Source organism: Cervus elaphus, chromosome 23 (genome assembly GCF_910594005.1).
Source record: "Cervus elaphus chromosome 23, mCerEla1.1, whole genome shotgun sequence".
NCBI lineage: Eukaryota > Metazoa > Chordata > Mammalia > Artiodactyla > Cervidae > Cervus > Cervus elaphus.
Genome location: NC_057837.1, coordinates 50,790,064 through 50,856,568, shown reverse-complemented (window position 1 = coordinate 50,856,568; position 66,505 = coordinate 50,790,064). Strand labels below are relative to the sequence as shown.

General features: G+C 44.2%; 1 protein-coding gene across 1 annotated transcript; it reads right to left on the bottom strand.

Moving 5' to 3' along the window:
- Positions 1-6,049: 6,049 nt before the first annotated feature.
- Positions 6,050-37,533, bottom strand: ADRA1D (adrenoceptor alpha 1D). Its single transcript, XM_043884097.1, has 2 exons — positions 36,178-37,533; positions 6,050-15,987 (listed from the first exon to the last, which is right to left on the bottom strand). Exons 1-2 carry the CDS (start codon positions 37,283-37,285, stop codon positions 15,398-15,400), a joined length of 1,698 nt encoding a protein of 565 aa, XP_043740032.1. The 5' UTR covers positions 37,286-37,533; the 3' UTR covers positions 6,050-15,397.
- Positions 37,534-66,505: the final 28,972 nt, after the last annotated feature.

The following is a 66,505-nucleotide window of genomic DNA, read 5'->3' as shown; positions in this document are numbered from 1 at the left end:
TAGCTCTTCAGAAGCTTAGGGCACTGCCTTTCGTATTAATCTATATCCTTTCCTCCCTCACCTTAGGCTGTGATGATATCCAACATATGGATATGCCTCTACACACCCCTACATGCACATGTCTGCACACCCCTACATGCACACCCACCTACATGCACATACTCCCCGCCCACCCCCCACCACACACACCTACATGCACATGTCAAAGAGGCATTCTTGTTTTGTGAAGGTTGACCTACCGACATCCCTCATGGAGTTTATGTTAGGGATTCATATTCACCTCATGGGTAACTTGAAAAATTGTAAGTATATGTATTAAAGTATTTTTTGAATAGAGGATCTAATAATGTAGTTCATGTTCAAAAGTCATAAAAGGATACACTGAACAACCTCCTCCCACAGCTGTCCCCAGTACCACTGCCGCTCCCAATGGCAGTAATATTATATTATATATATTAGTATGTTGAGTATTCATTTCTAGGTATGTTATTATAAATATATACCCTTCTCTCTTTTTATGTGAAAGTGACAAAGTATCCATCCTGTTCTGCATTTTGCTTGTTTTAGTTAACATAATGTGTCTTGGAGATCTTACCATAATGGTACTTAAATGGACAATGTAAATTTGGATCTTACTTTGGTCAAAGAGTGTCTGTCTCCTTCCTGGCCAGGGTTGTGTTGCAGGAAGCACCTCCTATTAACTTCACCTTTGGAGGCACTGATCCAGTCTTGACCCCTCCCCATGTCCTGGATTTTCCCCACTAACTGTGCTGGGATGGACAGAAGTGGCCCATCACATAAGTATGAAGGATGAAAATAATATGTAGAATTTCCAGATCACAAGTGTAGGAATTTAAAGAACTCTATGAGGGTGAAGTTTATTTGGTGATTGCAAGTTGGGGAGCTTCAGGTGTGGGCAAGTCAGGAGGGTAGTCTGACTTGCCCACACCTAAGGGCTAGACATAAAGTCTCTTAATTTAACATGGATGCCACCTCAGACTAGGGAGGGTGATTCACCCCAGTGAGGGAACAAAACCTCCAGAGGGTTATGTAATGCAAGTAAAGCACCTAAGTTCACTCAGATAGGTGGTGTGAGACTTAATCCAAGGTCTGTGGTGCTACGTGCATGCTAAGTCGTTTCAGTCATGTCTGACTTTTTGCAACCCTATGGACTGTAGCCCGCCAGGCTCCTCTGTCCATGAAATTCTCCAGGCAAGAATACTGGAATGGGTTGCCATTTCCTTCTCTAGAAGATCTTCCCGACTTAGGGATTGAACCCATGTCTCATGTCTTCTGCATTGGCAGGCAGGTTCTTTACCACTAGTGCCACCTGGGAAGCCCAGCTGCTACACTGTTTGGTGCTACAGTGAAGGGTTATTCTAGTTATTGTGTGATAAAGAGAGGCTGGTGCCATGAAAAAAAAAAATCTTCGGCCATTATGGACAGGGTGGAACTGGGTGCAACCACACTAGGAGACTGTGTGGCTGACTCTACTAAAACTGGCCTTGTGCCTGGCAGCATTTCTACTCCTGGCTATACACCCAAGAGAAGTGAGTGGATATGCCCAGCTGAAATATGTACCAGAGACTAGATATATGCAGGATGAGTTCCTTGCTGTGACTAGGTTTCTTAAATAGTTGTGGCATTGATTGATACTCAAATGACTCTATTAGGGGTGTCTAGTATGGCATGCTCAGGCCAACAGCCTGTGCCAAAACTGCAACACAATTCTTGTCACTTGTGGGAGGTCACTTGAGAGGGAAGTTCTTTCCTGGCACTGGATTCTGCATAGAACTGGTTGCATGGTTTCTTGTGCTGTGGGCATCAGTGAATCCACGACCAACGTGTTTGGTTTGTGGCTTTGTGGAAGCCTCTGAAATGGTCCTTCAGGTTCCCTGGGATACTCAGCAAGTACTGTCTCTTTCTACTTTTGCTGCTCTGGAACAGGTGTTCCTTTTCAAGGAAGCCACTTGGAATGTCTATCCTACCTACACACAAAGGTAGGAGTGAAGTGCCTCTGGTTTGAATCACTCTGAGTTTGCTTGGGCCTGTCAAAATGAGCCCATGGGTGATCCCAAGGTGCAAGAGTGAAGTGGGCTGTTGGTTCCGTTCAGAGAACTGCCTGTCTAACTAATGGTCTGCCAAACATAATGGTAGATTCACATGAAGCGTGTTTTCTCATACTGACCAGCTGGTGTCCCTTCTTCCATGCTTGGCCCTTTTAGCCTGTTCTCCACACAGGAGCCTGTATGATCCTTTTACCAATATGAATCCAGTTATGTGCTTCCCTAGTTCCAGTGACTCCCATCATACTGAGCATAAAACGTGATTTCCAGCATCCAGTGAGACCTGTTCTTTGGCCCCACTTCCTTCCATGGCCCCCTTCTGTTGGCCCTGGCTGTCCCGTTTATCTGGAATGCTTGTCCCCAGTAATGCAGGTCTTATTTCCTTGCTGCATTCAGCCCTCTAATCAGCTGTCACTTCTCTAGGAAGACTTCCCTAAGCACCCGATTCACAGCACTCTCAGCACTCCCTATCCTTTCCTTTGCCTGTTTCTTCAGAGTCCTTCTCTTTCTATGATGTCATATTTTTAAATTTATATGTCTATTTATTTGTCTGTCTACTCCCCTTCCTCTTCTCCCAGGTTGTAGCTTTCATTGTCCAAAATAGTGCCTGGTATAGTGGGTTATCAATGAATATTTGCAGAATGAATGAGCAAGTGAAAGAAGAAGCTGAACTGGATAGTGTTATCCTCCAGACGCATCCTTGGTGCTGGCCAGCAGTCCTCATGGGCTTCCCTTGCAGCACCCCTTCAACTCTTGACACCTCCCCTCCCCTACCAACTGTCAACAGGCAGAATGGTCTCCTGCTTCACAGACAAAATAGAAGCCACCTGGAGGCAACTTCCTTGACAAATCTACAGATTGCTAGCCTACACACCCATCCTTTTAGACCTTTCCCAGACACAATGGAAGTGTGTGATCCATCGCTTGTGTATTCCATGCCCCAAACTCAGGGACTTTGTTTGTCATTTCCTATCCCATTCTGTCTACTCCGTCCTTCCCACTTGAATTTCAGTTTCCTCATGTCTTTCCCATCTCCAGCCCTCATCTTACTCCCACTTTTCCTTGCCTTTTTTCCTGGTCAAGCATCACACTAGCATTTTCTACACCTTGCTCTCTGCATCCTCACTATCCTTGCTCTAGCAGTGGTTGGTGGGGTTCCTCAGACCACAGAGGGAAGGACTAGGCTGGCTCTCCTTGCCATGGCCTGGAGAGGTAAGGTGGACTCCTAAGGTTTATGAAAGGACAGCCTCATGGGCTGAACCACATCCTCTGGTGCCATCTGCTGGCCATGTCAGAATGCAGCCCTTTTGCTGCAAGAGAACATCTGTGTCTGGGATTCTGTGAGCTTTTCTGAATTTAAAAAATTTTTCAATAAATCATAGAAAATACCTTAAGTTAATACTGAATAAAGTTAATAAAGTAATATTGCAACTTATTCCAAAGCATCATTTATTTTTCATTCTTAACCTTTTGTAAAAAGAGGCTTGTTGGCCTCCAGAATGAGACCACCTTACCTGCCTCCTGAGAAACCTGTATGCAGGTCAAGAAGCAACAGTTAGAACTGGACATGGAACAATGGACTGGTTCAAAGTTGGGAAAAGAGTCCGTCAAGGCTCTGTATTGTCACCTTGCTTATTTAACTTCTATGCAGAGAATATCATGTGAAATGCCAGGCTGGAGGAATCACAAGCTAGGATCAAGATTGCCAGGAAAAATATCAATAACCTTAGATGTGCAGATTATACCACTCTAATGGCAGAAAGAGAAGAGGAACTAAAGAGCCTCTTGATGAAGGTGAAAGAGGAGAGTTAAGAAGATGGCTTAAAACTCAACATTGAAAAATTAAGATCATGAAAAACAACCCCCAGAATGGGAGAAAATAATAGCAAATGAAATAGGTGGCAAAAGATTAACTTCCAAAATATATAAGCAGCTCATACAAGTCTATATCAGAAAAATAAGCAACCCAATAAAAAAGTGGAAAAAGACCTAAACAGACATTTCTTCAAGGAAGACATACAGATGGCTAACAAACACATGAAAAGATGTTCAACGTCGCTCATTATTAGAGAAATGAAAATCAAAACTACAATGAGATATCACCTCACACCATTCAGAATAGACATCATCAAAAAGTCTATAAACAATAAGTGCTGGAGCAGGTATGGAGAAAAGGGAACCCTCCTGCACTGTTGGTGGGAATGTAAATTGATACAGCCACTATGAAAGACAGTATGGAGATTCCTTAAAAAACTAAGATCAAAACCACCATATGAACCAGAAATTCCACTGCTAGGCACATTTTGGTTTGAGGAAACCAAAATTGAAAAAGACACATGTAACCCAGTGTTCGTGGCAGCACTATTTATGATAGCTAGAACATGGAAGCAACCTACATGTGCACTGACCGATAAACGGATAAAGAAGCTGAGGTACATATATACAATGGAATATTACTCAGCCATAAAAAGGAACACCTTTGCGTCAGTTGTAATAAGGTTGATGAACCTAGAGCCTATTATACAGAGTGAAGTAAGTCAGAGAAAAACAAATATCGTATACTAATGCATACACATGGAATCTAGAAAGATGGTACTGATGAATTATTTCCAGGGCAGCAGTGGAGACACAGACATGGAGAACAGACTTATGGACACAGTGGCGGGGGCAGGCGGGGAGGGGGTGGGAGAGGAGAGGATGGGATGTATGGAGAGAGTAACATGGAAACTTACATTACCACATGTAAAGTAAATAGCCAATGGGAATTTTCTGTATGATTCAGGGAACTCAAACCAGGGCTCTGTAAGAACCTACAGGGGTGGGATGGGGAGGGAGGTTCAAGAGGGAGGGAACATATGTATACCTATGGCTGATTCATGTTGATGTTTGGCAGAAACCAACAAAATTCTGTAAAGCAATTATCCTTCATTAAGAAGAAAAAAAAAAAAAAAGCTAAGATCATGGCATCTGGTCCCATCACTTCATGGCAAATAGATGGGGAAAAAATGGAAACAGTGACAGAATTTTTTTCCTGGGCTCCAAAATCACTGCAGAAGGTGACTGCAGCCATGAAATTAAAAGATCCTTGCTCCCTGGAAGAAAAGCTATGACAAACCTAGTGTATTAAAAAGGAGAGACATCACTTTGCAGACAAAAGTCCATATAGTCAAAGCTATGGTTTTTCCACTAGTCATGTACTGATGTGAGAGTTGGATGATAAAGAAGGCTGAGCACCAAAAAACTGATGCTTTTGAACTGTGGTACTGTAGAAGACTTGAGAGTCTCTTGGACAGCAAGGAGATCAAACCAGTCAATCCTAAAGGAGATCAGTCTTGAATATTCATTGGAAGGACTCATGCTGAAGCTCCAATACTTTGGCCACCTGATGGGAAGAGCCGATTCATTGGAAAAGATCCTAATGCTGGGAAAGATTGAGGGCAGGAGGAGAAGGGGGCAACAGAGGATGAGATGGTTGGATGGCATCACCGACTCAATGGACATGAATTTGAGCAAACTGGGAGTTAGTCAAGGACAGGGAAGCCTGGTATGCTGTAGTCCATGGAGTTGCAAAGAGCTGAACACAACTGAGCAACTGAACAACAAGATATTTTCTTTTTTGTTCCTTCATTCCGTCATTCATTGTTTCGTTCATTCATCAGACTTTTTTATGCCAGCTTCTGTGCTAGGAAGATTTAATTATGTTTCAGTAAGTAAGTTTACTAAATAAATAAATAGGAACTATGAACTTATTTTATTCCCCAAGTGAAGCTGAACTGTATGATTTCAATTCTTTTAAATTTGTTGAGGTTTATAGAGGGATGGGAGGTGGGAGGTGGGAGGAAGGTTCAAGAGGGAGGGAACATGTGTACCTAAGACTGATTGATATTTATGTATTGCAGAAACCAACACATATTGTAAAGCTATTATCCTTCAATTAAAAAGAAATAAATTTAAAAAATTTGTTGAGGTTTGTTTTATGGCTCAGGATATGGTCTATCTCAGCATATGATCTATGGTGCTTGAAAAGGATGTGTTTCTGCTATTGTTGGGTGCAGCATCCTACAGATGTTGATTAGATCCTGTTGGCTGATAGTGTTGTTGATTTCCTCTATATCTTTGCTGATTTTCTGTCTAGTTCTTTTGATTGTTGAGAGAATAGTTTAAGTGTCTAAATATAATTGTGTATCTGTTTATCCGTTCAACTCTATCATTTTTTTGGTATTAATAGCTTTTTAAAGAATAGTTTTAGACTTGTAAAAAAAGTTAGTATTTAGCCTCTACCCCCATTTCCCCATTAACATCTTACATTAATATGGTATATTTGTCATAACCAGCAAACCAGTGTTTTAACCAGTGAACCAAAGTTCATAGGTTAAACTAAGGAAAGATGAATAAACGAATGTCTTTTTCTGTTCCAGAATTCTGTCCAGGATGCCACGTTACATTTAGCCATCATATTTTGTTAGATTCTTCTTGGTTGTGATGTTTTCTCAGACTCTGCTTATCTTCAATGATCTTAACCATTTTGAGTAGTATACTCAGGTATATTGTAGGGTGCCCCCTATTGGAATTTGTCTGATGGTTTTCTCATGACTGGACTGGGATTATAGGTTTTTAGGAGGAAAACCACAGAGTTACAGTGCCTTTTTCATCTCATCTTTTGACCTTGATCACTGCTGAGATAGGCATTGTCAGGTTTCTGCACTGTGAAGTTTCCTCCCCCCCCCGCCCCTGCCATCATACTGTCCTCTTTGGAAGGAAGTCACTTTGCAGCCCTCACACTTAGGGAGAGTGGAGAGTTATGTTCCCCTCCTTTAGAGAAGAGTATCTATATAATTTATTTGGAATTCTTCTGCACAGGAAAATTGTCCCTTCTCTTCCTTTCCCCCTTTCATTTATTAACTTGTTCAGTCATTTATTTATATCAGAATGGACTCGTGCCTATTTATTTTATATTTTTGATTATAATCTAACACTACTTTATTTTGTTGTTAAATTATTCCAACTTTGGTTGTTGGGAGCTCTTTCAGTTGGCTCCTATGTCTCTGACCTGCTGCCATCAATGTGTGGATTTTTTTTTTCTTTCCATTTTGAACACTTCCTGACTTTCTGGCACTATAAGATGTTCTAGGCATGTCTTGTATATTTCCTGTCTCTGCCATTGAAACAGCGATTTCTTCAGAGAACCCTGATTCCTTTTGATAGAGCTTGGTCTACCTTGGGGCAAAAGCTAGATTGGTGTTGCCACGTGGGGTTGATAATGGCAAAAGTGACCTCAGTTTTTATTTCTGCTTGCTTTGCTATGTGAACTCACATCTCCTCTCACTAAAGAGGTTGTTATTGGCTGAATTGTGTCCCCTCAAATTCACGTGTTGAAGTCCTGACCTAACTCCCTGTGATGGATTAAAGATTATCAGCAAATACTGATATTGATATTCATTGAAACTGATATTCAGCAAATATCAATCACTTTTCTTCCTCTGGGAATAGAGTATATTTTCCTCCCTTTTGACTTTGGGCTTAGCCATCTGACTTGTTTTGGCTATCAGACAAATGTGAACAGACACATTGTGGTATGAGCTGAAGCTTCCAACATGTTAGCACAGTTGGGTTTCTGCCTCTCATGTATTTGCAATTTGTCATAAGAACAGGTCCCTGATAGCTGATGTTTCAAGGAGAATATGGAGAAAGGGAGAATAGATCTGAGCTTATAGAAGCCTGGAATCAAACCTACGGCCTGTAGACAGACACATAGACAAGAAAGACAAATGCTTGCTCTTCTAACCTATGAATTTAGGGGGGGCCTGTTTTGCAGCATTATCACAGCAGGAGTTAACATCTCTCTTTGGGAGAGTCATCTAACCCAAGAGGGATATTTGTTGGCATTAGTGGTAGAGTGAACAATGGCCCATGCATTGGGAAGCCACCCAGGGTACAAAGGTGGCACAGTTCTAGCAAAGGGGCCTGGCAGGAATGGGCCAAGGGATTCAGATTCCTGGAGGATTCATTTCATAGCTTGACTCTGGCTCAAGGAGCTAGAAGAGACAGAAGCTCTTTTTAGTTCTGTCCTACTTAACTGAGGAAAGATCTAACCACTGCCTAGTTTTCAGCTCATTATTCTAAAAAATGCTGTGACTCCTTTTCTAGCAAATGGAGAACTTGAGAAATTACAATGTTTCCCTCCACTCTCAATGTCCTTTCTGACCCAGACCCACAAGTCTGGACAGTATTGAAGTCTTTGCTAAAGGTAGAAAGTTCCTGCAGGGAGTCAGGATTATGGGTGATCATAGACTGTATTCTTGGCTTTTCAGAAAGCAATTCTTGGCAGTAGGACAGTGGTTGAGATTAGATGATTGGGCAGGCTCTTCTTGGAGTTAGGAGTAGGCTGTGAGGGGCTCTGGTTGAAGAGGGTAGAGCCTTTTCCTTACTCACCCTCAGCCAGTGGTGCTTTTGATACAAGGGATAGAACTTTGGCTAGCCTTTTAATTCTGTTTCCTTACCTTTAGAGTTCCCACTGTTTGCCAAATGGTTAGCTGATAGCCTTATGTTTCAGACATGTATTGAATTTCTATCCTATTTTTTAAGTATTTGTGGGTATTTTAAGGAGAAGTGTTTTATTAAGGACTTGACAGGATGTCACTTTAAGTTGGAAGTGGTTTTGATTTAATCATAGTCTTTCCTGAGATGTTAAGGGCTCCTAATAAGGCAGGCAGGTATAGATGGTAACTTGGGAAAGGAAAGCTGAGCATGGATGTAGCCCATGGAAATGCCATCTCCACAATATTCAGAATCTCCCTCTTCTCATTCACCTGCATTCCTCTGGCCAAGCCATCATCAGCTGAGATTGTTGCTGTCACTACTCTTCAACTGGCCTCCTGCTTTCATTCTGGTCTTTCTTTGTTTCTTTTTTTTTTATTTCCACACAATAGCTAGAATAACCCTGTCCACCCAAAGTCAGACCCTGTCACTTCTCTCCTCAAACTCTTATAAGGCACCACTTCACTCAGAGGGAAAGCCAGAGTCCTGTGTTATTTACACGGCTCTGTGCACTTTGGCACTCATCACCTGCTGCCTCTGGCACCCTCGTTTTCTATTCCTCTACTTTGCCTGATCTGCCTGATCGACCCTGCCCTGCTCGCTAATCTGAACACACCAAGTCTTCTCCTAAGTTAAGACTTTGCACCTGCTGTTCCATTTGTGAGGAATGCTTTTCCCCAACACTCTGCATGGTTTACATCATTACTACCTTCAGGCCTTTTCTCACATATTACCTTTTACCTGAGACTTTCCCTGGGTACTCAATCTGAAAGTACAATGTTCCACAGCTTGAACATTTCCCGTTCCCTTTCCCTGTTATATATTTTTTGCTTATCACCATTTACTATATATTCTGTTTGTGTTATTACCTCTCACTCCTGAGGAACAGAGTAAGACAAAAGGCTGAAATGCGAAAACATGAGATGGGAGGATGGAGAGGGAGTCAGAGGCACAATGCATTGGGGCATGGAACCCTGTCCTGGGAACCAGTCCCCATACCTGGTGTACTAAGTAAGTGACTTTTCCCTTTAACTTCCTGGCTCAGCCTCTGAACTCACTAAGCATCTTTCAGACCACACTTTGGCTTCCCATTAAGTTCATTTATCATCATGAGAACACTGGTTTGTGTGATAGTTAAGTTATAGCTCCCATTAAAAATAAGCACATTGGCTTTGGGCTTATGAACTTCATGTCCTAGTGAGGCAGGTCATCTGTGTAGCTTATATTGGACTGGTAACTGTGGGACACTGACCAGACTCACTTTCTACACCTGTAATACCAAGGACCAGCCCCTTGGCTGAGGGCAAGTTCATTGAGCAAATAATAACTGATTGAGCCTTTTGAGGCATAGCCAGACAGATATTTCATTGTGTCCCCTTTTACTTTTTCAAAATTCCACACCTTTGGTCAGTTTGGGAAACTCTCCTTGAGGTAGAGGGCTTCCTAAAAAACCCCCTTGGTTAGGTTCCTGATGAGAGGGGGAGCTCTTAGCTTATGCTATTGCAGATTAGATAGCTGACAAAGGCTTGCATTGATGTGACTGGCCTATGTGACAGACACTGAGAGTTGCCTGCATGATATCCATTGCTTCCTCCTGCTGCCAGAATTGTGATTTTGTTCAGAATAGCAGTGGTTTCCAATAGGAGGCAATGATCCATGTTGCCCTAAAGCAGGGTCAACAAACTTTTTGACAAAAAAATTTTTTTTTTAATTTAGGCTTTGTGGGCCAAGAGGTGACTTTCATATAATACACCTGTCATGAAATAATCTCTTGACTTTTTTTCCCCTCAGCCATTTAAAAATGTAAAACCCATTCTTAGTTCATAGTCTGTATAAAGTCAGGTGGTAGACTAAATTTGGCCCACTTTGCAGACCTATCACCCCGTCTTGTTTTTTTGTTACCAGTCTCCCTTGCAGGGTGGTCATGGCATCCACTTCTGGAGGTAAGCTGGGGAAGGGTGGTTTAGGGGAAACTTTTATTATCTTGATAAAAGGAGGCAGATGCCATAGCCCAGACCCTTCTCCTTTTTCCTCTGCCTTGAATATGAATGTGATTTATGGTACCATTGATCATGGTGAAGCGACAAGGAGGAGAAAAACCAACACACCAAAGATTATGAAGCAAAGATAGAAAGAGCTTGGGTATGTGACTGACAATGCCAGAAACTACCTAATTCATAAGTTGTGAAGTGAGAAAAACAATAACCAGTGTTTAGGCAGCTTCCTGATTACTTGTAGCTGCATTTTCAACATATCCAGGGCGCTTATGTCCTTCGTTATCTGCTTCACCCCTCCCCCATCTAGGAGAATTACTCTACTCACAGACACTGGTACCCAGGCAGCTGTGTTTTGTACTACGTGCTCCATCTCATGCCTATCTGCCTGCCCAGATGTTCAGACTGACCTCTAATTAGTCAATCCATAGGCTGGCCAGTGAACCATGGCCTTTGTGGCTTGTCTCCGGAATGGAAGCTGAGAGTCCTATGGTTTCTGGCAGGACAAAAGAAGGTGGATGCAAACAGTATGATGGAGTCACATGAATGTCAAACTACTGGAAGGAATATCCACAAATTTCATGGGTGAAGTCCTCTTCCAATGTGTCCTTCCTTCCAGCTCCTGGCTCTAAAAGCTCAGCCTGTTGTGGTCCCAGTTCCTATATTTCTTCTTGGTTCCAAATTCACCCTGCAATTCCTGCTTAATTTTTCTCTAGACAAGAGCAATTTGAGAATGTAGGGCAGGGTCTTGTTCAACAGTTTCTTTGTTTCCCTGCTCCCTCAAAGTGTTGGGTGGGGAAGGGAAGAAGTGACCGCCTAGACCTTCAGGAGAGCCGAGTGCAGGCCCTCTTCCCAAAGTTACCATCCCCAGCACCACCTGGATCTACTGGGCTCCCTAGAGAGCCATTCTGAGCTGAGAGGCTATGGGACGGGTTTAGCCTTTATAAGCATCTGGTTTTGTGCTTCATTGGAACCACAAGAAGAAGAAAAAAAAAAGGAAATTCTTTTCCAAGTGGACAGTGAACATGTAACTCCCTAGGGGTATGACAGGATGGGAATAGAAACGGGGTCAGGAGGGCACAGAGGAGTTGAGCTCTGACAAGTCACTGAGGTCCAAAAACTTTCCCCAGGACCTGTCAGCGCCTGAAACCAGAGGGACTAAGGGACTGGCTTGTAGTGCTGGTGGTGGTGATGGTGAGTGACCTGCAGAGTTGGACTCCAGGAGGGGTCTGGGCAGCAGGGCATGTGGAGCAAGAGACTTCGTTCTTCACAAGTCCAGGGTGTAGCTGGCTCTCTGGCTGGAGAAGGATGCAGGCTGTAGCTCCTTGAGGACTGGTAGAACCAGCTGTGGGGAGGGTCTTACAAAGACAGTGATGTTGGCCAGCCATCAGGTGGGCATGGGAACAGTGTGGCAGGAAAGGGTAATGGGGCAACTCCATCGATCCAGGATTTAATGAACACTCACACCTAATCTTGAGTAGCCCGGGGTCAGACAGCCCACTTCCTCGTAGTGGATGAAGATGTGGATTCTACTGGTGAACTCTAAGCCTGGATGACCTTGGTGTGAACTACCAGAGGGGCTGAGGGCCACTCAGGGCTTAATTCTGAGCCAGGGGTCTGGGAAGGAGGTCTTGGGAAGATAACGGCAAGTAGAGAGGGCAGGCTCAGGGCCCTTGAGAGCCTGAAGCTTCAGCATCAGTGCGTTTGTCATGCCTGCAAGTAGAGGACATGACTTTGGAGGAGGCTGGAGGGCTTGTATTTGAGGTGTCTGAGGTCATCTAGGGGAGGAGCTAGAGACACATTTGGAGCTAGAGACAGACACTTTTGGAGCCATTTATGTACAAGTGGTCATTAAGATGATTTGGAGTGGATGAGATTGGGTGGCAAGTTGAGATAAGAAAAGAACCTTGGGGACACTGAAGAGCATAGAGAGGCACCTGCACAGGAGGCAGAGAGAGAGATGGAGAGAATGTGGTCAGGTGATCAGAAGATCCCAGGGGTGTGGATCAGGCAGGGAGAGGAATATTTCAGGAAACAGAGAGTGGCCACCAGTGTGGACTGTGGCAGAGACAGAGGGGGAGGAGATTGGGGAAATGAAAGGTCCCAGGTGAATTGCAAAAACAGCCCTGGGCAATGCTGGGACAGAGGTCCTGGAGACTGTGGGAAGAAAGCAAGATGGGTCACAAGAGCCCAGCTGGAAAGGGAGGATGGACTGGAGCTGGGACCTTGGGATGGAAGTGGGAATGCAGCTTTCTAAGGAATTGGCAGGGGGTGGGGTGGGTGGTGGAACTGGGCAAATACCAGTGCCCTTGGAGGCTTGCTTCTGTCTCTGTCACTTCTCACAGGAGCATTCTCCTTCTCACTCATGACTCCTTCTGGCTTCACTCCATCCCTTGAGGATTGTGTAAAGGAACACTTAGTCCCATTTTCATGGGCACTGAGAGAGTCTTCTCTACTCCCTCAGTCGTGGATGGGGCTGGGGCACCTGAAGACCCAGAAAGTGGTGCAGTGAATGCACTTCTTCCAGATGTCCCAAAACCACTTGCAAGAGGCTCCTTCCTTTAGAAAGGCTGTTGCTACTCCCTCCATTCCTCTTGGCTATTCCAGGACTCTTTGCCACGTCCTAAGAATAAGGTCAGCAAGTGCTTTATTTGATGTTTAGAACTGGGTCACTGGATGCCCTTGCTCTGGCACAGCCTCTCTAGGGGCTCTGTAGCCCCACCCGCCTCTCCCGAAGGCTTGTTCCCTAGTATGGAGGGCATAAGAAGAGGCCAGCTTTGTGCTGAGGGCCCCATGTGCAGGAGACCGAAGCTGAGGCTTAAAGGTCAGATATGTTTTGCTGATTGGTCATCAAGCCTAGAGCAAGTACTGGGCAAGCTGCTGACCCCCCCTGCCTCTACACCCACTGTCATCCAGAACAGGGAGTCCCCCCAACCCCGCCACCACTTAAATCCTTCTGATGAAAGCTATCTCTCCACACTTATCCCTTGTCCCCACTCCTGTGGGCTCAACTGCCTTGGCATGTGGGAACCCTCTAAGAGACCCTCTCTTGCTGTTGAACTCTCCTGCTCGGAAGCCCAGCGTTCAATACACTGACGCAAGGGTCTGCCTCCTTGCTTTGACAGATGGCCCCACCTCTGTGAGAAGATTCTGGGGGCCGTGCCAGTGTTCCCAGCGTTAGGGCAGCCAATGTGCTGCAAGATGGGGCCCTCTTTGATGTATGCAACATGCTCCCAGTATCCGCTTTTAACTGCTCCTCCTGTGCCTTGGGGATGCCAGGCCTGAAAGTCCAGTACTTGCTATAGATCCACAGGGTGAAATTTCTGCTCCTGAGCCCAGATGATATTGGCTGTCTTTCTACCTTGTAATATTGGGATGAGGAGTCTGAAATTGTGGTGACCTTTTCAACAGACTACCTCCCTACTACAGGAAGCTTCTGGTTGAAAATACTGGTCCATGTTGGCCCCAGCAGTTGGTTCTTCCTGTTTCAGAACACCTCCATCCCAGACACCCCAGGGTATTATCTAGCAGTTCTCCTTCCAAAGGTCCACTGGGCTACCATCATCATTCCTTTGCTGGTTGGGCATGTGTGGTTGGTATTATCCAGTTGCAAACTGAGCTACCTATAGCCTCTTGGGAATATAACAGATTTTGGATGGTTTGTTGAACCATCAACGCTAATAAGCACGGTTCCAGGTAAGTGTTCCCTCACTCACCATGTACACATGTCTACTTGGGCTTGTATATTTGTTCATGTAAAGAATGTTTCACCAATTTCACTGATGGCCACCTTCCAGACTGAGGCCCTGAGAGCATCACAGATGTATCTGGTGAGACTGAAAAAGTTAAACTTTGTTTGCTTTCAAAGACTAATCATGTGAGTTTTAAGAGCCAACAAAATTCCCAAATCTTTTGGTCATGCTGAAAGTCCCAAAGGACAGAAGCCATCAGTTAAAGAAACAGTTAGGCTTAAACTAGAAAGTGAACACAGATCACAGGATAACTCAATTTATCCTGTTGTGGGCCTTAAAAAAAAGAGTTCTTCATGGGTTGTAAGCTAAAGAGGAACAGTTTGCACAGTTTGGAGAAAATAGAAGTACCCTGACCAATAAATATGCCTAAAAATGACAAAGCTCTCCCTATTTGATGGTTCTAGATCCCAGCAAGAAGTAATGGGCACAGGCATAAGGAGCTATATACAGAGTGTAAACAGTAAGGCCCTGTGGAAGACAAAATGAGGGGCAGGGCAGGGCCTCTGTAGGGCAGAGTGGCCTGCAGGTTATACAATATGCTTGTAGGACAGTCATTCATTCTGCCACCAAAGCATGCCGGTGGCAGTGGCAGGCTCACTGGATTTCTCCAGTCTGCAGTAAGGAGAAATTATGTCCATTGAGAATCCTTGGCCCCAGTGACCTTTCCTGGAGGGGAGGCATTGGGGACAGCCAGGCAGGGCTTCTGTGCCCTTTCCTCCCCAAGAGGAGGGACAGGGATGCCTGGCTATACTTGGGGCCACCTACCCAGGGTTCACAGCATGGATGGGGCAGTGTTTCTCATGCAGGGATTGGAAGCAAATGGCCTCAAGGAGCCCGTAGCACCTCTCTTGAAAGGAGGAGCTAGGGGCATGTGTGTTAAAACCCTCACCCCATCTCAGTTCCTCACGGATGCTGGAGAGCAGTTGCCAAAACTGATGCTGATTCGTTTCTGGGTCTCTGATTCTCACCAGCCTCTTGAACAAAGACAGCCTCCTTCTCCATACCCTTCCCGCCACTCCAGCATACTCCTCGGCCTAACTCAAGGTCCTTAAATATCAGTCTCTTGGAGATGGCTATAGTCCTCCAGTTTATAAGCCTGGCAGGTGGTGCCCTCAGCTGCATCATGGGGGACACCTAAGAACACCACTTCTACCTCTGAGTGCAGGGCGCACATGGCCTCTCTGGTGTGGATCTTTTGCGATGGGCTGGAGACTTTGGCATGCAGCTGGGTAGCAGGTCTCTGGAATGGCCGGAGAAGCCTCCAGTCACGGAAGGTGCAGGGCATCTTTCGACAGGTGACAGCTGGAGCCTGTGCTTTGGGTGTGCCCAGGGAGCCAGGGGCTGAGGGCACCGTGAAGGCCTGTGGGGCCCTAGTAGGTATGGCACCTGGGCCAGGCATGCAGTCTGGGTGTGGGCTGCCATTTGAAGCTTGCCCGTTGCGACTGTAGATACTCCAGAGGGGGCGGCGGCGCTGGCGACTATGATGGCACCGGCAGCACAGGAGGCGGAGGAAGGCACGCTTGAACTCCCTGCTGGAGCAGGGGTAGATGAGTGGATTCACACAACTGTTGAAGTAGCCCAGCCAGAAGATAACCTTGAAGACGCCCTCTGAGGGCTTCAGCTGTGGGAACAGGGAGCCTGTGGGGAGCAGAGACCCAGGCTAGTTAGATGCTCAGGAAGAGGGAGCCCCAGGGAGCCCCAGGCTGCCCCTGGTGCAGCCCCTCTCCACAGGCAGCCCGTCTGCACACCACTCCCCCTCCCACGGCACCTTTCCTGGGCTCTGACCATTCATCAACTAGGGGCTATCAGGATATTTCTCCTCAATGAGTCCCTGATATAATTCAAGAGTGTCCATGAACTTTGATGAAGAAAAACCACCATCTTCAGTTTTACTCACATTTACCTGAAATCAAGCATTTCCTGCAAGTGTAAGCAACAAACCTGAGTAGAATTAGACAAAATGATATTGAAATCACTGTTTTGTAGCGCCAAACTGCAGCTACAAAGCAGTGCAATATTGTCAGTTTTCTACCTAATATTAGCAGTTGGTGGAGATGTTTTGAAATATTGTCTATGCTCCTCCCTATTTGGAAATGTTGGTCACTAGAACACACCAGTGGATCCTGTTATTTAAAGCCTTCATGTGGAAGTACATTTAATACTAAATCACAAATTTTAATTAAAAATAAATGAAATTGATTTCATCTGTAATCCTTTGTATTTTATTTTATGCATTTGAAAGAGTAATTCTGATAAAGGCTCCATACACTTTGTCAGATGCCCAAACAGTCCCTATCTTTATAAGAAGGGTAAGAACTCCTGAATTAAATGTTGACCAAGGCTTGCTCCATGCCAGGCAGTGTCCTGGACTCTCTTCAAATACCTGAGGTCCTGCTCACTCAGTAGCAATGTGGATCAAAGATCATGAGAAAGAAGATGGGATGATGGTGGTGCCCAGTATATTGGGGTGGGGGGGCTTCCAAAGTCTGAGGATAGACAGGAGTCAGGCAGGATGAGGAAGGGTAGAGGGTGTATCAGGAGTGGAAGGGAGAGGTAGGCAATAGGATAACAAGTTTGGGGCAGAGGAATGTCCTATAGGATATGCTCAGAAAACTTCATTTGGGACAGATGGTAAAGGACCTTAAATGCTGGAAAGTTAGGCTTTTAATTTTTGGATAGTTAGGAGATATGGATATTTTTGAGCAGGCAAAAGATAGAACCTAGAATTAAGCCTCAATAAACACAATGCCCAAATCACTGTGGACAGTGATTGAAGCCATGAAATTAAAAGACACTCCTTGGAAGGAAAGCTATAACAAACCTAGACAGCATATTGAAAAGCAGAGACATCACTTTTGTTGACAAAGGTCCATCTCATCAAAGCTATGGTTTTTTTCAGTAGTCATGTATGGATGTGAGAGTTGGACCATAAAGAATGCTGAGTGCTAAAGAAGCTTTGAAAGAAGCTTTCCAACTGTGGTGTTGGAGAAGACTCTTAAGAGTCCCTTGGACTGCAAGGAGATCAAAGCAGTCAATCCTGTAGAAAATCAGTCCTGAATATTCATTGGAAGGACTGATGCTGAAGCTGAAGCTCCAATGCTTTGGCCACCTGATGCGAAGAACATCATTGGAGAAGACCTGATGCTGGGAAAGACTGCAGGCAAAAGGAGAAGGAGGTGGCAGAGGATGAGATGATTGGATAGCATCAGCCACTCAAGGGACATGAATTTGAGCAAACATCTGGTGTGCTGCAGTCCATGGGGTTGCAGAGAGTCATAAACGACTTAGCAACTGAACAAATGCAATGCCCATGGGCTGCTGAAATGCAGGATAATGGGGCTGTCCCGGTGGAAGTGGGAAGTGGTCAGGGAAGGCTTCTGGGATGGCTTTAAAAGGGAGCAGAGTGCCTGGCAGGAGGGAGTGGGGGCACTGGAGTCTGAGTTGTGCCAGAAAGACCCTCTTCCCCACAAACCTCTCCCCTGCCTTCCCCACCATGGACTGTAAGGAGTCATATCTCCAAGGGCAACTAACAAAGTGCAAAGACATCATCCAGGAAGCACAGGCTACTTTGTCACCCTCACCATCCTCCGCAGCAACAGCAGCAGGGATCAAGGATAGGTGGCAAGAGTGTCTCATCCCAGGCAAAAGCCTCATGTGTTTGCCAGGGTAAGCAGAGCAGGGATAGTGGTCCTTGACAAGTCATGATACATGCTTTCTTTTCTTGTCCTCAAAGAAATAAGAGCAAGGTCCCGTACTGAGGGAGCAGAGGCACCATGCGTCCCACTTTGACCTGTGGGCTCTTGTATATCACCCACCTCCCACTTGGTGAGATTCCTGGTGCTAAGAGACAGTGTGGAGAAAGAGGAATGTCAGGTAGTATTGCGTGGCACAGGATTTTCAAACTCTGGTCATGCAGCCTTCAGCAAGTTATTTGGCCATCTAAGTCTCACTTTCCTTTTCTGTGAAATATACATAACAATGTTTCTCTGGAAGGGATTTTTTGACGAATCATAAATTTCAGGGTGTAAGACTTAGCAGGTTTGTACTAAATACTGGAGTCTATTCACTTCCCCTTCCCCTATTTCTGTGGCTTTTTGAGAGAGGAGACCTCAGTCCTGAAGGGACTTCGTTCTCAGCTCTGGATAGTGGCCAGAAACAGAAGCTGAGATTTGGTGGGTTTGGGGGAGGCTTGGGCATCAGTCAGAATGTGTTTAGGAGATAATGTCCCTTGGGAGAAGTATTGGGCAGTTGTCCCTGGAATCCAGGGGCCACCAGGGTTGACCTCAGCCTCCAGAAAGACAGCCTTCTGAACAGCATCCTTCAATGGCTGCAAAGTAAGACCGAGTGCTGAAAATAACTTTCTGACTCAGGCTAGAATTCTTTTATATTTAGCCCAGGATGACAAATCAGGGGACTATGCTTTCAGCAGTAAGCCAAAAACCAGCCAAGGGGCTTTGTTATCAATGTGGTTTTGATTTGAATTTTGTGGGGAACATGGCATATCTGTAGTGTGGCCTGGGCCTTGTTTTTAAGAATTAAAATTCTAATTTGTGCTCAACCAACCTATGTGGAAGCTTGCTGCCAGCTCAGAATTCCTTACACACAAAGGAGCTGGGATTCGAACTCAGCCTTTCAGCCCCACATTTTTCCTACCACGTCTTGCTGAGGTTTCTGTCTTACTTTGGTCCTCCCAGAAACAGACCTGAGACAAGGATTCAAATACAACTTGTTTATTTGGAAGGTAAATGAAACACCAGTAGTGAAGTGTGATAAAAAGAGGGAAGAGAAGGAAGCCAATGAAAGGAGAGTTAACAAGTTAGTCACTGCTATGGGCCACTGTGGTGCAATCTCTCTGGGAGCTCTGGGGGACTGTAGTTGTCGCACCAGTGGGGTGAGGGAGGTGAGGTATCTATACTCCCATTCCCATCAGTCAGTGTTTGGGCTGCTCCCTCAGGGTGTTAATTTTCCATAGTCCTGTCTTCTGTGTGGGTGGACAATGAGGATTTTGCTGGTCAGAGAAAGTCGAGGGCAAAGAGATGGAGGCAGCTGCTGGGGTGGAAAGTGACCCATTTACAGGAGGGCAGAGTGGGGCACTGATGGCAGCCTCCACAATTTTGTTTCATTGGCTGTCTGCCCTCTGTGCACAGACATCTTCCATGTAAAATACGGACATCTATGTCTTGGGCTCCAGCTTCCACAGGCAGGAGCTCTCGAGAGATTTCACTCTGTTCCCTTCACATATGACAGTACTGAGCTTCACACCTACCTCTGCATAGAGTGCTGCCGTCCACCCCCTATGCCTTCTTGCACCCTGCCTTACTCTTTGCTGCCTGCCTGCCCCAACCTTCTCTCATCTGCCCACAGCCTCTTTGAAGGTTTTCTGGGTCAGGGGACAGGGGGGCGTGTGGACACTTCCTTCCCTTTTGCCATGGACAAGGTAGGTAACTGAGACTCCCAAGGGTGCTCACTTGCATTATCCTTACAGGGCTGCCCGGGTGTGGGGTCATTAGTTGACCAGCCCCTTCTCAGCCACTCCCAACTTTCTCCTCCTCCAGCCACTCTAAGTTATGACTTCTTAGGCTGACCATTTATTTTGCCTCTCTTGCCTTCTCATTCATCTCCAGCTGCCCAGCACAAGCCTTTGCCAGTCTTGGAAGCCCAGTGACAGGAAAGCCTCAGTGGGTTCTAGAACCACAGGGGTTCTAAGACAAGGCCTCTGTCTCTCAGTACCTGGCAGCCCCCTTCTCTGCCCTGAGCTGATTCCCTCTCCTACTCCCCACACTATCCATGGCCTTTCTTGCAGGCATATAACCCAGCTGTGCTAACTCATCTTGGCAGTTGTCACTGGAAACAGGTGCTTATGGGACTCCCTCCCTCAGCATCCTGCCATCCAGGCACCTAGCACAACTCCCTTGTTCTTTCTCTTGTGATTCCTATTTCTCTTCCACCTTCCTGTGCATCAGCTAAGTAGCCACCCTGAATGCTTGCTGCCCTCTGGCCACAGTGGACTCCCTATTTTTTTTTCCATTTATTTTTATTAGTTGGAGGCTAATTACTTTACAATATTGTAGTGGTTTTTGCCACACATTGACATGGATCAGCCATGGATTTACATGTATTCCCCATCCCAATCCCCTTAACTCTGCACTTTTGCACAATCATCCTGGAATGCACTTCCTCTTTCCTCCACCTGGTAGTGCTGGCTCCAGTGGCATCTCCTCCTGGAAGCCTTCCTCCTACCACCCCCTCCCAACCCAGCAGAGTTAGTTGTATTCCCTCGTCCCCTAGCATATCTATTCACTTCTAAGTGCCAAGAACACTATAGGTAACTACTGGTTTCCCATCTATTTGATTCTTAAATGGTGAGCTCCCAACACCATGCTTGGCACATCACAGGTACTCCACACATTCTGACTCCTCTCTTTCTATCACCCTGTGAATCCCATCCATCACCAATTCCTGTTGGTCCTGAATCCCCCACTGTACACCATCCCCTGTTATCACCCTGGTACTATCATCATATACTTACAATTCCCTCCAAGTGGGCTCCCTGCTCCTGGCCCCGTGTCCCCCATAGTACCTGTTCTTCACACAGCAGCTGGGAAGATACCTTTTAAGACATAAGGCTGAGGATTTCATTTCTTCACTTCAACTTATATTCCACTGCTGACTGCAGCTTTCTATCCTCTCTCTCCCACTTTGTTATCTGTACTTTGACCTGCCAGCCCCTTGGATTTCTCCTAATATCTGTGCTTAACTGAGACTTCTGTTCTCATGCACCCCAGCTGTTCTTTCCTCAGGCCTTCCACGCCCATGTCCTTCTGGATTGGGTTGTATTTATTCAGTCAGATCCTAACTCTGGAGAGATCCACCCACTCTCTGAACATGCTTAGGGTCTTCGACCTCAGCTCTGCGTCCTGGCTTCCAGCAATCTTGCTGCCCATCCTCAACCCAGTCTCCTATGATTCCTCCACCTTTGAGCTTTTACCCCTCTCTACAGGCCAAGCAGTCTTCTGCTGCTTCACCTTCTCCAGAGCAGCTGATCTTACTTCCTGTTTTGCAGAGAAAACAAGACAAAGAAATACATGTGTATGTATGGCTGAGTCCCTTCACTGTTCATCTGAAACTATGACAACATTGTTAATTGTATATCTCCCAATACAAAATAAAAAGTTTAAACTTTGAAAATAACAAGAGAACAAGGCAAAGAAGTTGGACACTCACTCAAACCGTCTTCGCCTCTCTTCCTTATTGTTAAGAAAGGAGTCTCTCCAAGTGCTCCGGCCTGGTGCACTGGGAAGACCCAGAGGAATCGGGTGGAGAGGGAGGTGGGAGGGGGGATCGGGATGGGGAATAAGTGTAAATCTATGGCTGATTCATATCAATGTATGACAAAACCCACTGAAATGTTGTGAAGTAATTAGCCTCCAACTAATAAAAAAATTAAAAAAAAAAAAAAAAAAAAAGAAAGGAGTCTCTCTTCCCACTCAAGGTTCACATCTTTACTTGCATTGTGGAGCTCTTGACCCATCAATCACTTGTGAGCTTGCCTCTATCACAGCTGCACCCTCTTTGCTGATTCTCTGGCTGTTACTTAATTCTCTCCACCCTTTCTATCCACACAGGCCATCTCCTCTCCCCCACCTGCTTTCCACTCCACTGCTTTGCCCTACTGACCCACTCCACCCTGGACCACTACCTGCAGATATTGCTCTCATCCATCCTGGACACTTCTCATCTCACCGAGGGCTTCTAGGGCACTGTTCTCTTGGATTTTCTATTCCATGTCAATTGCCTTTGCCCCGCTTTTTTTTCATGTCCCCACTGCTTTGTGTAGGAGTGCCCTTGCAAGAAGAGTCTCGTAATCTTTTCTTTTTGCATTTTCATTGCAGTTTCAACCAGGCTCACTGACTTTTGGCCAACTCCTACAGTTCTATCTTCAGCTCAGTTTATTTTCCCAAATTCTAGACTCATGGGTCCAATTACCTCCCAGACATCTCTGTTGGATGCCTACTGGCATCTCACACTTATCTGGCCCTCATGAAGCTTACATTTCATAGGGCAAGACCAGCAATACATACGATAAACAAGGAAAATACAAGCATATCAGATAATAAGACATGTTACTAAGAAAAAACAAAGCAGTGAAGATAGCTAGTGTGTGTTTATGTGTGTGTGTGTGCATGTGGCTGGGGGTGGCAGTATAAATTTTGGATAAAGTGGCCAGAGAAGGCCTACTAAGGATGTGACATTTGAGTAAGAGATGAATAAGCCATGTAGACATCTCAGGGAAAGCATTCCAGACAGAGGAGACAGCAAGTGCAAAGGCACTGAGGTGGCCCTGGCATGCGTGCAAAACAGTGACAAGGCTAGTGTGGATAATGGAGTGACTGAGGGCAGAACGGAAGGAGATGAGGTTGAAACTCAACCACTACGTTCCACCCTGTGCCCTCCTACCCTGTCTGAGACACCATCATCTCACTCCTTGAATAATTCAGCAGCCTCCCCATTGTCTCTTGTTTGTACTGTTGCAGCCTGAAATCTATCCTCAACCTGGCAGCTGGAACAATCCTTTATAAACAGATATGCCACTCCTTAGGCTCAAAACCCTCTAAGGGCTTCCATTCTTCCTCACATAAAAATCTATGACTACCTAGCTCAACATGTGGTCCCCCAACCCCCCTGACATCCTTCCCTACTCCCTCTTTCAGCCTCACTGCCCTCCTTTTGCTTCTTGGAAGACACACTCCCACCTTAGGCCTTTGAATTTGCTGTCCCCCAGAATCTTTGCCCCCAGAAATTCACATGGCTCCTGCCTTCATCTTTGCAGCGAGGTCTGTCTAACCTCCCATTTAAAATTGGAGTGTGCCTGGAAACAACCCAAGGGTCCATCAACAGATGACTGGTTTAAGAAAATATGGTATGTATAAAAAATGGAATATTACACAGCCATAAAAAGAATGAAACACTGCCACTTGCAGCAACATGGATGGACCTAGAGATTATCATATTAAGTGAAGTTTCAGGAAGAGAAAGACAAATATCATATGATATGACTTACATGTGGAATCTAAAAAATGATATGAATGAATCTATGTATAAAACAGAAACAGATTCACAGACATAGAAAAGCAAACTTATAGTTACCAAAGGGGAGAAGGAGAGAGGGACAAATTAGGAGTGTGAGATTAACAGACACAAACTACTACACATAAAATAGATAAGCAATTTACTGTATAGCACAGTGGACTATATTCAGTATATCGTAATAATCTAGAAAGGAAAATTATCTGACAAAAATCTCTGCTGTACACCTAAAAATAACATGATATTATAAATCAACTTTAATAAAAAATGGCAGTGTCCCCCACCCCATACTCATTTCCCTCAACTATATCTGTGACCCTTATCACCTTCTCTTGTACTATTTGAGTTATTCTTCATTGTGTCTATCATCTTTCTCCCTGCAGTAGGAGTCTGGGGGGCAGGACTAGTGTCTGTTTTGAATGGCAATGCATTCCCATTGCCCAGAAGACCTCATGAGTATGCTGAACACACCATAGGTGCTCAACACTTTCTGAGTTTACTGAATGATTCTCTCTTTTCTACCTTTTATGTCACCATGTCTGGGTCATTCATTTTTCTCTCTAGTGGGGTCCCTCCCTTTACCTCATTCCTGAAGCCTTTGCTTACTCTGGCATCTCATTGTATTTACTTGGCTGTGACAGTATTTACTTGGCTTGTCTTCTCTACTCTGCACATGGCTACTGGAGACTTATTGTAAAAAAGAAAAGTGTTTCTCTCCTCTCCCTTCTGAAAACCGTTAGCGGCTTCCTATGGCTTTGAGGAATAAACCCAAAATTTCTTGTGTCTCATTCAAGTATTTTTAGACTCCCATGCTGAATTCATCTTACCTCCTTCCCAAATTGGCCGCACAAAGCCACAAGCATGTCTTCCCACAGGGACTGGACTCCTGCATTTCTGCATGACCCAGACTTCTCCCAAGGTGCTTTCTGCTTCCTCCCACCCATCCCTCCAGCCCAGGTCAGTTGTCCTCCCTGAACAAACCTGAGTTAGGTGCCCCTTTATGCATGCCTGCATTTTAACAAATAAAATTAGTTACTGTTCTATCTATTCTCCCAGACTCTAGGTTTCTTGATGGCAGCTGTAGGATTCTTTTCATCCCAGCCTCTAACACAAGTGCCTAATCCAGAGCAGGGGTTGTAAAGTGAGTGAGTAAGTGCCGTGTGGGTAGGTGCAGGTAGCGTCTAAAGTGACAAAGAAGGAAATGGGAGCTCATGCTTGCTTTCTGAGTGTTTAGTACCTACCAGGCTGCATGCTGGGCCCTGTATGCAGCACTTCTCACTTAATTCTCATGGCATTAGGATCCTACTTTGTAGAGATTCTAATTACCTCCAGAGGACAAGTGGAAGGGTCAGGATTTGAACCTGAATCAATCTAGCCCTAAAGTGCTTGGTCTTCTCATGACATCATGTAAAGATAGGAAAAAAACTTCCCCTGGTCCTCCAGGGGTCCTGGAGGTCAGGATCCACAAAGGATCACTTAATACCTTCCAGCAGCTACTCCACAAACAGCAAGCCCATCCCTACCTCTGGTCTTCGTACAACTGGCCTGGCCTGGAGAATGGCCTTCCTCTTTTCTCCACAGTGGGTCCCTCCAGTTCTTCAGACTCAGGCACAGAACTGCCTCTCCAGGAGCATTTCTGTGATTAATTCCACTCCTAGGATCTGCCAAGGTGACCATGGTTTCTGGAGTGTATGTGCCTTGAGCACCTTGATTCTGCCTCCACATAAGTGGCATGTGTTGGCCTTCCCTATGACCTTTGGGGTGGCCTGTGGGGCCTACCACATCAAGTTCAGCTCCTGTGCACCCAGAACCATCCAGAACATTCAGAAAGTCTGGGCTGTTGCCTGCTTGCTGCATCTCAGGAGGGAGTGTCAAACGGACCCCAGCCTCCTGGGAGGAGCCCCAGAAAGCCACTTGGCCATCTGTCCTTCAAGTCTCTGCTCAAGTCACCTTAAAGGTTTGAAGTTGATGTTGTTAGTGCCCCACCCAGGTGCCCCCAGCTGCTGTGACTGTTGGCTGCTAATGGCTTATAATTGCCCCTTCTTTGGAGAATTACTCTTGACCAATGTGAGCTGCTTCAACTGGGAGATGATACTTTCCCACCAAGGTGGTGGTCCACAGCCAGTGACAGACTGAGTGGGAAGGAAAAGGCCAGCCTTCGTGTCTCCAGGTGGTGCAATTCTGTTGTCATTCTCGCTCCAGGGCTCCTGGTGGGGTCAGGCTGAGGCCAGACTCTGAGACCACATCCTGGGGTTAGGTCTTTTCTGACTTATCCTGCTTCCCTCCCTTCCTCCCAGATACCACAGGAGCGCTTCCCTCAGTCCATCACTTGCGTAAGAACCCCTGCCTCAGGCTCTGAGTACAGGGACATGACCCAAGACACTCTTTGCATGGATATGTCTTCAAAGTTCTCTTGATTGGTCCCAAATCTATAATCCAGGGATTAGCTCTTGGTCACTGTTTCAACTCTTCTGCCCACTGCTGGGAAAGGCAGGGCGTAGATGTGCATGTTCATGTTCATTTCTCTCCACTCAACAGGCAGGCTGGAGCATGGGAGTGGACACATTGGCCTATGAGGAGAGGTGGTCAGGATGTAGTAGGAAATGACTGCAACCACAGCCCTTGCTGTTTCTCTCTGCTCCTTGACCTTGTTTTCGCATGTGTCCATCAAGCTTGCTCCCACCTGCCTTCCTCTATTCTCTGCATTGGGGTGCCTCTATCAGGAATCTAACCTAATGTCCAGGATGCTGAACATCCACTGATCAGAAGAGGCAGGGCCTTGTCTATGAGGGCAGGTTACCCCACTCTCTGGCACACTTGGTTGGGCCAGCCTGGCCTGCACATTACTGGGGAAACTAGGACAGCCTGTGAGCTTTGTGGGAAAGTCTGCAGCCTTATCACAGGTCAATCCCCTCTCTTAAGTAAGAGAAACGTCCAGGCCCAGGAGATGCTAGAGCTGGCCAATCTGGCCAAGCCTTGCTGAGGAGTGACAGTGCTGAAGGCAAGAGGGGAATGTGTGATTAACAGCATTCTTCTGGCATCACCAGAAGTGAACTTGTTCTTGGAAGAATGTCAGAATTCTCTGCCACCAGACTTGTTCATAGCTTGCGGTCAGCAACGAACTATCAGGCTACACCCCAGGCTTTCCCCTTTCCCACTCCCTCCCCAGCGAGTGACTTTTCTATCCCAGGCAGCCATTTTCTCTAGCCAGAATGAAATATAAGGGTTAAAATATCACATTCTCTCAGATATTCAGGTCTCTCCTGCTTCCCAGGAGGGACTTGCCAGGTGGTGCAGTGGTAAAGAATCCACCTAACAATGCAGGAGACGCAAGTAGTGTGGGTTCAATCCCTGGCTCAGAAATATCCCCTGGAGTAGGAAATAGCATCCCACTCCAGTATTCTTGCCTGGAAAACTCTGTGGACAGAGGAACCTGGCAGGCTACAGTACATGGGGTCACAAAGAACAAGATACGACTGAGTACACACATGCATGCGTGCGCACACACACACAGACACACACACACTGCCTAGGAGAAAAGGAATTCCCAGTCCTAGACTCCCTTTCATTCTTCCAGTTCTTTCAGCTGCTCACTCAATGCTTCTACTCTTCAGAATTCAATTTCACCTTCCCCAAGAGAGGCTGGAAGCAGTGACCTCTTTGCTATATTTTAAAGGGTCAGCCTCTCTCATAAGGCACACTTGAGCTGAGACCTGAAGACTCTCTGAGGGAGTGAGTCATGCATCTTTCTGAGGAAAGAAAATTCCAGACAGAGGAAAGGGGATGTGCAAAGGCCCCGAGGCAGCAAGGCACCTGACAAGTTGGAGGACAACCAAGAAGTTAGGACTGCTGGAACAGAGAAGGGGAGACAGAGATGGTAAGAGATAAGGCCATTTTGAAGCAGAAACAACCATGGAAGGCTGTCAGAAAGAGGTAACCTTAATAGGGTCCAGATCTCAGATGGATAATGAAGACAGGGAGTTGAGGGTACTGTGGGGCTAGCTGTGTCAAGCTAAATCTCTTGAATTCCCTGTGTTGACAATTTTCCATGCTGACAGGTAACTGGCGGGTATCTGGTTTGAGATAGGAAAAGAATAGATCAGAAGTCCTTCTGTGTCCCGTGTCTTTCTCAGGATCCTTGAACTCTGTGGGGCTGGCCTAACCTTGGATATCCTTCTGCAGCTGTAGGGATTGACAGGGAGGGCCAGTTCTTGGATCCACAGAGGATGCCTGGTAGTGCCCAAGGCAGGGAGATGAGTCATAGACCTATTCAGTGTCCTACACTGGGCCCCATCCATTTCCCTTCAGTTCTTCTCCCTTCCCTTCTCACTTCTCCAACATCTCTCTCTCCCCTCCCATTTCACTCTTGTTACTTTTTAACTTATTTCCTGATCTGTGGCCTTGGAGGAGTCACACTCCAAGCTCCATATGCCCAAGGCCGAAGTCCCTGCCAAATGGCCCTGTGCTAAGCTGAACATGATCCTATTCTGAGCATGAACCTTTCAGTTCTTGGGTCATACTGACGAATGGTTCCTAGGTCGGAGCAGATCAGTGCTTGTGCCAGAGGAGAGAAGGTTTCCAGACAGTGGTCATTTTGTCCAGGAGTCCCAGCACTGAGTAGATGGTGCATTGCCCATTAGGTCCCAATGCTGGCTTTCAGGGGCTCAGGCCAATGTTCTGCTGGGTCATCATCTGCAAAGGAGGGCAGGGAAATCCTCTAGTATTCAAGAAGACCTTTTTGTGGGCATATAGCCCAGGATGGAGCAGGGTTCAAGTGGGGTCAGAAGTAGGCTCAGGAACTCAGAGGTTTTCTCACAATGAGTAGGCTCAAGGGCTCTGGGGGTTTGGGAGGATCAAGACAGACAGGAAGTGGTCATGTCCTGTGGTGATGCTCACGGCCCTCATGGCCAGGATCTGGGGCAGAAGGGAGCCTGGAACTGAACCTGAGGGGGGTAAGTAGGCACTGAAGCATTTGGTGAGAGTCAAAGCTTAAAACATGGCAGATCCCAACTGATCCTTAACCCTAGCTTCAGCCTGGCCTCTGTTCTCTGACCTACGGAGGAAGTAACAAGGACTCTAAGGGCCAGAGTACTTGGGTTCTAAACTCAGCTCTGATATTTAGGATTAAGATTAATATCGGAATTTTTTTTTTTAAAGAAGTAAGTAGCATGGGATATTCAAGAAGGTGAAAATTTCAAGAAGGTGAAAAGGAGAAAACATTACAGTGAGAAAGTGGGAGTGAGTGAGGGTGAAGGGGCCACAAGGTTGAGGGTGAATCATTTTTAAGAAGTTGTGGATACATATACATGCTGTATGAGCAGGCAGAGGAGAGGTGGAAGTTAAGGAGGGATGAGAAATAACTTACAGAGGGAAATCCCTTGGGAAGGAAAGAGGGTTGAGAGAGATTCAGAGCTGACAGGGACCTGCAGGACTTTAAGGACATCCTGAGGACTGCCCTGAGGAGGAGACCTACCAACGGAAAGTGGGATTTTTCTTTTCTTTTTTTTTTTTAACGTGTTCTTTTAACGTGTTCTTCCAGTATTAGACACTGGTTTGTTGTGGTTCATAAGAGCTGATTGATAAATTTTCAGGAACTTTGCAAGCTGGCTGTCTCTTTGGTAGTTTGAAATTGACCATGGTGGGAATATTTCCATCATGGAAATGGACAGATGTTACAAATTAGCCCACACTTCAAAGCCAATCTTAAACACTTGCCAGCACACCTCTGTGTATCACATGGAGGAATGACTTGATTCAGGGTCTGGGGCTCACAGAAGTAGGTGGAGGCAAGGGAGTTAAAGATGGCAAGAGAGGGTGAAGTGATGGATTATGGTGCCAGTTGGAAACGGAGGCCTAACTGACAAGAAGACAAGGGGAAAGGCAGGGAGGTGAAGGCTTGGTCAAGGCTGGAGTCAGTAAGCAGAATGAGCAGGTGGACTCAAGTGGCAGAGATTTACTGAGGATTTAGGGGCTCATAGATCAAGGTGGCACATAGGCCAGGGCATGACCCTGGGAGAAAGAGTGGAGGGAGAGTCACAGGGTGTCAACATGGGTCAGCTTCAGTACAGTGGAGTCACAAAGATAACCAGGGTGGAGATGAGCATGGGGGAGAAAGTACATGACCCCCGTATCCTAGTTTTAAAGAATGAGGTGGAGTGATTAACAGCTCATCAGATGTTTGGGACAAACATATCAACAGGAGTTGGGCAGAGTACAGGACCCTAAGTGGAGGAAGGGTATGTATTCACCCAAGAACAGGAGTCTACCCTCCATCAGTGGTATATTTTTCTTTTCCCAAAAAAAAAAAAAAAAAAAAAAATCTAGCTCTGTCCACTGAGTCAGTGGCCAACTTAATATCAATGAACATCTGAGAGCTCAGACTGTGGTCTTTAAATGATAATTTTTCACTAAAAGAGACCAGGCCTCTTTAGAGAAATGGGACAGGTCAAAAAAAGTATAAGCTGAGCCTGAAACATCTCATCAGACCAGAAAATTCAAGACTCTCTGGGTTATGCCATAGGTCTCATGAGTCAACCTGAAAGGGCACCTATTGGTTAGCCCTCAAACAGTGACATATATAATGTGTGACAGATTAAAAAGTCACTTTATCATGGTACTAAAATATCTGTTGGTCCCTTTTGGAAACATGGCTAGGAAATTGACTTTTTTTGATAATGGAGAGCATTGAGCAGCTCTCCTACTTTTCTTGTATAGACTCTATTTCAAGTGACCAAACATCTAGCGGTGAATTCTTTTTAGAATTTTAGTCTACAAATGCAGAAGGAACGACAGAATTTGGATATCACCACTTTAAACTCCAGTGATACAATGACTCCCGGCCATGGTCAATGGCTGCTAAAACTAGCAGGTAAAAGGTTGATGGGACATTTTATAATAAATGAATCAAGATGACTGCATCTGAACCCCTGGTCAATCTTAACATTATGAAAGAAGAATTTTTGTCCCAGACACTGAGTTTGAATCTGCTTAAGCCAATTTATATGATGTACCGGGAACAGTAGGACACATTAAATGGCACTATAGGGATGCAGGGCTCCCCCAGTGGCTCAGACAGTAAAGAATCTGCCTGCAATGCAAGAGACCTGAGTTTGATTCCTGGGTTGGGAAGATCCCCTGGAGAAGGGAATGGCTACCCACTCCAGTATTCTTGCCTGGAAAATTTCATGGACAAGGGAGCCATTGCAAAGGGTTGGACATGACTGAGCATCTGAGCACACAGGGATGTAAACTCCAAACTGTGGGCAACTCCTTTGGGATGAACTATCTGATTTCTTCACCAAATAAGCTAAAAGGGGAAAGGTGGGGAAAGGGTAATCTTATCAATTAAAGAAATGGTGGAGGTAAATCAACTGCATGTAATAGATGTACTTTTTTTTGAGACCCTAATTCAAACAAACTAAAAATTTATGAGGTAATGAGCTACATATGAACACAAAGACATTTGGTATCCATTAAACAAGTATTTTTATGTATTATAATGGACTGTAGTTTTTTTTTAAAGTTCTTCTAAAAATATTGAAGAATTTACAGATAAACTGATATGGTATCTTGGATTTTCTTCAAAATAATAAGCAATGGTGGAAAGCGGGTGGGGGTTGGAATGAACCAAGATCAGTTGGTTGGGTTGATACTTGTTGAAGCTGGGTCATAGGTACTAGGGCCATCACACTGTCTACTCATATATTTGAAACTATCCATGATTTTTTAAAATGGAAAATAAACCCCCTAGCTCATTACTTGTTCATAAAAATCACACAATAAATGTTAGCTGTTATATTTAAAAATTTGGGGGCCACATTAAATAGGGGGGTCACCCCCAATGCATTGCTAGTAAGAGGGGGGTCTACTTTATATAGAGGCTATGAAATAAGTGAAATAAGCCAGTCACAAAAGGACTGTATGATTCCACTTCTATGAAGTATCTAAAACAGTTAAAATTCAAAGAATCAAAGACAGGAATGGTGGGAGCCGAGGGCTGGAGGGAGGGGGAGAAGGGGAATTGCCAATCCATAGGCATAAAGTTTTAGTTAAGCAAGACGAAAGAATTCTATAGATCTGCTGCACAAACTTGCGCCTAGGGTTAACAATGTTCATGTTTAGAAATGTTGAAAGGGTAGCTCTCATGTTAAGTGTTCTTGCCACAGTAATAATGATAATAATAATAATAAAGATACAGGGCTATGCTTTGTCACCCAGATCCTTGGCATGGAAGGAAGTGAAGAGACCCTGGGTTCTGCCACTTCTTCCTTCTACACTCACTGAGTGAGGACCTGCTATGTGCCAGATGCCATAAGGGCACAGATAGAGATGTAATGTCAGTTTCTTCCTCAGGCTTTTGGGCCAGGGCACAGTAATGTCATTCCTGAACACTTGCCACAGTACACCCCCTGCCTCTCTCTGTGCGTCTGTGGACCTTGTATCACCTCAGGGAGCCTGTGGAGATGGGTCCCTCCGCACTTGGCCAAACTCTTGAGATGCAAACACTGATTCTACCCTCCATGCCTGGCTGCTAAAGTGTGCTTTCCAGCCTGGACACCAATTCCTCAGATAACTCACAGCCTCCTCCTGCCTCTTCCCACCTCTCTTCCTCTCACTTTCTCTCTCATTAAGGCATAAGATACTGACAGTCAAATTTATAAAGTGGGTACATTTTATGAATACAGACTGATGACTTTACATATATATTCACCAACGTAGTCACTGTTCAGATAAAGTCACAGACAGGGCAATGGAGGTGGGGGGAATGGCCCCGAGTCCCTCTCTGAGCCCCTCAGGACTTTAGCCCTGTGTCTCTGTCCCAGTCTTTCCTGCCCGGCCACTTAGGTCCCAGTGGCCCCACAGCTTAGCATACCTTGGCTGTATGTCTCTCTGCTGCAGCTCTAGCTTGACTAAAACATTTTAGGTGATAGATGGCCTCTCTGCCAACTTCCCCATGGAACCCTGGGCCCACTTCCTAAGGCTTTTGATACCCTCTGGGGCTGCTCCCTGGCCATGTCACTATTGTGCCTGAGGCTCCTGCTTCCACTTGGCTTTGTGTGTGGTGATGTGGGTAAAGAACACCCTGGGTCTGCTCGACAACTCCCAGGTTGTCGCCCTACTGGGTGCCTTCATTTCCTGGCCTGTGGCCCTTGCTGGCATACAGTACTCTTTTTCAATCCTCCCATCTTTGCTGCTCCTCACACCTTATAGCCAGTAAGGAGGGAGGTACCACTTCTCTTGGCTGCCCCCTTTTCTGCCTCCTCTGGTTCTTTCAAAGTTGGTGCTCCCTAAGGCTCCTTCCCCAGCCCCTCTCATCTCTTTGTTCCTCCATCCTCTTCCTTGGAGACTGTACCCTCACACCCCCCTTTTGCAAACACATCCATCCTTGGTCCCCTTATCTAAGTTCCCAGCACCTTCTTCCCCAAGCACATACTGCCACTTCATACCAAAATGTGGCAGATCCCTGGATTCCACATTCACCCCAAAAGCTGTTGCTCAGAATGTTCCCTGTTCCTCCAAAAGTGCCTCCCTTCTTCCAGGCCTGCCTCAGAGCTCTTGGAGGGGGAGGCTTGCCCTGTCCTTCCTGCACAGCCCTCAGATGACTCCTGCTTGTACTGCAGGCTCTGTCCTCCTGTTCTTTCTGTTGTCCTGCCCTCCGAGCCACATCATGGCAGATCAGAATATTCTGTATCCTTGCTTGGCCTCAGTCCTGCTTGCTCATTATTGCCAGATTCCACTCAGTTTGGCTCCATCAGTGGCCCTGGGCTGTGTTCCAAAACTTGGTGAGGTGCCCAGTGCAGACTAGCAGGAAGGGAGAGGCAAGGATAGCCCCTGGGTTGCCATTCCAGCTGTGAGGAGCAGCCGAGATGAGGGACTGAGGAAGAGCAGTGCATGCCAACAAGGGAAGAGGCCACGGAGATTTAGGGATGACTTCCTAGAGGAGGCAGACGTGATCTCAACCTCAAAAAATAGTAGCCTTTTGCAGTGTTGATTGTAACAGTGGAAAATTAGAAAAACTGAACACTCAGCAGGAGACTCTGTCAACACACCATGGAATACACTCAAACAGAATATTATATTGTTGCTAAAATAACCAGAATGGATAAATCTCAATGACAAAACATTGGGTAAAAAAGGCAAACTGAAGATGAATGTGCATAGCTGGTACAACTTATATAAGTCCGCAGGACACACAGGACGATACTGTTTATTATTATGGATTCAGGTGTTTGTGGTAAGAGTAAAAACATGTGTGTGGGAGTGATAAACACTAGATTTACCTCTGGGGAGAGAGGAAGGGACAGGAGGAGGGAACTTAGTTGTGGCTGTTCTATTTCTTTGAAAAGAGAGAGGAAGTGATCTGAGGCAAACGTGAAATGTTATCATCTGTTCAATATGGCTGATGACAGATACATGGGCACTTATATTATTTTCTCCTTATCTGTGCATTATTCTGTAACTAAAATTTTTAAAAGAAGTTAAAGGAACATAAAGGGAGGTGGCATTCTATATGCACCCTGATCATTCCTGACAGGGGGCCAGTATGAACGAAGGGGTAGGGAGGAGGCTGAGGGCACCTGGAACAGGTCACAGCTGTGGTTTGGTTGGTAGGAAAGAAACCTGGGCAGTAGGCTTGGGAGGATTCTAAATCCTGGATATGTGGGTTTCTAAGAGGGGGGCCACACCAACTTTCTCTTGCCTATTTGCCACCTCCTGCTCCATCCATCCCTCTCTCTTCCCTGACAGCAGCCTCTGGCAAGATGATTTTCAAGCTGGTGATTTAGTCATTCCTTATCTTGTATTTACTGAGCCTCTACTACAAAAGCAACAGCTCACTCTGTACTCACCATGTGTCTGTTAAATTCACACATAATATCTCACTCAAGTATCACCATAGTAGTACAAGTGGGTATTATTACCATCATTGCCATCCCTAGTTTATAGATGAGAAAACAGAGGCAGAGAGGTTCAGGGATTTGCTAGCAGTTACACAGCCCATAAGAAGAGCTGGGTTTTGAGACCAGGCTCTGGCACCAGAGCCTGTGGATCATTCTATTCTCCTCCATTGTTCCCCATATGCCAGGTACTGTACTGGGCACTGGTGATTACATAACTGACATAGTCTGTCCTCACAGAGCTTCTGGGTCAGTGGTGGCAGGGGGCAATCATACCCCAAGTCAAGTAACACAGAAATGTGATTACAGCTAAGGAGCTAATAAAAGAAAAGAAACTCGTGCCCAAGGGAGAATATACAGAGAAAGACACAGCAAAATTGAGAAAAAAGAAGAAAGGCCTTAATGAAGTAGGAACATTTATTCTGAGACCTAAAAGATGGGGAGATAGCCAGAAGGATTTGGAGAAAGCAAGCCAGACAAAAAAAAAAGAACAAGTGTAAGGTATGAGCTTGGCATGATCAAGGACCCAGAAGAGGGTCAGAAGGGCCTGAGTGCACAGTGAGCAAAGTTCAGGGCAACAAAGCCATGGGGTCAGGGGGGAGGTAACTCATCACTCAGATCCTTCCTTGCAGAAGAGGGACCATATGTCTGGGTTTACCCACCATAGTCCTGGTATGTGCCTGTGATCTCAGTGTAAATATACATTTTATAGCTCATTTTGGTCTGGACAGTAATAAAGTTGAAGGTCACTCTATCATAGGCTATGATGGACAGTTTGGATTTTGTTTCCAGGACAGTAGAAAAGCATTGAGGGATTTTAGTAGAGAATGACACTCTAATTTATAATGCATAACGATCACTCTAGCTGATGTGAGGAGAGGACCTGCAAGGGAGCAGGAGGGGGCTACTGTTCCTTTCCTGACTCAGCTGCAGAGCGCGGAAGGAGCAAGGCCTGAGAAAGGGGAGGTTCTGGCTTGGGCTGGCTGAAGTTCCAACCATGGGAGTAATGAATGTGTCCCCAGAGATGCTGTTCCCCTTCCCCTCCCTGTATTGGAAGCCCCAGGGCTTCCAGAAGGGGCCTCAAGGTATGGGAGGAAGTTCCTGAGAACAGCTGCCCACCTCCCAGGACAACAAGAGAGCCTGTGGAAGAAATAGCAAAGTTCTCTGAAAGTGCTGAAGGACTTGGTAAATTTGAGAAACTACAATGAACAATATTAACTTTCCATACGATAATATGTCCTTTACTTTTCCTTCTCATGCCTATTTCAGAAGTGAGAGCCCAGGGTATTCACAAATACCAGCTGGGGAAGGCCTCTCAGAGGGGGCCAGCTTCCCAACTGAGAGAAAGCAGGTGGCTTTGGGTGTCTGCTGATGTTCATTGTAGACTGGCCAGGGATTGCTGCCCATGAATGAATGCAGGCCAACCCACCCTGGGTGCCACTACTGGGTGTTGGCATTTAAAGCTGGGGGTGCAGAGAGGGGGATATATAAACAAGCAGATACACTGTTCCCCAGTTACTATGGGAAGTCACCTACACAGATTTCCATTGATCTTTTATATTTAGAACAGTAGGGAACTTAAAACAAGCCCAGGGCTTCTACTAGCAGTGAAGAAGGCGGTCAGAAAAGTGAGTTCATAACAAATCCTGCAAGCAGGAAGAGCCTGTTATTCTCCCACAAAGCAGCACAAGCACCTAAGAGACCAGGCAGGTTGCTAAGTAAACCTTCCACGTTCAGGTGGACAGTCACTCTCCACTTGGAGAGCCATCCAAGTCTGGGTGCCAGGAAGGGACGGCCACAGGCTCAGGGAGGGAGGTTAGAGGTTGGTGGGAGAGGGGTCACTCACCCAGCGGCAGGACGAAGAAAAAGGGGAACCAGCAGAGCACGAAGACGCCCACGACAATGGCCAGCGTCTTGGCCGCCTTCTTCTCGCGAGAGAACTTGAGCAGACGGACCGACAGGGAGCTGCGCAACGTGCGACCCTTGGTGCTGCGCATCCCCCAGTGGGTCTCAGCTGAGCCAGAGCTGGCCCCGCGACAGTGGATGCGCAGCACCACCTCGGAGGCCTTGCCGCGCTCGCGTTTGACGCCCGCCTCCAAGCTGCGCGTGGTGCTTCGCGCTACCACGTAGACGCGGCAGTACATGACCACGATGACTGCCATAGGCAGGTAGAAAGAGCACAATGAGGAGAAGACAGCATAGCCTGCCTCCTCAGTGATGCCGCAGAAGCTCTCATCAGGGGGCACCGGCTCCTTCCATCCCAGCAGTGGCCCCACGGACACGACGAGAGCTACGGCCCAGAGCAGCGCCAGGATGGCTGCTGCCTTGCGCTCAGTCATGATGGAGGGGTACTTCAGCGAATGGCGTACACCCACGTACCGGTCCACCGAGATGGTGCAGAGGCTGAGGATGGAGGCCGTGCAGCACAGCACGTCCACGGCGGCCCAGACGTCGCAGAAGGCCCGGCCAAAGGCCCAGAAGCCCAGAACCTCCATGGTGGCCGAGAACGGGAGCACTGTGGCGCTCAGCAGCAGGTCGGCCACAGCCAAGTTCACAATGAAATAGTTTGTGACCGTTTGCAGGTGGCGGTTGCAGGCCACCGCGAGGATGACCAGCACGTTGCCCGCCACGGCTGTAAGGATGAAGGCTGCCAGGAAGACGCCCACGCCCACTCCCTGAGCACTCACCACCAGCCCCTCGACGGCCGCTGTGCCATTCACCTCGCCGCCGGCGCCTGGGCTCCCCGGCTCTCCAGAGGAGCTCCGGTTGTCCTCGCTGCTGCCGGCGCCCACCACGCCGCCGCCGCCGCAGCCCGCGGCCGCAGGCACGCCGTCCACCGCCTGGCCCTCAGAGGCGGCAGAACCGCCCGCGCCTCCCCCTCTACCACCCCCACTGGCGCTGCTGTCCGAGCCGGGTCCCTCGAAACTGAAGCTCAGGAGATCGCGGAAAGTCATCTCAACGCGCAGCCGTCGGGGGCCCGGCCTGGGCACACGACGAGCGACTGGTAGAGCGTGGGGCACCGGGCAAAGCCTCGGGGCTCCGTCTCCAGCCCTACGCGCCGGTCTTGTCAGGGTCCTACTCCAGTTCCTGTGACGTGGAGCGCAGCTGCTCGCGAGCGGAGTGGGCTGGCCGAGTAGTGGAATCGAAGAACCGGGGCCGGCGACGCGCGCCGCTCCCGCAGCGTGCCCAGGCGAGCTGGCAAAGCCGCGGCCGGCCTGTGAGGGCGGCGACCGCTGTGGCGCTCGCTCCTGAGCGCCGAGGGCGGGACCGAGCCAGGGCAGCCCGAGGAAGGAGGAGGGGGTGGCCGGCTCCGAGGGGCCGGCGCCACACTTGCGGGATGAAGGGGATCTGTGCTCCGAGCCAGCTGGCGTTCCGGGGTCCCCAGGGGCGGCAGCGGTGGCTCACGCTCCGACCCCGCGGCAGCCACCCCTGCCGCGCCTCAGATGCCCTTGCCGGCCCTCTCTCTAAGCGATCGGCTCCCGGCCCTCTCCCGCGTCCCTCCCGAGCCTCCTCACCCTTTTCTCTCAGCTGCGTCTTCCTGCCGCCTTTCCCCCAGCGTCGCGGTCACTGCTGGTGCCCTTAGGGGCACTGAAAGTAGAAGGTGCAATTCCGGGGTCCCCGGTGGCCGTCAGAGAGCAGCAAGCGCCTGAGATCTGCAGACTACGGCTGGGCCTCGCCGGGCTGCGGCGGGTCACCTCCAGGGACAGCCTGGATCAATCTGCTGCACCTCCTTTCTTCTCTCAGGGTACTGGGCAAGGGGGGATCTCAGTCACCTCTGTCCAGTGTCTTGGTGTGGAGAGCCAGGGAGGAGGTCTGAAGCTTGGGGGGCCTGTGATGGGGAAGGAACAAGAGACTACTTATATGGTTACAGCCTTCAGACCCTGCCCAGGACACATCAGTCTGCATATACCAACTTCTGCACTGTTACTTTACTCCATATCCAATGACGAAATGAAACTTCCCATTTTTACACTAAATAAGTGGCTTCCTTCTAGAGAGGGAGAATTTAAGGGCTGGAGGGTGGGAAAGGTCTCTTGGCTGGATGGTTAAAGGAGGTGGGGCAGACAGTCTGGCTCCAAATCTAAGCTCCCCCAGTGTTAGCTGTTTGACCTCTTTATGTCTCAGTTTCCCATCTGTAAAATGAAGGTGAGTAGTGTCTACCTACTGGCCTGAAGGCTTAATGAATTAATATGTGTTAGGGCTCCAGATTTATGGGCTTCCCAGGTGGCAGCAGTGGTAAAGAACCTGCCTGCCAATGCAAGAGACATAAGATCCCTGGATTGGGAAGATACCCTGGAGAAGGAAATGGCAACCCACTCCAATGTTCTTGCCTGGAGAATCCCATGGACAGAGAAGCCTGGTGGGCTATAGTCTATGGGGTTGCAAAGAGTTGGACACGACTGACGCTACTTAGCATGCACGCACACACTCTAGAGCAGTGCTTGCTTCCTTAGCTGAGTGGCACTAGGCGGGGCAGGATTTGAACTGGAGAACAGAGGGCAGAGGGTATGTGGAGATGATATGAACCAGGACACAGGTGGAGGGGTGGGCTTGAGGAGACTCTTGTTGACAAGTAAGACTGGGTAGGGAGAAACAAAAAGAGACCATTCCTTTGGCCGACATAAAAATACTAACCAGGCTGCTGTCATGTGTCAAGCCCAACTGGACATTCTGGGTGGCAGGGAAGTAGGGAATTGTCAGGAGAATAATGTCACTGAGTAAGTGCAGGATGAGGAAGGCTTGAGCCATGCCAGGGAGATGAGGACCTGTTTGGAGAGGTATCTGGGAGGGGCCCGAGAACTCATGGTCTCAGTGCCCCCTGACTGTGATGGCTGAGAGTCTTAGATGAGAAGGTACTTTGGAGAAGAAGCAGAAAAATGGGAGAAATGAGGTGAATAACCCCCCTCCCCAGCCTAGGAAGCCAAAGCTGCTATAGTCTTGGGTTAGAAACAGCTTTTCCAAGGTCATTAGCTTCCCATTACATCTTTCATCTTTTACTTGGGTCTTTGGGAACTTACAGTGGAGAGTTGAAATGAAAGCAAGGTGCCTTATAAGGATTACTTGGCAGCTGACCCAAAGCACAACTGTGAGTTTGGGTTTCCTTTATGAAGGGGAGGGGCAGAGGACTCTGGAAAGAGAGGCCAGGAGCTTCTCACATGGAAATATTGGATGGCAGGCTCTGTGTCTGTAACTGGCTGCTATCTCACGGTGTAGGACAAGGGGTAACACTGGTGGAGTATATCTGATCTTGGTCAGTTTTCAAGGATGATTGGGAATAGGAGACATAGTTAAACCTAAGCTGGGCCTGGGGTGATAGGGGGCTACTTGACAGGTGTCACATAGAGATCTGTGCCTAATTCTGGTTTAGAGTAACAGCATAAGACTGGCTGGATGTATACTTGCCAGTAGGTTGAGGAGGAATTGTGTGATAGGTTGCCTGGAAGGAGACAGGGCAGCTTGCTGCTTTTCAGATCTTGGTCTGCAGGAGAGCTTTGGAGGTTCTAGAGCTCTAGAGGAAGAAACAGGGAAAGGCAGGAGCTATGAAATTGTTCCTCTCCCCTACTAGTTTATTATGCTCAAATCTGGGAAGGGGTTAAATTGCTGGACCAGTAAGCCCTGGAGACCTGGTTGGCCCTTTGTGATCCAGCAGCATGACTTCTAGTTTAAGAAGGAAAACTAAGCACCTGTGTTGTCTCTTCTCCCTTAAGAGACCCCTTTAGAGTGACAGTAAAGAAAAAGGGGGCTTCACTGTGGCTCCGTGGTAAAAAGTCCACCTGGCAATGCAGGAGACCTGAGTTTGATCCCTGGGTTGGGAAGATCCCCTGGAGGAGGAAATGGCAACCCACTCCAGTATTCTTGCCTGGGAAATCCCATGGAAAGAGGAGCCTGGCGGACTGCAGTCCATAGGGTTGCAAAAGAGTCAGACACAACTTAGTGGCTAAACAACAACAACAACAATATATGACAAACCCATCATAAACATCATCTGCAATGATGAAAAGCTGAAAGCATTTCCTCTAACATCAGGGACAAAGCAAGGATGTTCACTCTTGCTATAGTCCATGGGGTCGCAAATAATCAGACATGACTTAGTGTCAAACAACAACAGCAATAACAAAAGTAAAATTCCTGACTTCCTGGTGTTTGCATTCAAATTGTAGAAAGTGCTACCCAAAAGAGTTAAGAGGAGAGCTTTCCCATGGACAAAAAGTTTTCTTTGGGTTTTGTATCTGGCTCCTGAGACTCTTTTCATTTATGTCCTCAAAACCCAAAGGAACTGTTTTCCAGTTCTACCCTGCCTCAGAGTAGCAGTGGAAGCTGAAAGCACGCACATTCACATATGTTATTGGAAAACTTGGCTAATGTTGCCACTTCCTGGGATCAGTTACTATGAACAACATGGACATCCCTTCTGTTCTTCAGCTGCAAGTGGATCTTTAGCTCTGACCTGACCTTTAAACTTACAATGGCCTGACCCTACCTCTGGTTACAAGCTGACCTACAACCCTGACTGACCCGAAACCTAAGGCTTCCTGATCCACTTAATAGTGCCATTCACCTCAAATACATACTATGTATGGTCAATAGGGGTACTGAGTGAAGGGAAGGGATTAGTGCTCCACTGTTTCACCATGAGGACAGTAGAGTTTGGTGCTGGCTATCGCTCAGTGCTTGTGGGTTACAGAGTATGTGGGGAAAATATTTATGCAGAAAGGAGATTCGTAATTCATCTTCCCGTCTTCATTCATATGTCAGTAGAGGCTACGGGGGACTAGAGGCCTGTTATTTGACTGTTTATGCTAATATCTACCTAAAATCAATGGAGTTGGGAGTTAGTGATTATATCTCTCATCATAGTAGAAATGGTAGATTCTCGGAATGGGCACCAATGGAATGATATTCCTCACTGAAGCCTGGCAAGCAGTCTACTGCTTTGGGGACTCTTGGTGTGGCTGTTTGCTTTGCAGCTGTGTTTGATTCTGCTCCTAATAGATATTCTTTTGGTTTTTTCTTGTTGTTCTTTTATTTATTTTTGTTGTTGTTTTTTTGTGTAAGAGCTATTCTTTTGTTTCTTTTTATTTTCTTTAGGAGAGCAAGTAAGCTGGGAAGCAGGATATTGAAGAGAGTTGGAAGGCCCACTAAGGTGGAAAACTCTTGGTGTGGGCAGAGATTAGTTATGGTAGGTTAAAAGCTGTAATAGATAACCCCCAAACTTCAGTAGCTTAGCACAGTAAAACTTTATTTGTCATTTATTCAGCATCCAATATGAATGTACCTGGTTGGCAGCAGCTATCCCGGACAGATCTCCATGGGATCCAGGTTTCTTCCAATGTGTGACTCCACTATTTCCTAGAATCCTGGAATTCTCCAAGGCCTTGGAGACCTCTTATAGACTGTCTATATCCACCTGCCCAAAGGACAAAGGGATTCCTTTTGTGGAGGATTATATAGACATTTTAGGAATCAAGTACAGCAATCTTGTCTAAGTTCATGCCTCCACTTGGATGCAAGGGGGAAATGTGGGTCAGCCAAGTTCCCAAGAATAGGGAATGGATTTGATGACCATTCAGCTTGCAGGATATTATGTTGCAGGAAAGCAGGGGTCCCAGGAAGACTCCATTTGAGCACTAACTAGGCAATGCCCGATAGGTGCATTGTGAAAAGAGTAGGTGGACTGACTGATCTGAACTCTTGGCTAATATTCTACCCGGTCCACTGGACACTTTTCATGTGGCTATTTCTTCTAGACCAGTCCCAAGGTGCACATTTCCAGTATGGCTTACTGAAAAAGCATTAAAGTTGAGAGTGCCATTTAAGAATATGCTGGTGACAACGATAATTCTAATTCACTCAGCTCTGGGAATGCAAAATGAGAATTAAAGTGGGCAATAGAAACTCAGGTAGTATTGCTTTAGCCTCCCTGGAGAAAAAGCAAACCCTCGCTAGAAGAGTCCACTCAGTACCAAGGGGAATCCCTTCGTTTCCTGTATTAGTGCCTGAAATCCCACCCTTACAGCCTAGGTCCTCTAACTCCAGGAACAAGTGTTTCTTAGAGGTTATAATGTTACTATCTCCTCCATTCCCAAGATCTGATTACCCATGGTGGGATATGGAACTTGGAATAGTGGGGAAGAAGTTCCATAGGGATATTCTGTGGTAATGAGAAGAAATGTGAGAAAATTCTACATGTAAACTTGGCTAACCTGATCCCCAAATGGAGCCGCAAATGCTAATAAGGGCGAATTCCTAAAACAGAGTCAATATAGGGCACTTAATTTTGAGGAAGTGACCTATAATCAACTCAAGAGACCTGGCAAGATTGCATGACTCCAATCCCAATTAAGAAGGCTAAGACCACTCCTGCTGGGATGTCAACCTTCTAACTCACAAATAAGATGGCACAAAGCCATTTTCCATTTCCTTTCTTCTGGCCAACATTCAGTCTCTGGAGGAAACAGTGAAGAAAGGAGGATTTCCCTTGATAATGATTCATTGGAGGAAAGGAAGAATGGAGGAAACAAAAAAAATTCCAAGTGTCCCAGGAAAAAAATTAGGAGGTGAGGCTGGCTCTCCCCACTTTACTCTTCTCTATGCCTTATCCCATGGACTTCTAGCAGTTCTCCCTTCCTCTGTCTTCTGTGAGTTATTCACTTAATCTCTCTGATCCTTCATTTCCCTCTAAGTGTAAAATAATTGTAATAACTTTGTCCTGCATGAGGATTAAGTGTTTGCAAAAATCCCATTTACATCCTCCTCTGTGTCCCCAGTATCTTTTGATTTATTTCTCTTTGAGCAGTGTTTTGTAATTTCATTGTCTATCAGTGGTAGCTAGAGATAGTGAAAGTATGAATCAACAAATGAAGAAATGAATAAATGCACAAAAGCATGAACTGTGCGCCTCTGAGTATCACTGATGGTTAGAGTATATATGTCTATTCCAGAGTTCCAACCATTTGCAGTAGGTGACTGGGGAGGGTTTTCACACATTCCAGGGAACCTGGTCTGCTAGGGAAGGCATGAGTATCTTTCTCATAGGAGGAAAGCTCCCGAGAAGCATCAACAAGAATGAGGGTAACCATCTATATTTATAGTTAATATATGTTGGATGTTTAGGGGGAAAATACCTTGGATATTTACGTTAAAAATGAATGAACTTTTTGGCCAAACCAGTGTATATGTATCACATCTTCTTTAGGCATTCATCTGATGGACTGAAATTGTTTCCATATCTTGGCAATTGTAGATAATGCTACTTTGAACATTGGGGTCCATGTATTTTTTAGAAACCTCCATACTGTTTTCCACAATGACTGCACCAATCTCTGTTCCCGTCATCAGTGGGTGAGGGTTCCCTTTTCGCCAGCATCCTTGTCAACATTTGTTGTTTGTTTTCTTTTTGATAACAGCCAGGTTGAGGGATATCTGACAGGTTGAGGGATATCTCATTCTGGTTTTGATTTGCATTTCCCTCATGATCAGCTATGTTGAGCATCTTCTCATGTGCCTGTTGGCCATATGAATTTCCTCTTTGGTAAAATGTCTATTCAGTTCTTCTGCCCATTTTTAATTGAATTGTTTGTTTTGTTTGTTTGATGTTGAGTTGTATGAGCTGTTTATATATGTTGAATATTAATTCTTTACCAGTCATATCATTTGCAAATATTTTCTCCTATTCAGTATGTTGTCTTTTCATTTTGTTGATGGTTTATTGTCTTGATTACTGTAGCTTTGTAGTACAGTCTGAATTCAGGGAACCTGATTCCTCCAGTTCCATTCTTCTTTCTGAAGCTACTGGCTATTCAGAGTCTTTTGCATTTGCATACAAATTTAAAATTATTTGTCCTAGGTTTGTGAAAAAATGCTATTCACAATTTGATAGAAATTGCATAGAATCTATAGATTGCTTGGGTAGTATGGTCATTTTAACAATAGTGATTCTTCTGATCCAAGAAGATGGTATATCTTTCTATCTGTGTCACCTTCAATTTCTTTTGTCAGCAGCTTACAGTTTTTGGGGTAAAGATATTTTGCCTCCTTAGGTAGATTTATTCCTAGGTACTTTATTCTTTTTGGTGTGATGGTAAATGGGATTGTTTCCTTAATTTCTCTTTATGATACTACATTGTTAGTATATAATAATGCAGCATATTTCTGTATACTAATTTTATATCCTGTAACTTTACTGAATTTATTGATGAGTTCTAGTAGTTTTCTGGTGGGATCTTTAGGATTTCCTATGTATAGTATCATGTCATATGCACACAGTGATAGTTTTACTTTATCTTTTCCAATATTGATTCCTTTTATTTATTTTTTTTTCTTCTCTGATTGCTGTGGCTAAGATTTCCAAAACTATGTTGAATAAAAGTGGCAAGAGTGAACATCCTTGCTTTGTCCCTGGTATGAGAAGAAATGCTTTCAGCTTTTCATCATTGCATATGATATTTACTATGGGTTTGTCATATATTGTTGTTGTAGTTGTTTAGTCACTAAGTTGTGTCTGACTCTTTTGCAACCCCATGGACTGTAGCCTGCTAAGTTCCTCTGACCATGGCATTTCCCAGGCAGAAATACTGGAGTGGGTTGCCATTTCCTTCTCCAGGGCATCTTCCCAACCCAGGGATTGAACCTGCATCTCCTGTACTGGCAGGCAGATTTGATACCACTGAGCCACCAGGGAAGTCCCTTGTCATATATATGGTTTAAAAAATTTTTATTTATTTCACTGCCCTAGGTCTTAGCTGGGCCATGTGGGATCTAGTTCCTTGACCAGGGATAGAACCTGAGCCCCCTGCTTTGGGAGTGCAGTCTTAGCCACTGGACCACCCGGGAATTCCTTATATGACTTTTATTATGTTGAAGTATGTTTGCTCTTACCTGTTTTCTGGAGAGTTTTGATTATAAATGGATATTGCATTTTATCAGGACATTTTTATGCATCTGATGACGTGATCATGTTTTTTACTCTTCAGTTTGTTAATGGGTATATCATGTTGATTGATCTGTAAATATAAAAAACTTCTTGCATCCTTGGATTAAATCCCACTTGATCATGGTGTACGATCCTTTTAGTATATTGTTGAATTTGGTTTGCTAGTATTTTGTTGAGGATTTTTGCATCTATGTTCATCAGTGATCAGTTCAGTTCAGTCGCTCAGTCGTGTCTGACTCTTTGTGACCCCATGGAAGGACTGTGGCATGCCAGGCTTCCCTGTCCATCACCAACTCGGAGCCTACTCAAACTCATGTCCATTGCGTCAGTGATGCCATCCAACCATCTCATTCTCTGTTGTCCCCTTTGCCTCCCGCTTTCAATCTTTCCCAGCATCAGGGTCTTTTCCAATGAGTATCATCAGTGATACTGGCCCCTAATTTTCTTTTTTTGGGGTATGCTTTTGGTATCAGGGTGATGCTAGTCTCAGAGAGTAACCTCAGAAATATTCCTTCCTCTGCATTTTTTGGAAATAGTTTCAGAAGGATAGGTATTAACTTTCCTCTAAATGTTTGGTAGACTTCACTTGTGAAGCCATATCTGATCCTGGTCTTTTGTTTGTTGGTAGTTTTTAAAGTTTGATTCAGTTTCATTCCTGGTAATCAGTTTGTTCTTATTTTATGTTTTTCCTGGTTCAGTCTTGAGAGATTGTACCTTTTTAAGAATTTGTCCATTTCTCCTAGGTCGTCCATTTTATTGATGTATAGTTGTTTGTAGTAGTTTCTTATGATCCTTTGTACTTCTGTAGTGTCAGTTGTAACTTCTCCTTTTTCATTTCTATAATAATTTTATTAATTTGATCCCTTTCACTTCTTTTCTTGATAAGTCTGGATGAAGTTTTATTAATTTTTGTCTATCTTTACAAAAACCAGCTTTTAGTTTCATTGCTCTTTTCTACTGTTTTTTAAAAGTCTCTGTTTCATTTATTTCTGGTCTGATTTTTACTATTTATTTCCTTCTGTTAACTTTGAGTTTTATTTGTTCTCTTCCTCTAGTTACTATAGGTATAAATTTAGGTTGCTTATCTGAAATTTTTCTTTTTTTTTCCCCCCTGATTTATTTTTCTTATTTATAGTTTATATTGCTATAAACTTCACTCTTGGAACTGCTTTTGCTGCATCCCATAAATTTTGGATGATTGTATTTTTGTTTTCATTTGTTTCTAGGTATATTTTATTTCCTTTTTAATTTCTTCTGTGATCCATTGGATGTTTAGTATCATATTGTTTGGTCTCCACGTGTTTGTGCTTTTTGCGGTTTTTTTCTTGTAGTTGATTTCTAGTCTCATAGTGTTGTGGTTGGAAAAGATGTTTGATATGATTTTAATTTCCTGAATATTCTAAGGATTGTTTTTGGCCTAGCATGTAATCTAACCTGGAGGAGACTGTTCCATGTACACTTGAAAAGAATGTATATTCTGTTGCATTCATATGAAATATTCTTTATAGATATCAGTTAAGCCCTTTCAGTCTAATGTATTATTTAAGGCCTGCGTTTTCTTTTTATTTAATTATTTAATGGTATAAAAATAGTTTATTATTTCTCTTAGTTCTATGCATTGATTGAGCTAAACTTGGCATTTTTTCCTACATTGTACAGGCCAAATGAGGTCATCTTCAACTGGGAAGTCAGTTGGGGCTGAAAAGACCAAAATTTTCATCTCATCCACCAGAGTGTTTCTACATATCTTTAGTTTAATGACTGTACCCAAGAGGCAGAAAACAGATGTCAGTCCTCTTAACACTGGGGCCAAGAATGTAGTTTCAGCTGCATTCAAGCAAATCATGAGACCAGATTAGTCTCGCTCGCTCTCTCTCTTTTTTTTTAAATTTTCCCATTTTATTCTTTTTTTTGAAAATTGTTTGAACTATTCTAATTGCCTTGAATTTCTATTTTATTTTTAATTGGAAGATAATTGCTTTACAATAGTGTGTTGGTTTCTGCCATACATCGGTGTGAATCAGCCATAGGTTTACATATGTCTCCTCCCTCTGAAACCTCCCTCCCACCGCTCTAGGTTGTCACAGAGCACCGAGTTTGAGCTCCCTGTGTCATACAGCAAATTCCCACTGGCTATCCATTTTACATATGTTAAAGTATATGTTTCAATACTACTTTCCCAGTTCATCCCAGCCTCTTCTTCCCTCAAAGTATCTACAAGTCTTTTCTCTATGTCTGCATCTCCATTGCTGCTCTGCAAATAGATACATCCGTACCATCCTTGAAAATTCCATATACATGTGTTAATGTACAATATTTGTATTTCTCTTTCTGATTTACTTTGCTTTGTATAATAGGCTCTAGGTCCATATACCTCATGTGAGCTGATTCAAATGCATTCCTTTTTATGGCTGAGTAATATTCCATATATACCACAACTTTATTTATCCATTCATCTGTCAATGGACATCTAGGTTCCTTCCATGTCCTAGTTATTGTAAACAGTGCTGCAGTGAACACTGGGGTACATGTGACTTTTTCAAATATGGTTTCTTCAGGACATATGCCCAATAGTGAGATTGCTGGTTCATATGGTAGTTTTATTCCTAGTTTTTAAAGGAATCTCCATACTGTCCTCCGTAGTGGCAGTATCAATTTACATTCCCACTGACAGTGCAAGAGGGTTCCTATTTCTCCACACCCTCTTCAGCATTTATTGGTTGTAGATTTTTTTTTTTATGGTGGCCATTCTGGCCTATGTGAGGTGACACATCATTGTAGTTTTGATTTGCATTTTTTAAACAATGAGTGATGTTGAGCATCTTTTCATGTGTTTATTAGCCATCTGTATGAGAGATGTCTTTGGAGACATGTTTGTTTAGATCTTTTGCCCGCTTTTTGATTGGATTGTTTGCTTTTCTGGTATTGAGCTGCATAAGTTGCTTATATAGATGGAAATTAATTCTTTGTAAGTTGTTTCCTTTGCTATTATTTTCTCCCATTCTTTCTGATTTCTTTTTCTTTTCTTTTTTTTTTTTTTTTATTTAAATTTTTTTATTAGTTGGAGGCTAATTACTTCACAACATTTCAGTGGGTTTTGTCATACATTGATATGAATCAGCCATAGATTTACACGTATTCCCCATCCCGATCCCCCCTCCCACCTCCCTCTCCACCCGATTCCTCTGGGTCTTCCCAGTGCACCAGGCCCGAGCACTTGTCTCATGCATCCCACCTGGGCTGGTGATCTGTTTCACCATAGATAGTATACATGCTGTTCTTTTGAAACATCCCACCCTCACATTCTCCCACAGAGTTCAAAAGTCTGTTCTATATTTCTGTGTCTCTTTTTCTGTTTTGCATATAGGGTTATCGTTACCATCTTTCTAAATTCCATATATATGTGTTAGTATGCTGTAATGTTCTTTATCTTTCTGGCTTACTTCACTCTGTATAAGGGGCTCCAGTTTCATCCATCTCATTAGGACTGATTCAAATGAATTCTTTTTAACGGCTGAGTAATATTCCATGGTGTGTATGTACCACAGCTTCCTTATCCATTCATCTGCCAGTGGGCATCTAGGTTGCTTCCATATCCTGGCTATTATAAACAGTGCTGCAATGAACATTGGAGTGCACGTGTCTCTTTCAGATCTGGTTTCCTCAGTGTGTATGCCCAGAAGTGGGATTGCTGGGTCATATGGCAGTTCTATTTCCAGTTTTTTAAGAAATCTCCATACTGTTCTCCATAGCGGCTGTACTAGTTTGCATTCCCACCAACAGTGTAAGAGGGTTCCCTTTTCTCCACACCCTCTCCAGCATTTATTGCTTGTAGACTTTTGGATAGCAGCCATCCTGACTGGCGTGTAATGGTACCTCATTGTGGTTTTGATTTGCATTTCTCTAATAATTAGTGATGTTGAGCATCTTTTCATGTGTTTGTTAGCCATCTGTATGTCTTCTTTGGAGAAATGTCTGTTTAGTTCTTTGGCCCATTTTTTGATTGGGTCATTTATTTTTCTGGAATTGAGCTGCAGGAGTTGCTTATATATTTTTGAGATTAATCCTTTGTCTGTTTCTTCATTTGCTATTATTTTCTCCCAATCTGAGGGCTGTCTTTTCACCTTACTTATAGTTTCCTTTGTAGTGCAAAAGCTTTTAAGTTTCATTAGATCCCATTTGTTTAGTTTTGCTTTTATTTCCAATATTCTGGGAGGTGGGTCATAGAGGATCTTGCTGTGGTTTATGTCGGAGAGTGTTTTGCCTATGTTCTCCTCTAGGAGTTTTATAGTTTCTGGTCTTACATTTAGATCTTTAATCCATTTTGAGTTTATTTTTGTGTATGGTGTTAGAAAGTGTTCTAGTTTCATTCTTTTACAAGTGGTTGACCAGTTTTCCCAGCACCACTTGTTAAAGAGGTTGTCTTTTTTCCATTGTATATCCTTGCCTCCTTTGTCAAAGATAAGGTGTCCATAGGTTCGTGGATTTATCTCTGGGCTTTCTATTCTGTTCCATTGATCTATATTTCTGTCTTTGTGCCAGTACCATACTGTCTTGATGACTGTGGCTTTGTAGTAGAGTCTGAAGTCAGGCAGGTTGATTCCTCCAGTTCCATTCTTCTTTCTCAAGATTACTTTGGCTATTCGAGGTTTTTTGTATTTCCATACAAGTTGTGAAATTCTTTGGTCTAGTTCTGTGAAAAATACCGTTGGTAGCTTGATAGGGATTGCATTGAATCTATAGATTGCTTTGGGTAGAATAGCCATTTTGACAATATTGATTCCTCCAATCCATGAACACGGTATGTTTCTCCATCTGTTTGTGTCCTCTTTGATTTCTTTCATCAGTGTTTTATAGTTTTCTATGTATTGGTCTTTTGTTTCTTTAGGTAGGTATACTCCTAAGTATTTTATTCTTTTTGTTGCAATGGTGAATGGTATTGTTTCCTTAATTTCTCTTTCTGTTTTTTCATTGTTAGTATATAGGAATGCAAGGGATTTCTGTGTGTTAATTTTATATCCTGCAACTTTACTATATTCATTAATTAGCTCTAGTAATTTTCTGGTAGAGTCTTTAGGGTTTTCTATGTAGAGGATCATGTCATCTGCAAACAGTGAGAGTTTCACTTCTTCTTTTCCTATCTGGATTCCTTTTACTTCTTTTTCTGCTCTGATTGCTGTGGCCAAAACTTCCAACACTATGTTGAACAGTAGTGGTGAGAGTGGGCACCCTTGTCTTGTTCCTGATTTCAGGGGAAATGCTTTCAATTTTTCACCATTGAGGGTGATGCTTGCTGTGGGTTTGTCATATATAGCTTTTATTATGTTGAGGTATGTTCCTTCTATTCCTGCTTTTTGGAGAGTTTTAATCATAAATGAGTGTTGAATTTTGTCAAAGGCTTTCTCTGCATCTATTGAGATAATCATATGGTTTTTATCTTTCAATTTGTTAATGTGGTGTATTACATTGATTGATTTGCGGATATTAAAGAATCCTTGCATTCCTGGGATAAAGCCCACTTGGTCATGGTGTATGATTTTTTTAATATGTTGTTGGATTCTGTTTGCTAGAATTTTGTTAAGGATTTTTGCATGTATGTTCATCAGTGATATTGGCCTGTAGTTTTCTTTTTTTGTGGCATCTTTGTCTGGTTTTGGAATTAGGGTGATGGTGGCCTCATAGAATGAGTTTGGAAGCTTACCTTCATCTGCAATTTTCTGGAAGAGTTTGAGTAAGATAGGTGTTAGCTCTTCTCTAAATTTTTGGTAGAATTCAGCTGTGAAGCCATCTGGTCCTGGGCTTTTGTTTGATGGAAGATTTTTGATTACAGTTTCGATTTCCTTGCTTCTTTTTCTTATTTATAGTTTATATTGCTATAAACTTCCTCCCATTGCTATTGTTTTCCCACTTCAAAGAGTGTTGTCTTTTCACCTTGTTTATAGTTTCTTTTGCTGTTCAAAAGCTTTTAAGATTAATTAGTGCCATTTGTTTATTTTTATTTTCTTTTCCATTACTATAGAAGGTGGATTATAGAGGATCTTACTGTGATTTATATCAAAGGATGTTCTGCCTATATTTTCCTCTAAGAGTTTTATAGTTTCTGTCCTTAAATTTAGGTCTTTAATCAGTTTTGAGTTTATCTTTGTGTATGGTGTTAGGAAGTTTTCTAATTTCATTCTTCTACATGTAGCTATCCAATTTTCCCTGCACCACTGATTGAAGAGACTAGTTGCTCCATTGTGTAGTCTTGCCTTCTTTGTTAATGATAAAGTGCCCATAGGTGCATGGGCTTATCTCAGGGCTTACTATCTTGTTCCCTTGGGCTGTGTTTCAGTTTTTGTGCCAGTACCATATTGTCCTGATGACAGTAGCTATGTAGTATAGTCTGTAACCAGGAAGATTGATTCCTCCAGTCTTATTTGTCTTTCTCAAGATTGCTTTGGCTTTGGAGTCTTTTGTGTTTGTACACAAATTATGACATTTTTTGTTCTAGTTCTGTGAAAACTACCACTGGTAGTTTGATAGAGATTGCATTGAATCTGTAGATTGCTTTGGGAAGAATAGTCATTTCCACAATATTGATTCTTCCAATCCAAGAGCATAGTATATCTCTCTGTTTGTGTCATCTTTGATTTCTTTCATCAGTGTCTTATAGTTTTCTGCATACAGGTCCTTTGTCTTTTTAGGCTGGTTTATTCCTAGGTATTTTATTATTTTTGTTACAATAGTGAATGGGATTTATTCCTTAATTTATCATTCTGCTTTTTTATTGTTAGTGTATAGGAATGCAAGGGATTTCTGTGTATTAATTTTACATTCTGTGACTACTATATTCATTGACCAGTTCTAGTAATTTTTTAATGGCATCTTTAGGGTTTTCTGTTTATAATATCATGTCACCTGCAAACATGAGAGTTTTACTTCTTGTCCAATCTGAATGCCTTTTATTTCTTTTTCTTCTCTAATTTCTATGACTAGGACTTCCAAAACTATGTTGAATAATAGTGAAGAGAGTGGGGAGCTTTGTCTTGTTCCTGTTCTTAGGGGAAATGCTTTCAGTTTTCCTTCCTTGAGAATAGTGTTTGCTGTTTGTCATATATGAGCTTTATTATGTTGAGGTACATTCCTTCTATGCCTTCTTTCTGGAGAGTTTTTTCTTTTTATCATAAATGGATGTTGAATTTTGTCAAAAGCTTTCTCTGCATCTATCTATTCTTGTTCAGTTGCTCAGTCATATCCGACTCTTTGCGATCCCATGGACTATTGCATGCCAGGCTTCTCTGTTCTTCATTATCTCTCAGAGCTTGATCAAACTCATGTACATTGAGTCAGTGCTGCCATCCAACCATCTCATCCTCTGTCATCCCCTTCTCCTCCTGCCTTCAATCTTTCCCAGCATCAGGGTCTTTTCAAATGAGTCAGTTCTTTGCATCAGGTGGCCAAAGTATTGAAGTTTCAGCTTCAGTATCAGTCCTTCCAATGAATATTCAGGACTGATTTCCTTTAGGATGGACTGGTTGGATCTCCTTGCCATCCAGGGGACTCTCAAGAGTCTTCTCCAAGACCACAGTTCAAAAGCATCAATTTTTCAGCACTCAGCTTTCTTTATAGTCCAACTCTCACATCCGTACATGACTACTGGAAAAACCATAGCTTTGACAATATGGACCTTGGTTGGCAAAGTGATGTCTTTGTTTTTTAATGTGCTGTCTAGGTTTGTCATATCTGGAGGTGATCACATGACTTTTATCTTTCAATTTGTTCATGTGGTGTATCACATTGATTCATTTGTGTATATTGAAGAATTCTTGCATCTCTGGCGTAAAGCCCACTTGATCGTTTAAATTGTGTTGTTGGATTCTGTCTTTTAGCATTTTGTTAAGGATTTTTGCACCTATATTCATCCATGATATTAACCTGTAATTTTCCTTTTTCTGTGGCATCTTTGTCTGGTTTTGGTATCAGGGTGATGGTGACCTTGTAGAATGAGTTTTTGAGTTTTTCTATCTTGTAGTTTTCTGGAATAGTTTGGAAGAACTTGACTGTGAAGCCATCTGGCCCTGGGCTTTTCTTTTTTGGAAGATTTTTGATTATAGTTGCCATTTCTGTGCTTGTGATTCATCTGTTCATATTTTTAAAGTTCCTTCCTGGTTCAGTTTTGGAAGGTTATACTTTTCCAAGAATTTGTCTATTTCTTCCAGGTTGTCTATTTTATTGGCATATATTGCTTGTAGTAATCTCTTATGATCCTTTGTATTTTTGTTTTGTCTGTTGTAGCTTCTTTTTCATTTCTAATATTATTGATTTGAGTCTTTTCCCTCTTTTTCTTGATGTGTCTGGCCAATGGTTTGTCAATTTTGTTTGTCTTCTCAAAGAACTAGCTTTTAGTTTTACTGATCTTTGCTCTTATTCCCTTTTCTTTTTCATTTATTTCTTCTTTGATCTTTATGATTTCTTTCCATCTACTAACTTTGGGTTTTTTTGCTCTTCTGTTTCTAGTTGCTTTAGATGTAAAGTTAGGTTGTTTATTTGATGTCTCTCTTGTTTCTTGAGGTAGACTTGTATTGCTATAAACCTCCTTAGCACTGCTTTTACTGCATCCCATAGGTTTTGAATTGTCATGTTTTCATTGTCATTTCTTTCTAGGTATTTTTAAATTTCCTCTTTGATTTCAATGACCTCTTGGTTATTTAGAAGCATATTGTGTGTGGAAGCCTCCATGTGTTTGTGCTTTTTATATATTTTTTCCTTTAATTGATATCTACTCTTATAGTACTGTGGTCAGAAAAGATGCTTGAAATAATTTCAATGTTTTAAAAGTTACCAAGGCTTGGTTTGTGACCCAAGGTGTGATCTATCCTGGAGAATATTCCACGTTCACTTGAGAAAAAAGTGAAGTCTACTGTTTTTGGATGAAATGCCTGATAGATATCAATTAGGTCCAACCGGTCCAATGTATCATTCGAAGTTCATTTCTCCCTATTAATTTTCTGTCTGGATGATCTGTCTTTTGGTGTGAGGGAGTTGTACAGTCCCCCACTATTATTGTGTTACTGTCAGTTTCCCCTTTAATAGTCATTAGCATTAGCCTTATGTATTGAGGTGCTCCTCTGTTGGGTGCATATATATTTAGAATTATTATATCTTCTTGGATTGATCCCTTGATCATTATGTAGTGGCCTTCCTTGTCTCTTGTAATTGTCTTTATTTTAAAGTCTATTTTATCTGAAATGAATATTGCTACTCCCTCTTTCTTTTGATTTCCAATTGCATGCAATACCTTTTCCCAGCCCCTCATTTTCAGTCTATATGTGTCCCTAGGTCTGAGGTGGATCTCTTGTAGACAGTATTAATAGAGATCTTGCTTTTGTATCCATTCAGCCAATCTCGTTCTTTTGACTGGAGCATTTGGTACATTTACACATAAGGTGATTATTGATATGTATGGTCTTGTTACCATTTATTTTGTTGTTTTGGATTTGTTTTTGTAGGCCTTTTCTTTCTCAAATATTTGCTGTCTAGAGATATTCCTTTAGCATTTGTTGTAAAGCTCCTTTGGTGGTGCTGAATTCTCTTAATTTTCGATTGTCTGGAAAGCTTTTGATTTCTCCTTCAAATCTGAATGAGATCTTTGCTGGAATGAGTAATCTTGATTTTAGTTTTTTTCCTTTCATCATTTTAAGTGTATCCTGCCATTCCCTTCTGGGCTGCAGAGTTTCTGTTGAAAGGTCAGCTATTAGCCTTATGGGTATCACCTTGTATGTTATTTGTTGCTGTTCCCTTGCTGTTTTTAATGTTTGTTTTTGTGGTTAATCTTTGTTAGTTTGATCAATATGTGTCTTGGCATGTTTCTCCTTGGATCTATCCTATATGGGACTTTATGGGCTTCCTAGACTTGGGTGGCTATTTCCTTTCCCATGTTAGGGAAGTTTTTGAGTATAATCTTCTCATATATTTTCTTATACCATTTGTTTATCTCTTCTTCTTCTGAGATCCCTATTATTTGAACATTGGTGCACTTAATGTTGTCTCAGAGGTCTCTGAGATTGTCCTCATTTCATTTTATTCTTTTTTTGGTTATTCTTCTCTGTTTCAGTTTTTTCCACCATTCCATCTTCCAGCTCACTTATTCATTCTTCTGCCTTAGTTATTCTGCTATTGGTTCCCTTTAGTGTATTTTTAATCTCTTTTGTTGTATTGTTCATTGGTGATTGTCTATTCTTTAATTCTTATGGGTCCTTGTTAAGCATTTTCTTGTATCTTCTCAATCCGTGCCTCCAGTCTATTTATCTGTGCCTCCATTTTATTTCCAAAATTTTGGATCCTCTTTTCTATAATTACTCTGAATTCTTGTTCAGGCAGACTGCTTATTTCCTCTTCATTTGTTTGGTCTTGTTGGTTTTTATCATCTTCTTCATCTGCTGCATATCTCTCTCTTTTCATTTTGTTTAATTTACTGTGTTTGGGATCTCCTTTATGCAGGTTGTAGTTCCTCTTAAATATGGAGTCTGTCCCCCATGGTTGGGTTTTGACCAGTGCCTTGTGAAGGTTTCCTGGTTGGGAGGACTTGTGCCTGTATTCTGGTGGATGAGGCTGGATCTTGTCTCTCTTAAGGGCAGTGCCATATCCAGAAGTGTTTTGGGGTGACTATGGGCGTGGTATGGCTTTGGGCAGCCTTTCTGCTAGTGGGAAGGGTTGTGTTCTCCTGTTTTGCTAAAGGTTTGGTGAGAGGCATCCAGCACTGGAGTTTGCTGATCTTTGAGTGGTGATTGATCTTGGTGTTGAGATGGAGGCCTTTGGGAGAGTTCTTGCGGAGTAATATTCCGTGGGGCTGGGAGTTCTCTGGTGGTTCAAAGTCTTGGACTCATGTCTCTGACCTCAGGGGTTCAGCCAACCCCTTTCTGCAGCACCAAGACTTCACAGGCACCCAGCATAGAAGACAAAACTTTAAGATTAATGGTGAAACAATGCTCAACAGCCAAGAACATGCCAAGAGGCTCATAGATTTACAAAGAGAAAGGAAAAGAGAGAAAAGAGGAAAAAAGGATAAAAACAGGAGTCTAAAAAGAGGAGAGCAATCAAACCAATAAACAAACCCCTAAGTGAAATAGAGTACTAAAAACTAGACTAGCATAAATACAAAGTAAAAAACTGACTAAAAATGCTTTGTAACTAAGCAGTACAGTAAAAACAGGAAGAAATAAAATGAATTTATCTAAAAATGAGGTGTATAAAAAAAGGAAAATGTAATTATAGAATATAAAAATTAAAGAAATAGTAAAGAACAACATTAGAACAATATGATAAAAAAGGAAGAAAAATGGAAAACTATATAAAGTGGTAGTCGGAAGAATGTCCTTGTGATTCCTCCATTTTCCTCTCCACACAGTGTGCTCCAGTCACTCTGCCTACTCAGAAAGTCCTCCAATATCTCTAGGAATATCTCTGGACCTGTTGTGAGCAGTGTGGGGTCAGCTCAGATTCAGAACTTGCCTTACCTTAGCTTGCACTGGCTCCCAAAGTCCACAATTGTCCCTACTCTCTAGAGTCTCAGGTTAATTTTGGGGATTTCATCTGTAGCACCTGTGGTTGCAGGAGCTAATCACCCTCCTCTTCTTTGGTTACAGAGAAGTGTTCTACTTTGGTTTTGTCCAACCTCTGCTCATAGGTCACCCTTCGGTGTTCATTCCCCACCCAGACAAGAGGGGGCACAGGCCAAGGTTTATTAGGGCTCACTTGCTCAGTTAGGCTGGGGAGAAGAAGGGGGATAGCAGCCACAGTTGAGATGTACTGGGGAGTGCCTGAGGCAATAGAGACCCACCAGATGTTGTTACAGTCTGAGGTGGGTCATGCTCTCTCCCAGAGGAATTGGCTCTAGGTCATGTGTCCCTTGTTTGTGTTCAGTCACTGTTGTATCTGACTCTTTGCCACCCCGTGGGCTTCAGCACTCCAGGTTTCCCTGTCCTTCACTATCTCCCACAGTTTGCCCAAACATGGTCCACTAGAGAAGTGAATAGCAAACCACTTCAGTATTCCTACCTTGAAAACCCTATGAACAGTGTGAAAAGGCAAAAAGATATGACACTGAAAGATGAACTCCCCAGGTTGGTAGGTACCCAGTATGCTACTGGAGAAGAGTGGAGAAATAACTCCAGGAAAAATGAAGAGACAGAGACAAAGTGAAAACAACACCCAGTTATGGGTGTGAATGGTGGTGGAAGTAAAGTCCGATGCTGTAAAGAGTAATATTGCATAGGAACCTGGAATGTTAGGTCCACGAATCAAGGTAAATTAGAAGCTGTCAAACAGGAGATGGCAACAGTGAACATAGACATTTTAGGAATCAGTGAACTGAAATGAACTGGAGTGGGTGAATTTAATTCAGATGACCACTATACTACGTGGGCAATAGTCCCTTAGAAGACATGGAGTAGCCCTCATAGTCAACAAACGAGTCTGAAATGTAGTACTTGGGAGCAATCTCAAAACTGATAGAATGAACTCTGTTCATTTGCAAGGAAACCCATTCAATATCACAGTAATCCAAGTCTATGCCTCAACCAGTAATGCTGAAGAAACTGAAATTGAATGGTTCTATGAAGACCTACAAGACCTTCTAGAACTAAGATCCAAAAAAGATGTCCTTTTCATCATAGGGGCCTGGAATGCAAAAGTACGAAGTCAAGAGATACCTGGAGTAACAGGCAAATTTGGCTTTGGACTACAAAATGAAGCAGGGAAAAGGCTAACAGAGTTTTGCCAAGAGAAAACATTGGTCATAGCAAACACCCTCTTCCAACAACACAAGAGATGACTGTACACATGGACATCACCAGATGGTCAACACCAAAATCAGATTGATTATATTCTTTGCAGCCAAAAGTGGAGAAGCTCTATCAGCAAAAACAAGACTGGGAGCTGACTGTGGCTCAGATCATGAACTCCTTTTGCCAAATTCAGACTTAAATTGAAGAAAGTAGGGAAAACCACTAGACCATCCAGTTATGTCCTGAATCAAATCCGTTATGATTATACAGTGGAAGTGACAAATAGATTCAAGGGATTAGATCTGATAGAGTGTCTGAAGAGCTATGGACAGAGGTTCATGACATTGTACAGGAGGCACTGATCAAAACCATCCTCAAGAAAAAGAAATGCAAAAATGCAAGACGGTTGTCTGAGGAGGCCTTACAAATAGCTGTGAAGAGAAGAGAAGTGAAAAGCAAAGGAGAAAAGAAAGATATAAGCATCTGATGCAGAGTTCCGAAGAATAGCAAGGAGAGATAAGAAAGCCTTCCTCAGCAATCAGTGCAAAGAAATAGAAGAAAACAATAGGATGGGAAAGACTAGAGATCTCTTCAAGAAAATTAGAGATATCAAGGGAACATTTCATCCAAAGATGGACACAATAAAGGACAGAAATGGCATGGACCTAACAGAAGCAGACGATATTAAGAAGGTGGCAACAATACACAGAAGAACTGTACAAAAAAGATCTTCATGACCCAGATAAGCACAATCATGTGATCACTCACCTAGAGCCAGACATCCTGGAGTGCGAAGTCAGGTGGACCTTAGGAAGCATCACTACAAACAAAGTTAGTGAAGGTGATGGAATTCCAATTGAGCTTTTTTAAATTCTAAAAGATGATGCTGTGAAAGTGCTGCACTCAATATGCTAGCAAATTTGGAAAGCTCAGCAGTGGCCACAGGACTGGAAAAGGTCAGTTTTCATTCCAAGCCCAAAGAAAGGCAATAGCAAAGAATATTCAAACTACCACACAATTGTACTCATCTCACACACTAGCAAAGTAATGCTCAAAATTCTCCAAGCCAGGCTTCAACTGTATGCAAACCATGAGCTTCCAGATGTTCAAGCTGGATTTAGAAAAGACAGAGGAACCAGAGATTAAATTGCCAACATTGGCTGGATCATTGAAAAGGCAAGAGAGATCCAGAAAAATATCTGCTTCTGCTTTATTGACTGCCAAAACCTTTGACTGTGTGGATCACAATAAACTATGGAAAATCCTTAAAGAGATGGGAATACTAGACCACGTGACCTGCCTCCTGAGAAATCTGTATGCAGGTCAAGAAGCAACAGTTACCACCTGACATGGAACAACAGAATGGTTCCAAATTGAGAAAGGAGTAAGTCAAGGCTATATATTGTCACTCTGATTATTTAAATTATATGCAGAGTACATCATGTGAAATGCCAGGCTGGATGAAGCACAAGCTGGAATCATGATTGCCAGGAGAAATATCAATTATCTCAGATATGCAGATGATACCACTCTTATGGCTGAAAGTGAAGAAGAACTAAAGAGCCTCTTGATGAAAGTAAAAGAGGAGAGTGAAAAAGTTGGCTTAAAACTCAACATTCATAAAACTTAGATCATGGCATCTGGTCCTGTTACTCCATGGCAAATAGGGAAGCAATGGAAACAGTGACAGACTTTATTTTCTTGGGCTCCAAAATCACTGCAGATGGTGACTGTAGCCATGAAATTAAAAGACGCTCGCTTCTTGGAAGAAAAGCTATGACCAACCTAAACAGCATATTGAAAAGCAGAGACATTACTTTGCCAACCAAGGTCCATATAGTCAAAGCTATGGTTTTTCCAGTAGTCACGGATGGATGTGAGAGTTGAACTATAAAGAAAGCTGAAGGCCGAAGAATTGATGCTTTTGAACTGTGGTGTTGGAGAAGACTCTTGAGAGTCCCTTGGAATGCAACGAGACCCAACCAGTTAATCCTAAAGGAAATAAGTCCTGAATCAGAAGGATTGATGTTGAAGCTCAAACTCCAATACTCTGGCCACCTGATGCGAAGAACTGACTCATTTGAAAAGACCCTGATGCTGGGAAAGATTGAAGGCAGGAGGAGAAGGGGATGACAGAGGATGAGATGGTTGGATGGCATCACTGACTCAATGGACATGAGTTTGAATAAGCTCCGGGAGTTAGTGATGGACAGGAATGCCTGGCGTGCTGCAGTCCATGGGGTCACAAAGAGTTGGACACAACTGAGCGACTGAACTGAACTGAGTCCAAAGGATGTGCTCAGTCCCTTAGTTGTGTCCAACTCTTTCTGGCCCCATGGATTATAGCCTGCCAGGCTCTTCTTTCCATGGAATTTTCCAGGCAAGAATACTGGAACAAGTTGCCATGTTCTACTCCAGATGATCTTCCTGACCCAGGGATCAAACCAGCATCTCTTGCATCTCTTGAAATGGGAGGCAGAGTGTTTACCACCAGCACCACCTGAGAAGCCTCAGAGCAGGCAATGCAGGTTTGGGCATCCTTCAGCTCGGGTCTGGCTCCCTGCTGTGCACAGAGTGGTGGTTATGCCAGAAGGTCCTCCAGCCCCTGGGAGCTGCTCTCAGGGCCTGCAGGCTCAGGGGATGCCCAACAGGGATCTTGAACTTCTGTTTTGGGTCAGGTCAGCCCAGGTCAGGCTCACGGGCTTCTCCTTGGCAGACAGTGCCTGCCTGGGGTCAGAGGTGTCAGCAAAGAGGACAAAAGGCTGGTCAGGGGATGCTGGCTGCTGCTACTCCAGGACTGGTCCAGGATGGTCAGGGTGCCCTCCCTGGTGGGTAGAGGGAGCAGGGATTCCTGTCCAGCCAAGGACTTCCATTCTTCCTATGTCTCCTCTGCCTGTAGCAAGGCTGGTCTGAGTGGGCCCCCTGCTGTTGGCAAGTGCTCAAGGGGGACAGTTGGGGCCTGAGGATAGCCCTCCCCATCCCCTTTGGGTTTGGGGAAACTCATGGATCATCCATCTGCACCCAGGAAGCAGGCCTTCTGGAGCTGACAGGGCCCCTTGTACGTGCCTACCTCCCTGCTGTACACAGCCCAATCTCCAGCCTCGGCAGCCTCAGCAGCCTCAGTGGCTTCAGTGATAGAGGAGGGGGTGGGGAGTCCAGTCACCACACCACCGGACCTGAAGGCCCCATGGGAAAGGTCCATTCAAGAGACCATGACAAGCTCTGGTTGGATTCTGTCCTACTCCCAAAGAAATGATCCAACCGGCTCCCCTGGGTGTGGGGAAGGGCAACCAGCGAGCACCCAGCTTCTCCTTGTCTTGGCCGGGTGGCCACAGAACACCTTCAGAAAATCAGCATTGAACCAGGGCAATGGGATGGAGGTCCCCATCACCTGTGGCCACCCCCTCTCCTGATGAAAACGTCCAAGGGAGGTTCAGCAACTTATCTCCCTTCATCGGGGGCTGGGATGAGGTGGCTGGGGGTTGCTCCAGGCTGTGGTGCCCGAGAGCTCCTGGATAGGGGAGCTGCAGGGTCTGGGGGCCTCCAGGGCTGCCATAGTGGGGACCCCTGGACTAGGGGGGTGGCAGGAGTCCTCTCATCAAGTGGGGCCTTGGCTGGGGATGCTGGAGTCTTGGGGAGGCAGGAAGAAACCCCAGAAGCTGCAGGGCTCTGGTCTTCTGGAAGCTTGGACTGCAGAGTTCAAACCTAGCACTGATTTATCATGTTGGCATGGATCTGACAAGCCATGAGCAGCGAGTCAGAAGGGGCTCATATATTACTATCTATAGATAATGCATCTGGCCAAAGGCTGGGATCACCAGTGATGGGTAGTACAGACTGTATCTCATTGGGACCTCCAGGAAAACTGGAAATAATATACCACCTGTATTGCTATCCTATTTGTGAGGCCAGTTGTCTCGTTGTTCACACTGTCTTCACTGTTTCTGAACCTAGGGTAGGAAAGATGTGAGCTAAGAGGCTGAAAGAAGACTTGAGAAGCTGTAGGAAATGCAGACATGTTTATTCTTTCCTGGCTGGCATGGCAGCCATAACACAGCCTCGCTCCTGGATGACACAGCAGCCACGACATAACCGTAATGTAACCATGACATAGACATAACAGAACCTCATATAACATAACCATGAGGCTGCTCCAGTGTAGCCCCAATGGAGCAACAACCAGGGCTTTCATGGTGAAGTTGATATAGGTGTACTGCACAAAGTTGCCTGCGACCAAGTGAGTACCTTGTGACGTGCATGCACAGTGCTATGAGTGATCTCAGCTGTTACAAAACCCTGCAAAGTCATTGTTTATAGAACATGGGGCAAGAGGGCGTGAGAGTGTGGGGCAAGAGAGCCTGACTGATGCCACCTTGTTAATTTCCCCAAACCACCCAAATGAGAAAAAACAGAAGCCATTTATTCAGAGCCTGCTCTAGCAAGGGAGTCAGTCACCATCACTTGCATTTGTCAGGGACTCAAAGGCAGGCAGAAAGTAGGGAAGAATTACAGCCAAAAAAAAAAAAAAAGGGAAAGTTTCAGGTATGCTATAATTGAAGGTTGTTTGCATGCGGACCCTGGAGGGGTCCAGACAAGAAGCTAAGCATCTTGTATGATTGGTTTGGGGAACATACTTGCCTTTTTCTAATTGGTCCTGAGTTGGAAGCATATGCAACAAATAAGGAAGCTGGAAGTAACTGACCAATTCCTGACCCTTCTGGGATGATTGCTGTAGGGGTTTGGCTTACTAGGCTGGTTGTTACAGATTGTGGATTAGAGTTCTATTGTCATATATGGTCTGGCCATTGTCCATTTGTATATTCAATATCTGAGGAGACATTGGTGTCTTGCCCAAGAAAGCTCACAGTCTGGGTAAAGAAATAAGATGTACATTCAAGGACAAGACTGTTTGTACCTGGGATAATGTGATCTATCTGAAGGTAGGCTGAAGGTCAGGTGTAGGTGGAATGAGGGTTGGGTTGTACTCAGGAGAGGTGTTGGGCTGTGGTCAGGGCAGAGTAAGGGAGTTGGCCAAAGCAGATAGGCTAGTGATGAAAGGATGATTCAGTAATTCTGGCCCAATCTCTGACCAGCTCTAACTTAAGCTCTTCTTGCTTTCTCAATATCTCATTTGGCATTAAGAGACCTTCCCCCAATTGCTACATTCAATTTGCAAGCAAATGTGGAAAGCTCAGCAGTGGCCACAGGACTGGAAAAGGTCAGTTTTTATTCCAATCCTAAAGAAGGGCAATGCCAAAGAATGTTCAAACTACTGCACAATTGCACTCAGTTCACATGCTAGCAAAATAACGCTCAAAATTCTCCAAGCCAGGCTTCAACAGTATGTGAACTGAGAACTTCCAGATGTACAAGCTGGATTTAGAAAAGACAGAGGAACCAGAGATCAAATTGCCAACATCTGTTGGATCATAGAAAAAGCAAGAGTATTCCAGAAGACCATCTACTTCTTTTCATTGACTAAGCTAAAGTCTTTGACTGAGTGGATCATGACAACTGTAGAATATTCTTAAAGAGATGGGAATACTAGACCACCTGACCTGCCTCCTGCAAAACCTGTATTCATGTCAAGAAGCAACAGTTAGAACTGGACATGGAACAATGGACTTGTTCCAAATTGGGAAAGGAGTTCATCAAGGCTGTATATCATCACACTGCTTTTTTAACTTATATGTAGAGTACATCATGAGAAATGTGCACTGGGTGAAGCACAAACTGGAATCAAGATTGCTGGGAGAAATGTCAATAACCTCAGATACCCAGATACCACCACTCTCATAGCAGAAAGTGAAGAGGAACTATAGAGCCTCTGGCTAAAGGTGAAAGAGGAGAGTGGAAAAGCTGACTTAAAACTCAACATTCAAAAAGCAAAGATCATGGAATCCAGTTCCATCACTTCACGGCATATAGATGGAGAAACAATGAAAACAGTGACAGACTTTATTTTCTTGGGTTCCAGAACCACTGCAGATGGTGACTGCAGCCATGAGATTAAAAGATGCTTGCTCCTCAGAAGAGAAGCTATGACAAACCTAGGCAGCCTATTAAAAAGCAGAGACATCACTTTGCCAACCAAGGTCGGTATGTATAATCAAAGCTATGGTTTTTCCTGTAGTCGTGTATGGATGTGAGATTTGGACCATAAAGAAAGCTGAGTGCTGAAGAATTGATGCTTTTGAACTGTGGTGTTGAAGAAGACTCTTGAGAGTCCCTTGGACTGCAAGGAGATCAAACCAATCAGTCTTAAAGGAAATCAATCCTGAATATTCATTGGAAGGACTGATGCTGAAGCTGAAGCTCCAATACTTTGGCCACCTGATGCAAAGAGCTGACGCATTAGAAAAGACCCTGATGCTGGGAAAGATTGAAGACAGGAGGAGAAGGGGATGACAGAGGATGAGATGGTTGGATGGCACCACTGACTCAGTAGACATGAGTTTGAGCAAGCTCTGGGAGATGGTGAAGGACAGGGAAGTCTGAAATGCTGCAGTCGATGGGGTCACAAAGAGTCGGACACAATTGAAGACTGAACAGCATGAACAAATATCCAGACTGAGTGACTGAACAACAACAACAATTCCAATTGCACCTGGTACATTTGGGGGAGAATTTTAGGTATAGTCTAGTGTTGGGCAGGAAGTGGCATGACTTTGATAATGGTGTGGCTGGGCAAAATTATCCCGTGTAGTCTTTCTCTACCGTGTGAGTAAAGCATCATCACATCTGCACACAAAGATGTTTTGATAATCATATCTTCTGGTAAACCAGAGCTGCCCTTGTGCCATTGTGTTAAGGATCCAGATGCTATGATGCTGCAAACCTCCCAGCTTGGTAGGAATGAGGAGATGGTAGGAATGACAGGGACCTTGTTCCTGTCATTGTGTTGTTTAATGCATTTCCTTCTCTTTAAAAGATTGCTCCTCAGAAGAAAAGTTATGACAAAACTAGATAGCATATTAAAAAGCAGAGACATCACTTTGCTGTCTGAGGTCTGTATAATCAATGAACACTCACATGGCACTGTGCAGGATCATGGAGGGCACTGGGAAACATAGGTGAGAGAGTGGTGCTTCAACTGAGATTGGATTTTCAGAAATATCAAATTTGTGAAGAGCAGGCATACAAAAAAGCATGTAGAAAAGTCTCAGTTCAGGAAAATCTTGGAATTCTGAACTTAGAGCAGAGTATGAGGATTGAGGGCATGAGTTGAAGCTAGAGAGGAAGCTGGGGGAAACACAGGGATGTAGATATCTGTGTATCTGTATTTAACTTCAAAGCTCCACATAATGAAATTTTGTCAAGTAAACTTTTAATTAAAGTATAGCATACATAGAGAAAAAGGAACAGCTCATAGGTAAATAACTTGCTGAACTTTCATAAAGTAAACACACCTGTGTAACAATTGCCCAGCTCAAGAAATACAATGTTAACTCATTCTCATCCCATGGTGGCCAACTGGCCCTTCTTAGTTGTCAGTCCTGGTGAGGCCCTTGGTTACGGTTTCCTTCAGGATGGCCATCTTTCCTTTGAGTCTTCACCTGGGTTGGTAACATAGTTCATGGTTGTCTCTCCCACTAGATTCGAGGCTCCCTAAGGGCAAGAACATGGTGGTTCAGTTCATCCTTGGGTTACACTCTGGGCTTGGGTCACTCATCATGACTGAACCACTGACCGTCCAAGGTAGAAGCCACTCTTTTGACTATGAACTTGACCAATACACATGCTTCCTGGTTGCATGAGATTTCTAGGTGTCCAGCAAATACTGAAGTAATGAATAAATGAATATTAGCTGGTCTCCATTTTAATTCCTTGTAACAGTTTGAGCCAGCTGAACTGAATGGAAGCAAGCAGTTATTGTGGTCACCTTTAATCAATTTATTCAAAAGAAAAGTTAAAGCAGACATAATACATACGTTTTTTTTTTTTTTCAAGAGTCTTTGAGTATGAAGAAGCTGGGTAAGCAGCATTTGGCAAAGGAATGATTTTCCCTTGTGTGGTCACAGTTTGGCTGCACTTCTTGCTTAGGCCTAGTTTTTTAAATTTTTTTTAAGTTACAGCTTTATTGATGTAGTTCATATGCCATACAATTCAACCATTTGAAGAATATAATTCAGGGCTTTTTATTAGATTCATAGATGTGAACAATTATTACCAAAGTTATTTTTAGAACATTTTCATTACCTACTCTCCCATGTCTACCAAAACAAAATTCCTACCCATAAGCAGTCACTCCTTATACTTACCCTCACAGTGTGAGCCGTTCCCTCACACTTACCCTCTGCAGTCCTCAGTTCAGTTCAGCTCAGCCGTTGGCAATCACTAATCTACTTTTTATCTCCATAGGTTTGTCTATTCTGAACATTTAATATAAATGGAATAGTATATGTCTTTTGTGGCCAGCTTCTTTTACCTTGCTTAATATTTTCAAGATTCATCTATGTTTCAGTACATTTCAG

What these genes read in the sequence shown, in the direction of transcription:
- ADRA1D (XM_043884097.1), bottom strand. Translation starts at nt 37,285, where the DNA reads ATGACTTTCCGCGATCTCCTGAGCTTCAGTTTCGAGGGACCCGGCTCG. An exon ending in TTTCTTCGTCCTGCCGCTGG is followed by an intron (nt 15,988 to 36,177) that starts GTGAGTGACCCC and finishes TGCTCCCCACAG; the next exon opens with GCTCCCTGTTCCCACAGCTG.